We start from the raw sequence: 72,089 nt of genomic DNA, 5'->3' as shown, positions 1-72,089 counted from the left end.
ATGGCTTGGTCACGTACAGCACATGGAATCCACTGCTCCAGCCCGTAAAGTCTTCGATTCCTCGCAGTAGAGGAAGACTGCGGATCTGGTGGCACGCACAAGTGGAAAGTGATCTCGCCCAACTTGAAATGTGCAACTGGAAACATTTTGCTAGGGACCGAGCTAGATGGAGAAATTTTGTGAACGAAGCCCCCGTTCACACTGGATTGTAGCCCCGACTAAAGTAAGCAAGGATTTAACGCAAGACTTCTTTCTATTCAAATGACAAAGTTATTGGACTATTTAAAATAAGCTGAAAATGTGAAAAAAAAATTCTCTTCAGGGCTTTCTTGTGGTTTATGCGTTTAACTTCAAACATGTTTATCTTTATCTTCTACAACAGTGGACACAATTTCTGTTTTTGTTAGGTAATTAATGTTTTTTAAATTGTTTGTTTATAAATCTAGAAATAAGATATGTTCAATTTAGCGGTTTATTTTGTATTACTGCATAATAGGCTTTTCACACCAAGTCCAAAACCCGGTTTTCGCGACATTATCGGTTTTTTCCGAAAACCTACATCGAAAACTCAAGTTTTGCCAAAAATGTTTGGTAAACCACAAGTTTTATGTAAATCCTCTCAAAAACTAGTAAGAATTCAAAGTTGAACTAAACAAACAAACCTTTCGAAACATTCAGCGCTCAAATTAATGTAAACAAAACAGCTGATGGTTGCTGTCAAAACAAAATGTTTGATTTTGAAATAAATTTAGTCGTGTTAAGTAATATTATTTATACAATTTCCTTACAAAATAAAAATTAGTTCTTTTTGTTTTTTACTTACAGAATATGGAAGAGAAAAAAAAACAAAAAAAGGAAACTTTGGTTGAGCTTCGTGGCAACAGACAAAATTGCGGAAAAATTTGCCAACGTCGGAAATAAAAGCCCCGGTGACTATTTGTGGCACTGGCGGTTCTTTTATGATCCACCAAAGTTTTAAACGCTCTTTATTTATTTATTTATTTATTTATGAGTTGCTTACACTGTAAGATATAATATCTTATTTTTAGTGAAGCATTATAAATCGTACCAAAGCTACAAAAATGTTTACAAAATGGGAAGTTTATAAATTATTTTGAAAGATACCAAATATTTAATATTAACTATTTTCTATATATTCTTAAAATGAAGTTTAAGTTTTTTTTTAAATAGTACTGTACTATCTATACTTCTAATTTCCCGTGGTAGTGTATTCCAAAGACGTGTTGCGTTGACAAAAAACTGGCGTTCAGAAGTAAGACAACTGAAACGAGGGTTCACTAAGAGGCTTGATCTAGTTGAACTGAAAAAAGTTATTTCTCTGAAGAGATCGGCAGGTTGTTGTGTTAGAAGAATATCCGATAACAAAATTAAGGTCCGAAAATTGAGCAGATTTTCAAATGACATCCCAAGAAAGTTGTGTGCGTGTTGTGAAATTCTGTCAAATCGTCGTAGTCCGTGAACATATCGTATTGCACTATTGAAAGCAACAGTGAGCTTTCGTTTACTTTCATAGTCAAGTTTGCAGAATATTTCACAACCGTAAGTGACCAAGGGTATTATAAGTGTTTTTACAAGTAATGCACGGATTTGTAAAGGAGTGTAATACTGTGTAGACCAAAGGGTGCGGAGGACACCGTATGTTTTACCAAGAATGTATGAAACGTGGTTTTTCCAAGTCAGCGTTTGGTTGAATACAACTCCTAAATTTTTCGCTGAATCCACATATTTGATAGGTGAGCCATTTAACAAAATTAATGGGAAGTAAGATACGTCTTTATTATTCCTTGACAACACTAAGCATTTAGATTTTTTAGGATTGAGCACTAAGCTATTTTGGTGTGACCAACGTTGAATTTCTAACAAATCTTCATTTATACAGGTAGCAAAGTGCTCAATTAATCCCAACGGACAACTAAGATATAACTGAGCATCATCAGCGTATAGCCGAATGGAGCAATGCTTAATAGTTAATGGAAGCTCATTAATGTAGAGGGAGAACAACAGAGGTCCAAGTATGGACCCTTGGGGGACACCGCTTTTGTTTAATAGAAAATTCGAGAGGACTTTTTTAAATTCAACAGCTTGTGTTCTTCCAGTTAAATAAGAAAAAATCAACTCGATTGCATCAGAAGAGAAGTTATAAAATAGGGAGAGCTTTTGGCAAAGTGTTAAATGATTCACCATGTCGAATGCTTTCGAAAAGTCTAAAAGTATCAAAAAAGTAACATAATCCTTATCGATAGATTTTCTTATGTCCTCTGAAACACTTATTAAGGCAGTGATGCAGCTATTTTTCTTACGGAATCCGGATTGTTTTGATGTTAATATATTTTCGTGATCAAGAAACGTACTAATTTGTTTTTGAATAATTCTTTCGAACACCTTCGAGAGAAAAGGTAGTATTGCGATTGGTCTAAACTCGTCTCCTCTTGAGGTTTTTGGAACAGGTATTATTTTCGCCTTTTTCCATTGCGTAGGAAATTCATTTGTTGATATGATTGAATTGAATAAGTGGGTTATATACGGCAAAAGAACTGGCAAAAGAAGTTTCAAGAACAATGGATGCATTTCATCCAACCCAATAGCGTTTGATTTAATAGACAGGACACCTTCAACCACATCCTCAGGAGATATAATGGAAAAGGAAAATGAATTATAAGTTGGGGAAATACTATTGAAAACATTGGATACAACGGGACCTGGAGTTATATTATTGGTAACAAAATTACTCGAAGATACGAAATTTTGATTCAGATCATTGACGTTAATATCTACAGTAGAGCCACTGCGAGATTTGGTTACACCTATCCTCTTAAGATTTTGCCATGTTTGTTTACAATTTAGTGTATCATTAAAACGACTGGAATATAAGGCAACATTTGCATTGCGAATAGCTAATACAGTTCTATTTCGAAGAGCACAAAATTGTTGATGAAAACTGTCAAGGCGAAAAGTTTTCCAGCGTTTATAGGCGATATCGCGTTGTCGCATTACTGATAGAATCTCATTGGTGAACCAGGGTTTGTTTTTTGGAATACAACATTTAGTTTTTAATGGTACATATATTTCAAAGAGCCTAGATACATTGGAGTTAAGAAATTCTACTTTATCGCTAGGTGAGGGCTTTGAAAAAACTAAATCCCAGTAAATATCGTGCACATCTGAGTGAAGCGAGGTATAGTCAATATTTTTGAAGTCTCTGTATACGAATACATCAGTTTGATTCTCCATTTGAAAGTCGAAGGTCATATAGATTAAGTCATGCCTCGAAAAAGCTGGTGCCGATAGCTGATCATAAAGAATGACCTTAGTTCTGTCAGTGACGAAAAAAATATCCAATAACGAGGGATCCGAATTGGAAAAGTGGGTAGGGGTGGTAGTGTTAACGGAGTGGAGATTAAGAGAGAGGAATTCATACACAAAGTTATTTTCCTGTAAGAGGTTACAGTTGAAATCCCCACATAATAAAATATTTGGATAAGAAGCTGAAATTTGTTCAATGATAGATATAAGTGGAGAAATACAGATGTTTCTGTTTGGTCTATACACAGCACCAATCAAAAGCTTCTCATTTAAATTTGACAACTCAACAAAAACGAATTCCACTTGGCTATCGTCAGGAGAAGAGTTCTTAAGTCTGCATTTAAATCCTGCTTTTACATAAATAGCGACACCCCCACCTCTGCAGCGCACCCTATTCAAACGAAAAATCCTATAACCCCCAAGCGAACACAACTGATCATTTTGCTCATCGGTAAGCCAGGTTTCAGATACGCAAATAACATCAACCTTAGATTCCTCAAATACATAACGAAATTCATCCATCTTAGCCAGCAAACTCTGTGCGTTTATGTGACACACCCGTAGGCCAGCTTCTTGACAACCCAAGACGTTAACCATGGTGCGTAAGCTAAAATCACCCATAGTACGAATTGAGAGAAAAAAAAGGAAAAAATTAAAAGAAGAATAGTGAGCACAGAATGGAAATATGAAAGAAAAATAAAGAATGAAAAAAATTAAAAATTAAAAATAAAAAATAAAAAATAAAAGCAATAATAATTTAAATTGAATTTGATTCTAAAAATGAAGTTTAATAAGTTTGTTAAACGAGAAACCGGAATGGCTACTGGCGTGACGACCCCAAGGACGAGAAAGACTTGTTCATAGTTCGCATTCCAAGAAATGCGTCTTCGAACTTGTCGCCACAAATATGTTCGACGATTTCGATTACTACCTGAAAAAAAAACTTTTCGTTAACTCCGTTCAATCACAAGGATTTGGGAGATATGAGAAAGGCGATAATTAATTGTGGAGGAGAATAAGTATAAAAGAAAATTGCTGGTGGAGGCTAAGTCGCAGCGGGCTAGAAAAATTTGCGCCAAAACATTCCACAATGTGGGAATCGTTGTTGCAGTGAATAAAACCACAACTGTAGGCTATCGCAACTTTATGAACAGCCTTCCAACATCAAGAAGATCTTCAGTGCATTGGACCAACCAGGCGAGTCCTCAAAGGAAGAAGCCAAAGAGATATTCATGGAGATTTTGCAGCTTATCATAAGTGATTTTTGTTCGAATCTGGAAGTAGGAATTGACCTTTTCTACTCCGGTCAGGTTGATGAGCTTACAGCAGCCCTCAATAAAGCCATGGAAACTACCTGCCCCTTCACTACAATGCGGGGAAAGAAGAAACCATATTGGTGGGGTGCTGAACTAGATATACTCAGGAAAGGTTGTAGAAGGCTTTTCAATCGAGCAAAAAAGACTAGACATCCCCAAGATTGGGACCCCTATAAAGAATCCCTCAACAAGTATAAACTAGAATTGAGAATAGCCAAAAGATCCTCATGGAGATCCTTCTGTAACTCCATAGAAGAATCCTCGGAGGCATCAAGGATAAGGAAGATTCTCTCGACAAATCCAACAATGCCTAGTTGTCTTAAAAACTCAGATGGTAGATGGACTAACTCTTGCGAAGAAACGCTTAACCTGCTATTAGACACCCACTTCCCGGATAGGTCCCAATCCGTTAATACAACAAACAGTCCTGGGTCGGGTATTAACTTAATTTTTCCTCAAGGTCCGGTTACAAAAGAAAAATTGACATGGACTCTGAATAGTTTCAAACCTTACAAATCTCCAAGTCCAGATCAAATCGTACCAGCTGAGCTACAATATACCATTGATATAACTTCGGCCATCATTGAGATGTTCTTCAAACTTTGTTTAAATCTGGTATATATACCTCAGCGATGGAGAGATGTAAAGGTAGTTTTCATTCCAAGGCGGGCAAATGCTCGCATGTCAACCCTAAGGACCTAAGACCTATTAGCCTATCATCTTTCATTCTCAAAACTCTGTAACGATTGATCGATATCCGTATGCGTAACAACATTGAGAAGAGACTATTAATGTCTCAGCATGCTTACTGCAAAGGGAAATCGGTAGCAACAGCCTTGCACACTCTGGTAAGAACTATCGAATACTCCCTATAGAAAAAGGAATACACTATGGTTGCCTTCTTGGATATCACTTCTGCTATGACGACCTTAAACGTCGAATACTCAATCTGTGAGTTGATTAATCTTATGCTTAAAAGCAAGATCATCAACTCTAGTTAAGGAGATTTTGCACAAAAAGGTCTGTCAGTAGAGGCACTCCGCAAGGTGGTGTTCTGTCCCCTCTTCTGTGGAACATAGTGGTTAACGATCTACTAATATCCCTTGAGAGGGAAGGCTACAGAGTGGTTGCATATGCCGATGATGTTGCTATTGCCGTCACAGGAGAACATCCAAATAGACTGAGACCTCCTCCAAAACGCACTCGATATGCTCACTATATGGCCTGATCACTGCGGAGTGCGGACTTAGTATTAATCCTCAAAAAACAGACTTCATCCTTTTGACAGGGAAATACAAGATCCCAGTAATTATAACTCCTTCAATAAAAGGTTTACCACTAATTTTTACCAATGAAGCTAAATATCTTGGTCTGATATTGGACAAAAAATTAAGTTGGAAATCCAATATACAGGAAAGAGTTAAAAAAGCTACAATAGCTCTTTTCCTTTGCAAGAAAGTCATAGGAAGCAATAACCTACTGGCTATACACATCGGTCATCCGTCTAATACTTATGTACGGGGTTGCAATATAGTGGACTGCGCTGGAGAAAGTCACATACTACGACAAACTCAGCAGAGTCCAACGAACATGCATGTCTCTGCATAAGCGGGGCATTGAGAACCACACCCTCAGCAGCGTTAGACACTCTCCTCCATCTGACACCCCTCGACATCTTCAGTAAACAAGTGGCAGCGAGTAAAGCGATAATGGACCAACAACAATGTGGGGCACTCCATCATTTTGAACCTCTTTGGTTCTATTCCAAAGTACAAAGACTACACTATTTATAAACCCCTATTTGGAAAAAACTTTCAGGTATCAGGTATAGCGTCTTCCAAGCGGAAATTTTAGCGATCAAAGAGGTCCTCTCCTGGCTAAGAGAAAACGTGATATCAACTTCTGATATCCGCATCTTCTCTGACAGTCAGGCTGCTACCAAATCCCTTGACGGTGTCTCAACCAAATCTTTAACGGCACTCGATTGTCGATCGTCTCTTATCGAGATGGCGCAGCAATTTAGCATTCACCTCTGTTGGGTGTCGGGCCACAGAGACATCACAGGTAATTGTAGAGCCGATGAACTCGCTAAAAATGGAACCTTCATACCTATTTCACCTGAAAGGGAGAAGATAACTATACCGATAGCTACATGTAAACTTATGCTAAAAGAAACAGCTTATGCGATAGCAAATTCTAGGTGGCACAACTTACCAACGCAACCACAAAACTCATATGGCCTTCACTGGACCTAAAGCGCTCCAAAGACTTGTTATCTCAAAGCAGACTTCATATTAGCTCCCTAATAGGTGTCCTTACGGGACACTGTCTTATAGGCAGACACGCAATACGACTTGGTGTAGCCTCAAATGACTTCTGCAGGAGCTGTATGGACGAAGACGAAGGGGAAACAATCTCTCACCTCCTATGCACTTGCCCTGCTCTTTCACTCAGACGCAAACTTCATCTGGGGGACTACTCTTTTGATAATCCCTAAAAAGCTAAAAAGGATATAAAATATCTTCTTCGCTTTATAAAAAGCTCAAAATGGTTCGACTAGTAAGAAGTAACTCTCTAGATTCATGTGGTATCACAATGGGCCTTTCTCTTGGCCTAAGTGTGTGGATTTTTAATCCGCAGCCACGTTAACCTAACCTAACCTTACTCCGGTCATTCCGAAATCGTTCAGAATCTTCTCAACCCCACCTATAAGTTGCACATTTGGCCAACAGAAGCAATGGTCATAAGCTCAGTATTTTGGATTAAGTTTGTTGTGAAAGAAGTAGAAAATGTTTAAAATAAAATGAGTTTTTACTGTAACAGTTTCGTTTGTTGTTGATTCTATGATTTATTTTGTACACAATTAGTTTCTCCTTAGTGAATTGTTTGGACCGGTTGAAGTGAACTAAGAGAATAGCTGCAGCCAACGAGCTTGTAGTTCTTGTTGGTTCATGTCGTGAGCCCATTACACCCGTCCCCAGAATTTCAGTTGAATCTCTTTTTCTAGACGAGCTAGTGTTACGTTAAAATCAATTTGAATTCATTTTATTTTCACAAATAATTTGAAAAGAACAAAACTTTTTACTCAAAATTTGTTTCCATCATTACAAAATTTGACAGCCGGTGTTAAACAAATTTAAATGTCAAATGAAAACGTGTAAATGCTCGGTGTGAACGATTTTCGGGTTTTCAAAAACATTTTGCCGAAAACCAGGTTTTGGGATTGGTGTGAAAAGCCTATAACTCTCATTATTGCCTATCAACGTGAGTCATTTCAGGTCATGGGTTCTTAGTTTTAGCTTTACGTTTTTTGACAGAGAGTTATTTATTGTTATCTAGTGAAGAAACTCGAACAAACCAAAATCCTTACCAAAACACACTTTTAATCAAATTACTTTCAAATAAAATAAACTTTTAGATCTCATTTTAGAACAAACTACACAAATGGTCTATTTTAAATCAGCGACTATCTTAAGGTGATTTTAGAACGGAAATTCAATTCAAAATTGAATCTTCTTTTATTTAACTTCAGCACTTCATCAGTGAAACAGATAGAAAGGCGACAAACCAAGTGCGAACATTGGTCAACGAATGAAACAAACCTTTTTGTCTCTATACAACGAACACAGCCGCGGCGATGGCAGCCATCATTTTTTCTTGACAATTTGATTTTGACAGTTCTAAGTGTCTTCTCTCAGAAATTGACAAGAATTCATAATAAAATTTGTTTTTCAGTTTGATAAAAGCATTTTTCTAGAGAAATCTCTTAATTATTTTATTATCATCCCCGTGATCACATAAATGATAAAAAGAATCATGACTGACGTTGATGTGAAAGCTGGAATAAATCTAATTTTGAAGAAAATCGATGAAACTTATGCTAATCGATCAAAGGTAAAACAGACGATTCCAATTCAATGATAAGAAAATTGATAACAAATCTTTGTAATATTCATAGGAAATCACATCTCGAAAGCCTCTTCTAGTGGCTGTGAGTAAAACAAAGCCCGCCGAAATGATCATCGATGCCTACTCCATTGGCCAAAGGCATTTCGGTGAAAACTACGTTCAGGAATTAATTGAAAAAGGAGCAAATGAACAGATTCTAACTCAGTGTCCCGACATTTGCTGGCATTTCATTGGACATTTACAGAAAAACAAAATAAATAAAGTAACTTAATTCTTATCAGTCTTGTGTAAATTGATGTAATTCAACTATTTTTACTATTGCTTCTGTTTGTTTAAGGTTTTGAACACACCGAATTTGTATATGATCGAGACTGTTGATAGCCAGAAAATAGCTGAATCATTGAATTCTGCCTGGGAACGAATTCAAAAGGAAAACAAACAACCTCTGAGGGTGCTGGTGCAAGTCAATACAAGCGGGGAAGAAGGTATAAAGCATTTTAAAATGTGTCTATCTTTGTTTGGTTGTAATGAAATCCAACTAAGATTTGCGAATCTTAATTGAAGCTTATTAAAGAGGTATTTGGTATTTGGTTTTTGGTGCTATCGTGGTAAGTTAGGTTCTTATAAATATAATTTTTGTCACAGTATCAGCGTCTGCGGAATCATCCTTTCTCACACAAAAAGCCAACAATTCTCTGATCGACCTTCTTAATGACAAGATTTTTAATACGTGTCCACTTGTCTTCTTCGCCCGGCATATTGGCCCATTACGAACCCTAACGCATAACTAAAGGCGTTGCTAGTATTCTCGTTGCGTTGAGTGTCCGTGTTGAGTCGAAACGCCTTCGTATGGCAACCTGCCTTGGTCTAATTGCTTACGGGTGACATTTTCAGGTGATATCAGGTGAATTAGAAGAAATCTTTTTTCTATGCTTCCATCGATCTCTACCATTTGTTCTCATGCAAACTATTGGTGCCTGCGTGATGCCTGCGAACCGGCTCCAAGAATGAATTTTGCATCATAACTTGGACAGACATTGATGGTCCTATCGATTTACTCGGCGTAAGTCTTTTTCTCTTCGTTAGGGGACTCCTCTGTAGGTTCGTCAATATTATGCATATCCATTCGCTCCAGCTTTAAAGCCGATAATAGTAGACTCAGTTTTTCGCTGACTAGAAAGCCTACATAGTATCCTGTCTATGACTGACTGTCATGCCAGAGGTCTTGGGTTCAATTCCTGTCTGTGCCATCTGAAGTTTTTTTTTCACGGGTACTGCCTTTTGCGAGGAATTGACAAATCTTCAAATTAGCCGTTCGGATTCGGCTTAAAACTGAAGGTTCCCTACATGAATGGTTGAGAGTTGTAAGACACTAGGCCCTAGTTCTCAACGGACTGTTGAGCCCCCAATTTATTTATTTTAGGAACCCTAAATGTTGTTGTTTTGTATGAAAGCCGGATTAGAGATGATTGACAGTTATGGACTGTTATAGAGTTTGTAGAGGCAGAGTCCAGAGATTTGATAGCAGCCTGACTATCTGAGAAAATATAGAAATCAGATATGGATATCAAGTTTTCTTTATCGCCAAAACTTCCGCCTGAGGTAGGTAGGTAGAAATGGCGATCTCAAGGCAACCTAGCCTGAGATCCAATTGCGCTGTAGTGCGCCGTTTTGATACCAAAAACTCGTTTGACCTTTGATTAAAAGGGATAGATTGATAGAGAAGCTTCATAGCGATTATGTTAGAGCCATTTTGTCACATTGAGAAAAAAGATTAGGTCTCTAATCTTTGTCTCAGATAACTCATCGAGTTCTTGAAAGAATGCTTTTCTAAAGAATTTCATTCTGGTGTTTGCCAAAGCAGGACATTTGCAGAGGAAATGAATTATGGTTTCACTTTCTCTTTGGTCACTACAGCTACGGCAAAAGGTGTTGTAAGAGATACCCAACTTCTCTGCATGAACTCCTATAGGCCAATGTCCGGTACAAACCGCAGTTGGGTAAATTGCTCCACCTTCGGTTTGATTCAGTTTGGTAGATAGAAAAGATTTTACTCTTCATGACCAAGAGGAATGTTAACCATTTCCGCAAGTGAGCTATGAAGGGCCGATCCTTGCCTGGCTTGCTCGCCAGCCCGTTCATTTCCCACGATACCACTATGGCCCGGAACCCAGATCAGGATGACACCGAGGTTAATATTGAGGCTCGCAAACTCATCGCGACATTGCTGAACCAATTAAGATGAGGATATGGCCGAGTTAATGGCTTTGACAGCTGCCTGACTGTCTGTAAAGATAGCCACATTTCGGTTTTGGTTTGGGTTTTGTTTAAGTATCTTACATGCGTCCCTTATTGCCAGCAGTTCAGCCTGAAAAACGCTAGCAAAGTCAGGAAGCCTAAAGGATTTGGCTACATGAAGGGACTCAGAAAAGCTCCCAGAACCAACTCCGCACTCCATCTTTGAGCCGTCAGTAAAGATGGTTGTGTCGAAACCTATCGACACGATGTCATCCTCCCAATTTTCTATCGATGGGAAAATACCTTAAAACCCTTACTAAGGTTTAAAGTAGGAGTGCAGTAGTCAGTGTCTACCGAGATAATATCTTAGGGAATTAATTTCGTAGTGTTGCTGTGACCATAAGGTTTTGACATCCAGCTATTTGATTCCTTCAGCCTAATAGCGCTGCAGGAAACTATGTATTTAATAAAAAGGTCGATTGGTAGAAGATCCAAAATAACGTTTAAGGCGTCCGTTGGGCAAGTACGCATGGCCCCTGTGGTGCCCACGCAAGCTGTTCTCTGAACCTTCTTTAGCTTATTAATATTATAGGATTTGCTAAGAGCAGGCCACCACACAATCGAACCATATGTTAAGATTGGGCGTACTACGGCTGTGTACGTTCATAAAATCATCTTCGACTGAAGTCCCCACTTTTTGCCGAAAGTTTTGCTGCAGGCGTTGAAGACAACACAGGCCTTCTTAACCCGTACTTCAATATTTAGTTTCCAGTTTAGTTTAGGGTCGAGTATAACTCCCAAATATTTTGCACTGGAAGATAATGATAGGATTTGACCGTTGAGTCGAGGTAGCGTGAAGGGCGGTACTTTAGTTTTGGTGGAAAAGAGCAACAGTTCAGTTTTACTTTGGTTAAATCCTAGTACACAACTCTTGGCCCAGTTACTAACTTTCTTCAAAGCTGACTCCGTGATTCCACTAATCACAGAGGTGTACTTTCCTGACACCAATAGCACCAAATCATCCGCGTAGGCTACCGCCTTCACTCCACATCTCTCTAAAGAGGCTCGAATCTTCCTACCACTGAGCATGGAAATAATCCATTCACGAATGAAGTCTTCTACACCGAACTTAACGAGCGATTCTTCTATGGATTCTGTAAGGACGTTGTTAAAAGCACCTTCTATGTCTAGGAAGGTGGCAAGAGTAAATTCTTTATAATGGATTGTTTGTTCTACAGTACGCATAACTACCTCATGGAGGGCAGTCTCCGTAGATTTGCCCTTAAGATAAGCATGCTGAGAGCTTTCGAGAAGTCGTCCAACTAGGATTTCTCTAATATGGTAATCAAGAATGCGCTCCAAGGTTTTAAGCACAAGAGCTGTTAAGCTTATTGGTCTAAAATCCTTCGCGGATTCGTGACCTCGCCTACCCACTTTCGGTATAAAAACTACTTTGACCTGTCTCCACGACATGGGCACATGTTTGAGAGGGAGACATCCTTTGAAAATTTGTTCCAGCCATGGTGCTGCCACATCATGCAACTTTTGAAGCATAACTGGCAGTATGCCATCCATGCCTGGGGATTTATATGGAGAAAAAGTATTGATGGCCCACAAAATATTTTCTCTGGTTATAACGGAATTGACTTGCTCCATATGAGCTACGTTTAGCTCTGTGGTTTCAAGCGATCCGGGGTTATCACTCTCGCAACCCGGAAAGTGCGTCTTCATCAGTAGCTCAAGAGATTCAGCTGGAGAGGCTGTCCAGGTTCCATCAGGCTTTTTTAAAAATGAAGGATTACAATGTTCCTTCGATAAAACTTTGCTGAGCCTTGCGGAGTCCTTTATGTCTTCGATTGATTGACAGTATTCTGCCTGAAACACGCAACAGTGACTTGGAAGGCGGAATGAGAAACTTAATTTCAGTCGTTCAGAGTATACACCTCCACCAACCCCTTCTTTTGTTTTTTACCCATCTGTATAAAAATCGATTGACTTATCCTCCAAGAATGTCCTATCCTTTCAAAAAGATCTGGGAGGTACAGAAATCTGGAAATTCCTGTCAAATTGCGGTTGGGGGATGGTGTAGTCTGTGTGCTTTGGAATTGATTCTAAATACCTAAGAATTACGGAGTGGCCAATGTTGTTGTTAGTCCACTGCGACAAAGCTTTGAGGCGAATAGAAGAGCCTGCAGCTATTTGTTTGCTATAAATATGTCAAGAGGTGTTAGGTAGAGTAAGGTGTCCAGTACCGAAGATGGGGTCGTGCGAAGTGATCCGCTTATACATAGGCAAGCTGAAAGTTGGACTTTATTTAATTTATCACGGTTTGTTCCTTTCTCTAAAGCAGTCCACCATACTGCCACAACGTACATTAAAATTGGTCTGATTACCGATGTGTATAGCCAATGCGTGATTCTGGGTTGTAAGCCCCATTTATTACCGGTAGCTTTTTTGCAAGAAAAGAGAGCTCCAGTAGCTTTTTTGAATCTTTCCTGTACGATGCGTTTCCAATTTAGTTTTTAATCTAAGACAAGACCCAGGTATTAAGCCTCGACCGAGAATTATAATTGGATTCCTTTAATATGGGGAGGGTTGACAAATGGAATTTTGTATCTCCTCGAAAATAAGACCAGATCGGTTTTGTGTGGGTTAACACCCAGTCTACACCGATCAGCCCAAAGTATTAGTCTGTCCAAGTCATTTTGTAAGAGTTCTTTTAGGTGTTAAAATGCTTTCCTGAAACTGCTATAGCAACGCATAGCGATCACTCTAAAACCCTCCGCATCCAGACTAGTTAGGATTTCATTTACCACTAGGTTCCAGAGGAGAGGGGATAGAACAGGACCTTGCGGTGTCCCTCTACTAACGAATCGTCTACCAGAAGAGTTGCCCAGTTTTGAGTTAATTATTCTGCTAGTCAGCATTAAATGAATTAACTCCCGAAGCGAACTTTTTACATTTAGAGATGTTAGTGCAGATGTATCCACGTTGTTAAAGGCACCTTCGATGTCAAGGAAAGCATCCATAGTGAACTTTTTATGATGGAGGGAATATTCGACGGTGCGTACTAAGGTGTGGAACGCTCTTTCCACCGATTTACCTTTACAGTAGGCATGTTGAGACGAAGACAGAAGTCTTGTATCGATACGTGCCCTTAAATGGATATCAATCAATCTTTCCAGGGTCTTAAGAAGGAATGATGATACACTTATAGGTCGTAGATCTTTAGGATTGACTTGCGAGCGTTTACCTGGTTTGGGTATAAAAACAACTTAAACTTCCCTCCAGGTAAAGACAGCTGGTAAAAATTACCTCAAGGATTGATGCAATTATGTCAGAAGTCTTTTGTAGCTCGGCTGGTATTGTTCCATCGGGTCCTGCAGATTTAAATGGTTTGGAGCTGTTGAGAGCCCATTGTAGCTTGTCCCTTGTGATCAGACCTTGTGGATATGTTGTTTTTGAACTTGGACATATAAAACTGTTGCAAGTTTCGGTAAGAGAACTACCAGGAAAGTGAGTGTCCAATAGTAAGTTCAGCGATTCATTACTTGAATTTGTCCAGGAGCCGTCAGTATTTTTCAAGCAGCTTGGCATAGCTGGATTAGTTGAAAGAATTTTCCGTAACCTAGAGGCTTCAGAAGTTTCTTCTATCATGCCACAGAAGGATCGCCAAGAAGATCGCTTGGATTTCCTTAGTGCCTTCTTGTAGATTCTTAGGGATTCTTTGTAAGAGTCCCGATGAGAGATTAGTCTTGCAGCTTTGGCTCGGTTGAAAAGTTTCCTGCATTCTTTCCTGAGCGAGTCAAGCTCTGAGGCCCACCATTAGGGTTTGCTCTTTCCTCTTATGTGTATAAGTGGACAAGCAATTTCTAGCGATCTATTCATAGTTAATGTAAGGTCATTGACTTTGTTGTCAAGTTCATTAGCGTTAGAGGAAGGACTAGATAGTCCAGGTTGTAGTAAACTCTGTAATGAGTTCCTGTATGAAGCCCAGTCAGTTTTCCGATAGTTTCGAAAAGTCAATGGACTCGGGTTATCATCCACATTTATATTGAACTGGATATATCTATGATCAGAGAACGAGTGTTCTTTGGATATTTTCCAGTCCAAGATCATATGGTGTATACTATCTGAGACAAGAGTTATGTCGAAGACTTCTTGCCGAGTTTTAGTTATGAAGGTTGGTTCATTACCAACATTACTTACTAAGAGGTTAGTACCAAGAATATAATCAAAAAGAGACTCACCTCTGTCGTTGATATTCGTACTGCCCCATACAGTATGATGAGCGTTAGCATCGCTCCCAATAATTAGGCGGATCCTTTGCCTTTCCGCTTCAGCGACGACTTTCTCCAGGGTTTTTCCAGGGAGGGTGGTCATGGCCAAGATACACCGACACTAGCCAGAAACTTCCTTTGGTTTTTTCCAGCCTAGCTACGGTGGTGTCTTTGTTACTGAAGCGGTGGAGTAAAAATACATTAATGCTACGTTTCACTAGTATGGAAGATCTAGGTTCACCTTTACCTGTTACACACAGTGTGTAGTACCCAGGAGTGCTGAGTCCTCGAACAACGGATCCCACAATCCATGGCTCTTGGATCAGGACCTAGTCTTCCCCGTTTCTTGCCAGACGGAGAAGAAGTGAGGCCGAGGCCTTTATAGTTTTGTTCTGATCCTCTGAGTCTGAGGATGAACCCAAAAGTTCGTCCTCGCTCAGAAGGATCATGTTAAGGTCGTCCTCAGTCTCCATTAAGGATGGACTGTCTACGACTTTTGTAGAGGTTGCAGTCGCGATTGGAGAGGACAAGGGTGCATCGTCACCCTCTGTTAGAAGAGAAGACGACGTCCCAGGTTCACCAACCGCTAGTTCACCTTCGGTTTTTGGAGGCCCGCTTTTCGCGTTAACCTCATCTTTTTTATAGATTCAATATTTAGTGGATTCGAAGCCATAGTTTATGGAGCCCTCGTTTAGGACTGGAGGAGCCAAGGATTCTTTATTGATTACCACAATGTCACTCCTATAAAGACCCTTCACTTCCTATAGCTTGGCTATCTTCCAGTTATGCGTCGGAAGGGACGGGTTGCAAACCCTGACCATGTCGAGAATGTCCTCAATACCAGCAGGTTTGATTGGTATCCAGGGTCTGCTAGGAATGTCTTCCTTAGCGACAACTTCGAGTTTCGCACCAGGCCAAACTTCACCTAGACGGCTGACAGCGAACTTGTATAAGTCACAAGACCTCTGGTCGCCACAAACCATGGGTTTGACATGACCTTGATGCCAACCTCCATCGCTTATGGAAGGAAGTGGTCCTGGAAGATCCCTCAAAATGCTTAAAAAGCCACCTGAGAGCTTAACCTTGACCAACTACCAACGATCAGCCGATATTGTGCCATCACCATCGCTCCTGTCAATCAACGCAATCACGACTTTTCCCTTCTTGACGTCAATGAAACTGGCTTATTTCCTGATGGGATTGAAGGGAGTGCTGGTGTTGTGCACACGAGGTCGTTTGGAGTTGGTATGGCCCCTCAATAGAGACCTTTTACGTTTAGAGGTAGCGTCTTTACTGGTCCTTGTTGCAGCAAGAACACTGTTTGCCCATTCAACGTGAGCGGTTTGCTGCGGTGTCCTTTCTGCCTCCAATGATGCACCAGAGGCCTTTAGGATTTTCGCAGCTCGCCGCCTTTGTCTATAGGCTTTTTAAGAGTTTCCCCTTTCCATTTCTGGATGTACTCTCATTTGTAGTGGTAGAGCCATTATTCACAACCCTTCCGCTACTGGAATTAGGTATCGCTTCCTTCCTACTCTCGTTGCTACCAACAGCAGAGGAGGTTTCATGGATTGCCACTACTCCCTTCTATGTGTTGGCCGCAGGAGATACGGCAACAGGCTTTGACGCCAAACTACCGCCCGGTCTTGAAGAGATACCGGTCTCATAATTTTGTTTCTTTTTTGTAATTACTCATTTTTGGTCCCACGCGTTGCGAAGAAAAAGAGGTCCGTCTATACAGAGATTCACATATACAGATAAGACTAGTTAATCTGGAGGTCACCAGGTATTTGGATACTCCGTTAGAGACTGAGCTATTTTTTGAATTGGGCCCCCAGCCAGGCTGATCATCGGCACGGGTCGTTTAACACCTTAGATCCAGACCAATAAAGATAAGAGGTGGTTGGAAAGGAAGAGATAGGGTAAGGAGTCAGTTGATGTTAAGAAAATCATTCTGAAAGGTAAGGAAATGATTAGGATTGAGCTAGCTCAATATTAGGTACCATAACCGGACACTGTGTAATAGGAAAGCACGCCACGCGGTTATGCGTATTCTCAGACTTTTGCAGAAGCTGTTTGGACGAGGAAGAGGAAGAAACAGTTCTTTACCTTCTCTGTACATGCCTCGATTTAGCTGAAAAGAATAACCTAGAAACATTTTCTATAATGATCTAAACGAACTTAATGGTATCATTGACCTTAAAAAAAGCCTCAATATTCATGTGATATCACAATGAGCCATTAAACTGGCCTAAGTATTTCCTGTTGCATCCCGGACAGCCGCTTTAAGCTAACCTTTAAGCCTGTTTCTAAGCTAAGGAAATATCCTTACCATATAAGCCAAACGAAGAGGCTTTGGTAGCACTTTCAACAGTCCCAAATAGTTACGGCTCTCTGTGTACGAGTATTCGTGCGATGGCTGACTTTACTAAACTTCTAAATTTTAGACTGTTACTTCAAGTTGAAGCGTGTATATTCGAATAACATCGGCGTATTGAATAAATAACAATCTAATCTGCAAGACTTGTCCTTTTCATAGTACAACACAAATTTCTTAAAGAAATCGTTTCCTGAATATTTTATCAAATCTTTGCCATTAATAAAATATATAAATTTGCTTTGAAAATGTGTCAAAGTTTATTGAAAATAGAAGTTCCTTTGTCGTTTGGGAGCAACAGGTTCTTTCGATGGTTTTGACATTCAGCTCAATGACGCTCATAAACAGTGTTTTCCCAATAAAAGATTAAATTCTATATATCTAGCTATTTAGGCAACTATCGCTTAAGAAGCTTTCATCTTTTCAAATTGTGAGAAGTTAAGAATACGCTTTTCTAAAAATTTAACGATACAAGCCTCAATAATTTTACAAGACAAATTTCCTCACCATATTAATCCACCAAAAATTATTCACAAATTTTAGAAGGTATCGAAATCTTGTGCCTTAACACCTTTGGACTTTTTTGTTTCTTGAAGCTATATGAATGACAGAGTCAATGCCAATTCTCAGTAGTTTCAAGCCCTTTGAAAAGAATTATAAAATTTACCGAGCCGCAAAATTTCGACAGAAAATTTCATGAAGATATGGTGCTTTAACTATTGACGTGGCTGTCAATTAGGCTGATATCGACTTCCATTGTTCATACCATTTTTAACTCCTTCCGATAAATTAACATCCAGGTCTCGAAAAAATTTTGTTTGAATAATTTTTCTAACTATGTAAATTAAAAACAAACGAAATGATTTCCTACTTCACAGAAAAAAATGGCGTAACTCCATCAGAAGCAATTGGCCTTTACAAACACATATCGGAGAATCTTAAGAACCTGCAAGTAGATGGTCTTATGACTATTGGTAAATTTGGTCACGATTATGCCACAGGACCAAACCCAGACTTCATAACCTTGATGGAATGTCACCGAAAAGTTTGCGAGGAACTAAAACTCGATCCATCGGCGGTCGAGGTTTCGATGGGAATGTCTGATGATTTCGACAAAGCAGTAAGTATCGAAGCAATAAAAATATCAAATCGTTTTTCATCTTCTCTACATTTAACAAAATACATAAATAGTTTTATGAAACAGAGTAGAATCTTAGAATCTTATGTGTATATGCGAAAGCGACCTGTTTGACTATTGGATAAATGTTATTTTGCTTTCAGATTGAAATGGGAAGCACAATTGTTCGTGTTGGAAGTTCTATTTTTGGACACCGTGCGAAGAAGAATGCCTAAAATCTTTAGATGATGTGTAACGACGATATATGTAAGCTCAGCAAGCTAGAAGAAGAGATGCACAAAATCTAGAAATAGATAGGAACAAAAATAATGAAACATTTTGTTATGAGTTAAAGTTTTTTTTTTTTGTATTTTCTTTTTATATTTTTAAGCAAAATTATAGCTCGAGTTTTGTTTATACAGAAGTCTTAATAAATAATTGTTATTATTTTAAAAACGTATGAATGATTAATAATATATGAATCAATATAAAATGTACATAGTTTAACTGTGACAATAAATAATGTTCCTTCTTGTTATCGATGGGAAACCAAAGTAAATTGTAACTTCTTAAACTTTTAAGCCGATAAAAAATAATTTATTTAAGTAGATTTGAAGTTATGGATAAATATTAAACATTATACGAAGGAATATAGATATCTGGCTGATTATTCCTTCAGACATTTCTTATTCGGAACGATTTACTTTTGTATATATTTTGACAGACCATTTCGCGTATCATTTAATTTCTTGTTTCAATCGCATTCGGGCGAAATTAATGTTTTCCATATGAAGCCAAACAATAACTGAAAATTAGTTTTGTATTATTCTTTCTTTACTACTTCTTAGTGGACTTAAAAACAATGCCCTCTACAATATTCGAAAGTTAAAGATAATTTTTAAAAAATATTAGATGGAAATACATTTTCTAGGCCATCAAGACTGGGAAAAATCCAACATAAATAACAAATATTTTAATTTATTAGATAAATAAGTAATACATTTTGACTTCCAAAAACATTAATATGAATATAATATAATATCCACAATATTTTATTATACCTATTTATGTAAACGAAAAAAGTAAGGTTTTAACCACTTAACGAGAGTTATTACGAATGCAGCCTTGAACGACTTAAAATTATATAATCAACATAAAACTCATACTTAGCAGAATGCAATGATGTTCAAATGGTAGACATGTGCATTCAAGAGGACACAAGCGTCCACAGGTTTTCTTAAAACCAACCTTTGTCTATCAACTCCTACTCTCACCTCCCCGCGGTGAACATCGGGTGTCTAGTACCTCAACTGGAGATTGGGTTCCAACCCCAGTGGAAAGTTTTTGGGGGCAACAAACGAGAGAGGTGGCGAGAGGTGTTTCCACTAAGGCACCTCTCCTTATCCAGACGGCAGCGGAGGAATTCCCCAGATGGAATCAACGGTGGCGTCTACAGTTCTAGTAAGATTGAACTACTTAGTGAACACCTTATAGGGCTACTTCGACTTATTCGGAGCCCAGGCCTGTAAGGAGCGGTTTTATCCGGCTCCCCATCCTTGGAGTTATACTTAGGATCTGGCCCTCCAGGTTGGGGGTTGTGCGTCGGGGTGACTTCCTGGCCACGTAAAAGCTTTCATAGTTGCGAAGCACCTAGAACGATATAAAACAGATATCACCGCCATCCAGGAAATACGATGGGATGGGCTGGGCTAAAAGGGGATGAAAAACTGCGATATCTACTATGGTGACTGCTACCACGAAAACCAACAGTGCTTATTTGGATGCGGATTCGTCATCGGAGCCAGACTTAGGCAAGCAGTCTTGAGCTATAGGTGCATCAATGAGCGCCTCATGACCATACGCATCAAGGCTAAATTCGGCAACATAAGCTTGAAATGCGCGCACGCCCCCACAGAAGAGAAAGACGACAACACCAAAGATATGTTTTTCGAGCTCTTAGACAAAACATATGAGCAGTGCCCTAGCTACGATATTAAAATAGTCCTGGGCGATTTTAATGCCAAGCTAGAAAGGGAAGACATCTTTGGTGGAATAATCGGGAAGAACAGCCTGCTCGACAACACTTCCGACAATGGATTCAGGCTCATAGATTTTGCTGCGGGTCGAAACGTCATGGTAGCCAGTACGCGTTTTCCACACCTCAATATCCACAAAGGAACTTGGACTTCTCCAGATCAGTCTACCGTCAACCAGATTGACCATATTGCGATCGACGCCAGACACGCTTCCAGGATTATGGATGCTAACATCGACTCGGACCACTACCTCGTTGTAGCACTTCGGATTTCCAGACCCAAGGCAAGACAGGGAGGTGCTGGGAGAAGATACAACGTCGAACGGCTACAATCGCTAGAGATCGCCAAATCCTTTTCCTACCGAGTTACAAGTAACCTCTCTCGAAGTTCTCTGCCGCCAACACAATGTATTGAAAACCAGTGGCAATATTGCCAAGATGCAATCAGAGAAGCCGCCTCTGATGTGCTGGGTTTCAAACAGCCACCAACAAGGAACCCCTGGTTTGATGAGGAATGACAGCAGGCAAATGCAGCCAAACAAGAGGCACGCAAAGCGGCGCTGCAAAAAAGGACCAGAGCTGCTCGTGAGCTCTATGAGCAGAAGAGGCGAGAGGAACGCCGACTTCTCAGAAGGAAAAAGAGAGGGCATGAGAAGCGTGCGGTCGAAGATGTTGAGAGGTATAAAAGCAGGAATGAGGTTCGAAAGTTTTATGAACAAGTGAAACGAAATTCACAGGTACATAAACCTAGAATAGAAGGCTGCAAAGACGAAAGTGGAAACATCATAGTGGAACCGCAGTCAATGCTGAGGATATGGAAGGACCACTTTTGCAGACTGTATAACGGCGATGAAGAACTGAATTCCGCTGTCAGGCAGGATGACCCATTCGATATAGACGACGAAAGCCAACAATCCCGTCCTCCCGACTTAGACGAAGTAAAGATTGCCATATCTAAGTTGAAGTCTAATAAAGCCGCTGGAGCAGATGGCTTGAATGCCGAGCTCTTTAAAGCAGCTGGGGATAAGGTGGTAAGGAGCATGCCCCAACTTATCTGTAAGATATGGTTGGAAGAAAACATGCCCGATGAATGGAACCTCAGTATTGTTTGCCCGATCCTGAAAAAAGGAGACCCTCTAAACTGCACCAACTATTGAGGAATAAGTCTACTTAACATCGCCTATAAAATCTTCTTTTGCCATAATATGTGAACGTCTAAAGCCCATCGTCAACAACCTAATAGGTCCTTATCAGTGTAGTTTTAGACCAGGAAAGTCCACAGTTGATCAAATATTCACATTACGGCGGATCCTGGAAAAAACTCAAGAACACCAAATCGACACCCAAAATCTTTTCATCGATTTCAAGGCCGCATATGACAGCATCTACAGGGACGAGCTGTATAGAGCCATGTCTAGTTTTGGCATCCCTGCCAAACTCATCCGTTTGTGCAGGATGACCATGGAGAATTCACGCTGCTCCATAAAGGTTGGAAACAACTTAACAGAACCTTTTGATATCAAAAAAGGCTTTAGACAAGGTGATACGCTGTCATGCGATTTTTTTAACATCGTGCTTGAAAGAATAGTCCAGAGCTCACACGTCAACACTAGAGGCACTATCGTTCAAAAGTCTGTCCAATTGCTGGCATATGCTGATGACATTGACATAATCGGAAGAACTCAGCGTGATGTCAATGGGGCTTTTGTGAGTATTGAGGCAGAAGCGGCAAAATGGGTTTAACGGTTAATGAGGGCAAAACAAAGTACATGCTGTCGTCTAGAAAGGACATACAACACCGACGTTTTGGTAAAAACGTCACAATCGACAGACGTAACTTTAAGGTAGTCAAGGACTTCGTCTACCTAGGCTCCGCTGTAAACGCAGAAAACAACACCAGCGCTGAGATCAAACGCAGAATAACTCTTGCTAACCGCTGTTTCTTTGGACTAAGAAAGCAATTGAGTGGTAAAGTCCTCTCTCGAGGGACCAAAGTGTTGCTATATAAGACCCTTATCATCCCCGTCCTGCTATACGGTGCAGAAGCATGGACCATGACAAAAGCGGATGAAAGCACCTTGGGTCGCTTCGAGAGAAAAGTTCTTCAAGTGATCTACGGTCCCGTATGCATCGAAGGGGAGTGGAGAAGAAGATGGAACGACGAACTGTACGGGCTATACAGCGATGTAGACTTAGCCAGAAGAGTAAAAGTCCAAAGACTAAGATGGCTGGGTCACGTAGAGCGCATGGAAACCAATGCTCCGGCCCGGAAAGTCTTCCAATCCGCACCCACAGGTCAGCGCAGTAGAGGAAGACCGCTGATCAGGTGGCGCGGACAAGTGGAAGGTTACCTCACCCAACTTGGAGCGCGAAACTGGAGACATCTAGCTAGGGACCGAGCTAGATGGAGAAGTTTGTTGGGTAAGGCCCTAGTTCACACAGGACTGTAGCGCCACCTTAAGTAAGTAAGTAAGCAGAATGCAACATTGGAATTAATTGAATTCGTTAACATTCTGTTAAAACAAGAAGATTCTACTTGTTTTGTGCTCCTTGTTTGTTTTAGTCGCAAATTATGCACTATTTTATTTAATTTTAATGCTCATTTGAAAACTATTTTGCTTATACGAATAAAGGCCCTGTTTATAAAGACCTATTACGATTATTGTCAGACGATAGTGTTTCCACGATAGTCTCACTTCACCACGATAGTCTCACTTCACCTAAGACATCTAAGTGATATCGTCAAAATTATAGCCTTTGCATGATATCTGAAAAGGTATTGTCTGTCATTAATTTCCAAATGTTAACTAAGCTAATTGAAATGAAAATGTTTTGGCACTCGTTCTCTTATCATAGATATATCCAGTTCAATATAAATGTGGTTGATAACCCTAGTCCATTGAATTTTCGAAACTATCGGAAAACTGACTGGGCTTCATACAGGAACTCATTACAGAGTTTACTAGAACCTGGACTATCTAGTCCTTCCTCTAACGCTAATGAACTTGACAACAAAGTCAATGACCTTACCTCAGCTAAGATCAGATCGCTTGAAATTGCTTGTCCACTTATACACATAGGAGGAAAGAGGAAACCACAATGGTGGGCCTCAGAGCTTGACTCGCTCAGGAAGGAATGCAGGACACTTTTCAACCGGGCCAAAGCTGCAAGGCTAGCCTCTCATCGGGACTCTTACAAAGAATCCCTAAGAATCTACAAGAAGGCACTAAGGAAATCCAAGCGATCTTCTTGGCGATCCTTCTGTGGCATGATAGAAGAAACTTCTGAAGCCTCTAGGTTACGGAAAATTCTTTCAACTAATCCAGCTATGCCAAGCTGCTTGAAAAATACAGACGGTTCCTGGACAAATTCAAGTAATGAATCGCTGAACTTACTATTGGACACTCACTTTCCTGGTAGTTCTATGACCGAAACTTGCAACAGTTTTACACATTCAAGTTCAAATACAACATATCCACAAGGTCTGATCACAAAGGATAAGCTACAATGGACTCTCAACAGCTTCAAACCATTTAAAGCTGCAGGAGCAGATGGAATAATACCAGCAGAATTACAAAAAGCTTCTGATATAATTGCACCAATCCTTAAGGCAAATTTTACCAGCTGTCTTTACCTGGTCCATGTTTCCTCGGCATGGAGAGAAGTTAAAGTTGTTTTTATACCTAAAGCAGGTAAATGTTCCCAAGTCAATCCTAAACATCTATGACCTATAAGTCTATCATCATTCCTTCTTAAGACCCTGGAAAGATTGATTGATATCCATTTAAGGGCACGTATCGATACAGGACTTCTGTCTTCGTCTCAACATGCCTACTGTAAGGGTAAATCGGTGGAAACAGCGTTACACACTTTAGTACGCACCATCGAATATTCCCTCCATCATAAAGAGTTCACTATGGTTGCTTTCCTTGACATCGAAGGTGCCTTTAACAACGTGGAGACATCTGCAATCACTTCTGCACTAACATCTTTAAATGTAGAGAGTTCGCTTCGGGAGTTAATTCATTTAATGCTGACTAGCAGAATAATTAACTCAAAACTGGGCGACTCTTCTAGCAGACGATTCGTTAGTAGAGGGACACCGCAAGGTCCTGTTCTATCCCCTCTCCTCTGGAACCTAGTGGTGAATGAAATCCTAACTAGTCTGGATGCGGAGGGTTTCAGAGTGATCGCCTTTGCGGACGACGTTTCTATAGCAGTTTCAGGAAAGCATCTTAACATCCTAAAAGAACTCTTACAAAATGCCTTGGACAGACTAATATTTGGGCTGATCGGTGTGGACTGGGTGTTAACCCACACAAAACCGATCTGGTCTTATTTTCGAGGAGATACAAAATTCCATTTGTCAACCCTCTTTATATTAAAGGCATCCAATTATAATTCTCGGTCGAGGCTTAATACCTGGGTCTTGTCTTAGATTAAAAACTAAATTGGAAACGCAACGTACAGGAAAGAGTCAAAAAAGTTACTGTAGCTCTCTTTTCTTGCAAAAAAGCTACTTGTAATAAATGGGGCTTACAACCCAGAATCACGCATTGGCTATATACACATCGGTAATCAGACCGATTTTATCGTACGGTGTGGCAGTATGGTGGACTGCTTTAGAGAAAGGTATAAACAGGGATAAGTTAAATAAAGTCCAAAGTTCAGCTAGCCTATATATAAGCGGATCGCTTCGCACGATCAAATCTTCGGCACTGGACGCTTTACTCTACCTCACACCTCTTAACATTTTAAGCAAACAAATAGCTGCAAGTTCTTCTATTCGCCTCAAAGCTTCGTCGCAGTGGACTAACAATAACATTAGCCACTCCGTAACTCTTAGGTATTTAGAATAAATTCCAAAGCATACAGACTACACCATCCCCCAACTGCAATTCAGCTGAAATTTCCAGATTTCTATACCTACCAGGTCTTTTTGGGAGGATAGGACATTCTTGGAGGATGAGTCAATCCACTTTTACACAGATGGCTCAAAAACCAAAGAAGGGGTTGGTGGTGGTGTGTACTCTGAACGACTGAAATTAAGTCTCTCATTCCGCCTTCCCAATCATTGTAGCGTGTTTCAGGCGGAACTTTTGGTGATTAAGGAAGTCTTGTCTTGGCTCAAAGAAAACGTGATATCAACAACTGATATCCGTATTTTCTCCGACAGCCAGGCCGCTATCAAATCTCTGGACTCTGTCTCTACAAACTCTATAACAGTCCATAACTGTCGATCATCTCTAATGGAGATGGCGCAACAATTTAATATTACCTTTGCTGGGTGTAGTACCCGTGGCATGATGGTTAGTGCGTTGGACTGTCATGCAAGGGGTCTTGGGTTCAATCCCTGCCTGTGCCACCTTAATTTAAAAAAAAAAAAAATAATTTTCGCGGGTACTGCCTCTTGCGAGGAATTGACAAATCCTTCAAGAGTAATTCTTGTCATGAAAAAGTGCTTTCTCAAACTAGCCGTTCGGATTCGGCCTAAAATTGTAGGTCCCTTCCATTCCTGACAACAATACTCGCACACAGTTGAGAGTTGTAAGTCACTAGGCCCTGGTTCACAAAGGACTGTTGCGCCACCCCATTTGATTTAATTTTTTTTTTTTGGGCCGGGCCATAGAGACATTTCAGGTAACTGTAAGGCAGATGTACTGGCCAGGAACGGTACAGTACAGCCCATCCTACCACGTTTGGCAAGTACTGGCATACCAATCGCTACTTGTAAACTGCTACTAATGCAAGACGCTGCGAGGAGGGCAGGCACCAGGTGGACCAACATCACCACGTGTCAAGCCACAAAAAACATCTGGCCAACACTGGATTTAAAACGTTCAAGGTGCTTGCACTCTCTAAGCAGATCGCATATAAGCTCGATAATATGAGTCATAACCGGACACTGTCTAATAGGAAAGCACGCCACGAGACTAGGCGTATTCTCAAATGACTTTTTCAGAAGCTGTATGGACGAGGAAGAGAAAGAAAAGGTTCTTCATCTTTTCTGCACATGCCCTGCTCTAGCTCGAAAACGCAAGAATTACCTAGGAGAATTCTTCTTTAACGATCTAAACGATCATATCGGTATAATCAGCCTCTCACGTTTCGTACGGGACTCTAACTGGTTCCATTGAGCTTAGGAGGAAGCCTCAAGATTCATGTGGTATCACAATGGGCCTAAGTGTATCCGTGTCTATCTTGGACAGCCACTATAACCTAACCTAACCTAGGTCTTTATTTTTTGTACAAAAAACTGTCAATTCAATTTTCTTCTAATTTTACCGAATATTGAAAACAACATTTCTTATAAAATAAAATTAGACATAACCTCAAATGTTTGAAAATATATTTGAGTCGAAAACTACTTAAGCCTCAATTTTTACCTACTTTTAGTAATGTTTTGTTTAAGTTCTTATTTTTTGTAAAAAAAACACGTACGCACAGACATCTATCTAAAAATCTTTTATTTCAACTTTAGGGACCTTGAAATGTCGAGAAATGTCAAAATTTTCAATTCGTCAAATCGGGCCGATTACATTAACTTCCTATGGAAAGTTAATTAAGAGTGAGACCACTTCACATTCACATTCGCATGTGCTTCAAAACTACCTACAACTTATCAATTGGTTTCCTTTCACGCAAAAATATGCCCTCAGCTCCTGGCCTAATGCAACACAAAGCTTACAGGTATTTTCTTACTATACATCTGTTTCACCAAAAAACAATACTTTTTTCATCACATCAGATTTTTAAAATATGCCACTTTAAAAATGCTGAAAACAACCAAAAACGGGGATTATAAGTCTAAGTCACAATAAATATTATGATGATTTTGAAAAGTACAAATCTTTCACTTTTAAATATAATTTAAAGCATTTCTTATTACTTTAGTTTCTTAACATGTTAATTAGTTATGAGTCTTTCATAGTTTTGAAAAAAGGAATTTTGTACTTAATTTCTAATCCAAACTTAAATTTAACTATTTGTTTAAGCTTTGAAAATATCCGCTTTTAACATTATTTCTTTATTTTTCAATATACATATTTCAAAAATATATAGCAGAATTTTTGCGAGAACAAAACTTACTTTCAACCCGAACACTGTTTTTGTAAGACAGGCGAAGTCTAAAAACTTATGAAGATTTTTCGAATATTATTTATATGAAATAATATAAATATTTCAACTAAATATTGAAGAAAGGGATTATAGATTTGTAAAACTATCTACCATTTCAAAAACCTGCCGTGATATATTAATTTTGAAGTCGTATTAGAATTAACGCAATCGGAAAAGTGCAATTTTATTGCCAAGATCAAAAACCTTGTCAACCAGTGTAATCCTTACTTACACTTATTATCTAAATATCTCCTATTCACATCCTAAGCACATCCATCAGAAATATTTCGTCTAAAAAATGGACTCTATGGAAAAATACAAAAATACGATATATTTCTACTCTTCTAAGTTCAATCGAACAAAATTTAACTTAATTTAAATTTTAAATATTAATTGAAACTCGACATTCAACCAATAGATTCACAAAACGTCATGTTATCTAGATCGTCTTTCAAAAAGATATTTAATGACCCGATATTCCCGGATACTATGTTCCATGTCCAGACTCCAGGTACATAGTTTATTATATACAAATCAAAATAAATCAAATATCAAAGGCCCAGGTAATCCTTGCCAAAATACATTTAAACAAAGCTAAATCTAAAAAACACAGCGTTGTGCCTGTGCAATGTTGCCTCCAAAGGTTTTTCAAGTATAAATAAATAATTGTCGAAGATTATTTCGAACACATAAACTATTTCAAATTTAGCTACACAGAACATTTTGAATATTATATTGCACTGAAAACCGTATAATATTTCGAACCAAAAACAAAAAACAGTCTTTCAAGAGAAAACTTTGAGTTGGAAGTAAAAACTATGTACCTCTGTACAACATAATGACATTTTGGATTAAGGCCAAATTCTATGTGGCTGATTAGTAATTGCACAAAAAGTATTTTTCCCTCAGTCTTCTCGAAGCTCGAACTTTTGAAACATTCCATTTTCCACCCTCTTTCTGATGGTATTGTGTCTAATACATTTTTTTTCTGGTTTTTTAAGATTCTGAATAGAAAAGACGACGACGCAATCAAATAGACCGTGGGCACCATCATGATGTTTCCTTTCGACCAAAAATAAAATTTCGAAAATAAACTTAGATGAAAAAAGATTATACCTACACCTAGTCGTAATCGTAATATATTGATGAAGAAGATGCAATTTTCAATTCTTGGCACCGAATCAAAAAACCAGACTTGTATTGTAAAGAAGAAGCTTCGAACACTCACATAAGAAACTAAATATATTATAGGCATTTTAAATGTTATACGAATACTTTGAATAATTGTATCTACATGGATGTAAAATGGTTTAACCAAGCCAATTTGTTTAGAATGCAAATTGAAAGGAATTTATTAAGTGCATAATTTTACTATATCTTTACACAATAATACATTTAAAAGATTGTTTTGATTATTATTTGCTTTAACATAACGTTTGGAAAAACACTTCATTTATTTCAAATACAAAAAGAGAGAAGACAAGACTTTTACTACCTGAAAGAATAACACGCACGACTGGGTCGTACGAACTTGGTCCTGTATCCAAACAGAGTCTGTTCAAAAATAGATTTCAAAATATGATTACAAAATAAGTTTGTAACAAAAAAAACCTTAATTTTTCCAAATATTCTTTCTACCATCATTTTTGTTTAAAAATATTTTTAACATGCAGTTAATGGGAACATTGAAGCATACATTTACACATTTAAATTTGATATAAAAATGCTGACCAATTTTCGAGAGATCAAATTTTGAAAAAAAAAAAATATTATTTTAAAGAATCCAAAAAAAATATACCAAAAAGGGCATCAAATAGTATTTAAACAATGTTCGAGCTTACAACACAGAAAATATTGCTTTTGCGTATATTGAAAGAAGCCAAATTAAGAAAAGAAAATATATAAATCATTTGTAAAAAAATGTACGAAACACCACGTCATCCTCGGTTCCGACGCTGGTCCACAACAACACTCCCTTTGTAAGCTCGATTGATAAAGCCAATTTGCTTGCAGCACAGTTTGCTTTTAATTCGACGCTACCAGACAATGTCGTGAGTCCTCTTGTTCTTGAAAGCGTAAACGATTCCAAGGGACGAATCTTTTTTGGCACTCGGGCAGTTGCAAGAGTACTAAAAGACCTTGATAAACACAAATCCGCTGGTTCGGATAGTATCCAATCCAACCTATAAATCTGAAATGGTGTTCTTGAACACTGACAAAACCACTGATGCGTTAGCTTTTCCATCTATCCTACTCTACACTTCTCTTTTCGAGTGGATGTAAAATAGCATTCGCCTGTCCCTAAAAAAGGCAATTACTCCTCTCCCTACAACTATGGAACCGCTAATTAATTATCAGATTAAAAATATCTTGAAGAACGGCTTTCGTAGAAATAGGTAAACTGGTGATCTCATGGTTTATGTCACCGAACACAAATCTTTACATCGTTTTGGAGAAGGTAAGATTATTACACTTGGTATTTCAAAACCATTTGATAGAGTTTGGCACTAAGCTATCTTATCAAAAATGCGTGAATTTGGTATTGAGCAATCTTTTCTTTTTCGGATTAGAAATTTATAAGGAGTGGTTTATCCGGCTATCCATCCTTAGAGTTATACTAAGGATCTGGCCCTCCAGTTTGGGGGTTGTGCTATCGGGGTGACTTCCTGGCTAAGTAACAAAAATTGCGAAGCACCAACAAACTTCGGATACGGACGGACAACCCAAGCAAACGAATTACTGATATGCGCGCATGCCCCAACAGAGGAGAAAGATAAAGACACCAAAGACATATTTTTCGAGCTCTTGGACATTAAAATTGTCTTAGGAGATTTTAATGCCAAGCTAGGAAGAGAAGACATCTTTAGTGGTATAATCGGGAGATACAGCCTGCATGATACCACCTCAGACAACGGATTCAGGCTGATCGATTTCGCTGCGGGGCGAGACGTTCTGGTAGCTAGTACGCAGTTCACACATCTCAATATCCACAAGGGGACATGGAAATCTCCTGATCAGTCAACCGTCAACCAGATTGACCACATTGCGATGGCCGATGGGCCAATATTGACTCGGACCACTACCTCTTTGTAGCCAAGGTACGGCTACGGATATCCCGATCCAAGCCAAAACAAGGAAGTACTGTGAGAAGTTTCGATGTTAGACGGAGAAGAGGATGAAAAAAAAGAGATCATGAGAAGTGCGCGATCGAGGAGATAGAGGGATGTCACAACAGGAATGAGGTTCGTAAATTTTACCAAAAGGTAAAAAAAAACCTCCCAAGGATACAAGCCACGAACCGAAGCCTGTAAGGACGATCAGGGGAACATAGTAGTGGAACCGCAGTCTATGTTGAGAACAGGGAGAGAGAACCACTCAACCTCGGCGACGCAGATCAACAATTCCGCCTACCCGACCTTGACGAAGTGAAGATAGCTATATCTTAACTTAAGGCAAACAAACTACTATTGAACTATTCAAAGCAGCAGGCAATGACTAGGTAGAGAACATGCACCAACACATCTTTAAAATATGGTCGGAAGAAAGCATGCCCGATGAGTGGAATCTCAGCATAGTGTGCCCGATACATAATAAAGGAGACCCTCTAAACTGCGCCAGAGGCATCAGTCTCCCTAACATTGCGTATAAGATCCTCTCTGCCGTATTATGTGAACGTCTGAAGCCGTTCGTCAACAACCTGATTGGTCCTTATCAGTGTGGCTTCAGACCAGAAAAGTCCACTATCGACCAAATATTCACACTACGGCAGATCTTAAAAAAAACCTAGGAGCTTCAAATTAGAGAGAAAAAACTAAATGAGAGAGCAAATTTCCTCGTCTCCGTCCCTTTGGAACCTCTTACTCTCATTTTTTATAGCGTGTTGAATTCGTATCGGTGTATACATGTTTTCACCTCGAAGAGCAGAGAGAATCGAGACATTTGATATTTCTTTCTCTCTCCGGTTTTCATAAATTAATTCTAGCAAACAATTTTCGTTTGTCAATGAATTACGGTAAACGTTAAAACGGAAGATTGTGGTGAATTTGTTTTTCTTTTCTCTTTCTTTGAGTTACAGATAGATGGCATTAACAACCAAAACCAGAAAAGATGTGTTCAGAAAGAGTGTATAACAAGGTTAAGGTTTCTTAGACTAGACTTTTTTGTTATGAACAAGTACATGTTTTTTATAAATGTATGTTATGTTTATTTCAATAGTAATACCTTAACTAATAACTTAACTGCTGTTTTATCTACAATATACTGCATTGAATTATTTAACATCGAATTAATTATAATAGGTGGAAATAATAAAGGTCTACAGTTGACCGGGAATATTAATATAAAATATCCATATCTTCTGTAATTGCGGTATCAATCGATATTTTCTGGAACTTAGTGTTAACGTAACATTTATTTGTCATGAATTAGTCTTTCAGCTGTTTTATACACCAACAAAATTAATTATGAAATTTGGCTGCGATAATAATTACTTGAACACAGCATTTTCTATGTTTATAGTTATTCAGGTTTAGCCCTTAACTTAGATTTCATTTATTTATGAATAGCCTAAAAAGTTTAGCAAACATCTATGAATAACCCACAATGCACTTTCAGAAAAACTGTAGTTAGAACTTTCCCTCACAGATTTGTCCTTGTCGCTATATAACTGAAAGATAAGATATAAATAAATAGTGGAACTGGAAAACTTATAAAAATGATGCATAAGACTTAAATTTTGGTTGAAGAACAACTTTGTATATTCTCTTCACAAAACCACTGACCTAGCGAGAATACAAATACTTTTACTTTTGTACAAAAATACTTTTCGGCTTACATATGTAGTTAAGCCTTTAAAATGCGTAATTTACAATTGTTGCTAAATCTTTATTGTTCTGGCACCTAACAAGAGTAATTAATTTCACTTCATATTCGAATGATATTACTCCCAAAGTAACACAATGAGAATACCAAAAAATTGTTCATCCACAATTTTGAATTTTCTTTGAACACCTCTGAACAGCATGGCATCCGCCATTTTTCGAAGGTGGACGCCATTTTTTTTAATGTGGGGAGTATGCACATCTTCTTGCATAAGTATTCGTTCCCCACATTTTTTTTATATGGAGTTAATACATATGCAAGTTTATGTGCAAATCGCAGCTTGTAGGCAAAAAGAGAGCAACCGTCGAAGTTGGTTCTCTCGTTTAGTTTTTTCTCTCTGCTTCAAATCGATACCCACCATCTGTTTATCGATTTTAAAGCCGCGTATGACAGCATCTATAGGGAAGAGCTCTACAGGGTAAAGTCTAGTTTTGGCATCCCTGTCAAACTTATCCGTTTGTACAAAATAACGATCGCTGCTCTATCAAGGTCGGAAAAGATCTCACCGATGCAATTGATGTCAAAAAAGGTTTTAGACAAGGCGATGCACTTCTTCAACATCGTTCTGGAAAGAATTGTGCAAAACTCAACCGTCAATAGTAGGGGCACAATCCTTCAAAGTTCCATCCAATTATTTGGATACGCAGATGATATTGACATAATTGGAAGATCAAAGCGTGATGTCAATGAAGCGTTTTTGACCATTGCGACTGAAGCGAAGAAGATGGGTTTAGTGGTCAATGAGGGCAAGACCAAGTATATGCTGTTATCACAAAAAGACATTGAACAACGACGTCTTGGACAAAACGTCACCATGGATAGCTCTAACTTCGAGGTAGTTAATGACTTTGTCCACCTAGGCATCGCTTTAAACACAGACATCGACAATAGTGCTGAAATCAAACGGAGAATAACCCTTGCAAATCGCTGCTTCTTTGGACCTCCTCTCTCGAGCATCTAAAATCACTATCTACGAGTATAAGACACTCATTATCCCGGTTCTCATTTATGGTTCTGAGGCCTGGACCCTGTCAAAGAAAGATGAGAGCGTCTAAGGATGGTTCTGGTGAAAAATTCTTCGGGTGATTTTTGGCCCCGTACACATAGATGGAGAAAGGAGGAGAAAATATAACGACGAACTGTACGGGCTGTACAGCGACACTGACCTAGTTAGAATTAAAGTCCAACGGCTTAGATGGCTAGGTCATGTAGATCGAATGGACATCAACGCTGCTGCCCGGAAGGTTTTCGAATCAGTTTGTTTAATTTGGGATCATTATGAAGCACAATTAGGTATATTAACAATATTTGTTTTAGCCTGTGTAAAAAAATAATGCAGCTAACTAGTAGTCAGTCTCGAGGGAAGAAATAGTTATCGAATTATGAAAAACAAAGGTGCAAATAAGTTCCGTAAACTCAGTTTTAAACTTTGCTTTTTAAATAATAAATATATACACTCCGCTTCAAATGAACACGCACAAATAATTTAGAAAAACCCTTGTAAATTTTTTCCAAAACTAAAAGGTTTCCCAAAAGCGACTTGACAACTTTGAATTTTATTTGTAAACGCAACCTTTTACTAATCATCGACTTTTCACTGGACAGGTTCAAACTACAAAAGGGACTTGAATTCATGACAAGTTTAAGTAAACGGTGATTTTTTAAGAGCTTGAGAACTTTTTAAAAAAAAAAACGCATAAAATTTGCAAAATCTCATCGATTCTTTATTTAAAACGTTAGATTGGTCCATGACATTTACTTTTTGAAGATAATTTCATTTAAATGTTGACCGCGGCTGCGTCTTAGGTGGTCCATTCAGAAAGTCCAATTTTGGGTAACTTTTTCGAGCATTTCGGCCGGAATAGCCTTCCAAAGCTGGAATAGTTGCTGGCTTATTTGTGTAGACTTTAGACTTGACGTAGCCCCACAAAAAATAGTCTAAAGGCGTCAAATCGCATGATCTTGGTGGCCAACTTACCGGTCCATTCCTTGAGATGAATTGTTCTCCGAAGTTTTCCCTCAAAATGGCCATAGAATCGCGAGCTGTGTGGCATGTAGCGCCATCTTGTTGAAACCACATGTCAACCAAGTTCAGTTCTTCCATTTTTGGCAACAAAAAGTTTGTTAGCATTGAACGATAGCGATCGCCATTCACCGTAACGTTGCGTCCAACAGCATCTTTGAAAAAATACGGTCCAATGATTCCACCAGCGTACAAACCACACCAAAAAGTGCATTTTTAGGGATGCATGGGCAGTTCTTGAACGGCTTCTGGTTGCTCTTCACTCAAAATGCGGCAATTTTGCTTATTTACGTAGCCATTCAACCAGAAATGAGCCTCATCGCTGAACAAAATTTGTCGATAAAAAAGCGGATTTTCTGCCAACTTTTCTTCGGCTTCAGTTCTTGCACGAGCTGTATTTTATACGGTTTTACACCAAGATCTTTGCGTAAAATCTTCCATGTGGTCGAATAACACAAACCCAATTGCTGCGAACGGCGACGAATCGACATTTCACGGTCTTCAGCAACACTCTCAGAAACAGACGCAATATTCTCTTCTGTACGCACTGTACGCATTCGTGTGGTTGGTTTAATGTCCAATAAAGTAAACTGAGTGCGAAACTTGGTCACAATCGCATTAATTGTTTGCTCACTTGGTCGATTATGTAGACCATAAATCGGACGTAAAGCGCGAACCGAACACTGATTTTGGTAATAAAATTCAATGATTTGCAAGCGTTGCTCGTTAGTAAGTCTATTCATGATGAAATGTCAAAGCATACTGAGCATCTTTGACACCATGTCTGAAATCCCGCGTGATCTGTCAAATACTAATGCATGAAAATCCTAACCTCAAAAAAATCACCCTTTATACTTTTAAAAGCGTAAATGATTTTATAGAACAAATCTTCTTTCGCACGCGTACACTTGCTAGAGTATTGAATGATATCGACATAACATGAAAAACAGCATTTGTCCAGCCAGTCCCTAAAAAAGCGAATACTCATCACCCTCTAACTATTGTCCAATTGTACTGACGTCCCTTTTTTCCAAGGTCATGGAAACGTTGATCAATTTTCAGCTTAAGAAGTATTTTGAAGAACGGAAGCTTCTTGATGACCGGCAGTATGGCTTAGGTCCACTGGTGATCTCATGGTTTATCCCACTGAACAGTGGATCAAATCTTTACATTGTTTTGGAGACAGTAAAACCATGGCACTTAATATTTCAAAGTTATTTTTTCCAGTTCGGCATCAGGCTCTATTATCTAAAAAGGCGTGCTTTTGGTATTGATGAATCTCTTCTTTGTTGGGTAAGAAATTACCTTTCGGACCATTCAATTCAAGGAGTATTGGACGGGTTTAAATCTGATATCCACAAAATAAACGCTAGTGTTTTCCAAGACACCGTTTTGTCTCTGATCCCTTTTCCTTCTTTTTGTAAATGATCTTTTTTCTGAAACTTCTAACTCACTTAATTGTTTCGCTGACGACAGTAACCTCAGTTTTTATATTCGTTTCATCCTTGTTCTCTGGATGTGGACTACAAACAGCAAAGTATGAAAAGCATATTAAAATCTGATCTTGACAGCATTGTCTAGTGGGGTGTCAAAAACCGTGTAGAATTGAATGCTTCGAAAACCCAATGCTGCTAACGGTCTCAAAGGCGTAACCCTCTCAAAATGCCACTACCCATGCGTCTTTGAACGCTCTCATTTCTTGATATACATATGTAGGCCTTTGTAAGGGACCATACTTGAGAGGCGTATGCGTGGGGATAAACAACGATGATGTAGAGTGATCAGGTTTTATGAAACCGAGTGCTGAGTTGGCTTTTAACATTATAATTATCTCTATGAGCACTGAGTCACATAAGAGCCCAAAGCCATCATGAATAGCCTCAACAGTGATAAAAGGTTATTTATGGACAAAGTATTGATGGGGTCAAGTTTTAACTTGTTTTCGTTAAAACTTAATTGACTGACATTTGTTTATGTTTAGATCCAAGAAGTTTGTTTTACACCAGACTAGTAAACTATTAAGGTCTAGTTGAATAAGATAAGAATCATCTAACAACGTATTAGACTTTTAAGAGATGTACTAATTAAAAACACTTAAAAAGTAATTTATTTCTCTATAGTAACCTGCTTCAAGCTAGTATGCTTAAAATATAAAGTTTTGATATATAAAATGTATCGCTATACTCCTTGAATATTGTTTTCATAATAATTCATCAGCCATGCTAATTTTTGCATAAGTTTATATGGTTTACATTCTTCAGTATTCGATATAATTCTAAAATATCAAATATTTGTTTCAAGAAAACATGTATATTGTGCATTTTCAGAAAGTATCATGTTTCTTTTAAATTCTGATATGGATCTATTTCCATTAAACCAATGGAAAAACTATTGTTTTCTTTTTTGAAGTAATTTCAAAACAAATAACACATAATTAACAAAAAAAAATACTTTTGAATTTGTCCTCGACCAATGCCAATATTCCAATAAAAACTGCAACTGGGCATTAACAAAATTCAATTAAAAATATGACACATGAAAATTGATCTAGAAGAATTTATTTTAACCTCGAAAATTGCATACATAGAAAGGAAACGTCTTCAAAAACGTTTGCATATTTTATTGTCAGTAAAAACACATATTTGCATCAATTGTGACAAATTTTTTGCATATTCTCAAAACACATTCTGCACCCCTCTAGAAAAACAAAAATTATAAACATTTCCCCCCCATATCAATAGCCATATTTATAGAACAGCTCTAAACTAACGTACAAGTCCATCTGTAGACCGTGGAAATGCCTTCTTTTTTCCCGAACTAAACCTAATCTTCAGATACCAAATACCAAGGCAAACTAAAAACAAAATTAATATTGTTTTCATCTACACGAATATACGTTTTTCAAGTAAAATGTGCCAATCCGAAGAAATCCAAAAGGTGTATGCGTGTGACTCACTTTCAAAATAATATGTATCTACGCACCAAACTATAACAAAAACAAAATATTTTCAAAATCCTATATGTATTCGAAAATTCATACAATAATTAAGAAAACAAAAAAAAAACAATCTTCTATAAGAAAAACCAGCCAAAGTATATTATTTTCTAGTGAAGAAAAAAAATTTAAAATTAGAACTAAAGAATCTAAAATGAATAAGAACAAACCCAGCACAGCACAGCACACACCTAAAAACCAAAGCTACTAAATAAGGAATCACCATATGTATCTCAAAATCTATAGCAGCATCCGAAAACCAAAAACACACAGGCATTTTTGTATCTATTTATCTAGGAAAACTCAGATCGAATTTTTTTCGAGGTGCTTAAAGTATCTATCAGATACAAAAATTTTGATATTTTGAGAGTGTATTTGTGAAATTTGGATAATTTTCGAACGACGGAAATTCAACATAAAGTACGTTGGCTTCTGGTTAAAATCGATCAGAACCGTCAGTACGCTCTGACCGCTCGATCCAACCAGACAACTAAAGTTAAGCAAGATGGTAAGGATTTGAGTTCTAATAGAACAAAACTAAAAAATAAATTAAAGTTTTTTTTTTAAATAAGAAACATTAAGTGAAAAGTGATTTGAAAAAAAAAATATTTAACTACAAATTTGCTCGAAAACTTCATAAATTTTTTAAAAAAATAAGTGAAAATACAAGAGAAAAACAAAACACTGTGAATTTTAAAAAAACCAAGTGAAAAAACAAACATTTTGAAACAAAAAGTGGATAATATCTCCCAGAACCAAAGGATTTTAAGAAATAATGTGGATCCTTAAGATTGTGATACCTTCGAATAAAGAAAAAAAAGGACATAAACAAGAACATTGTCCCTTTTCTTTTAAAAAAGGAGCCTTTAAAGCTTTAATCACACCTTTTTTATTAAAAAAAAAACTATAAAGTGAGATTAGGGCAACAATTTTCTTACTTACAAGACTGGGGCCGTAAATAGATTATTGCGTGCGCATTGAAATACAAGTGTTTCGTAACGGTAATATGATCTAAACAGCCTCATGACGTAAGCCAATGAAATTCTTGATCGTTTCTAAAAATAGATTTCTACGCAAAAAGTTTTTCTTGATTTGATTTTTTTACGGTCAACTAAATTACGCCCTTTGAAATGTGATCTTCATTTAATTTTTTTAAATTCTCTTAAAATTCACATAATACAAAAATATTTAAAATTTAAAAACAATTTAAACATTGAATTAAAGTAACACTTAAAAATGCAAGTTTCTTAGATTTCATAGTTCTTTCACAAAATTGTACTTCATTTTTAATTTATTTTGATTTCAAAAAACTCGTTTTGATTTTAAAATTGTATTGAATTTTAATTTATTCGAATATTCAAATATTCTTAAAACAATAGGAATGATTTTTTAAAATGAATTTATCACAAAACCACACTTTTCGAAATTTCGATCTTAAAAACATTTAATTAGAACAACAAAAAGGAGCAATATGAAATATAATAAAATTAATCGAAATAAAATGTACTGAAATAAAATAAAATATCAATTAAAACTACTTCAATAAAAGTTATGAGGTGAATTGAAACAAAAATAATTCCACTTCAATTGTTCCACAAAAAATAAACATTCAAAAATGAACTCGAGCAAATTTGTTAAAACAAATATTTCACTTATTATAATAAATAAAAATATACCAATTTTGTATTATTTTAAATACTAATTTAATTTGTATTAATTTAAATTGAAAAATAGGCCGATGAGAAGAAGAAGGTTAAGAAGAAGAAGACAAAAGAAGAAGGTGGCACCTCAGAGACCGCTTCTGAGGCTGCATCTGAGGCAGCAACCCCTGCACCAGCTGCAACTCCAGCACCTGCTTCGACCACTGGCTCAAAGAGGGCGTCAGGTGGATCCCGTGGATCTAGGAAGTCAAAGCGCGCTGGTTCAAGTGTGTTCTCTGTGTTCTCACAGAAACAAATCGCTGAATTCAAGGAAGTAAGTATTTGAAAAAAATTAAAAAGTTAAATAATAGAAAAACATCATTCCTAACCCCCAAAAAAAAATTAAGAAAATTATTTTTTCGTACTTGAAAACGTCTTGATCCTAAGAAAAACAGATTTTTAAGACCTGAATCATGATCTTTTTTAAGATTTTGTCCAAACTAAATTCAGATATTTATGTCACCTATTTTAAGACTTGGAATTTGTCCAAAAGTTTCGCCTTAAAGATATTCTATTTCTTTGAAGTCTTAATTTTCAAAATTTATATAACAATCGCATGTTTTTTTTTTAAACAATCATTCTTTAAAATAACCAAATCTACACTTCCGTTGATCCAAATTTCAAACAATATAATTGGTACCAATAATTTATTCAAATTGTACCAAATTTGTGTACAATTTTTGTTGGACTGTTTTTCTTAAATGCAGAAATTTCCAAACTATAGTGAAATTTCCCATTTTTAAGTCTTGTAATTCAAAACGTTTGTTCTGATTCTAAAAACCTAAATTTTTGTTAATGTTGACCCTTTTTTCCTTAATAATTCTTTTGCTTTGGACGCATTTCTGTTGAAATCCAAAAAAATGAATTTTTGAATTTAAAGTACTCTCATTTCCTTTTAAAACTTTTATTAAATGTCCCAAAAAATAAGAAATCCCCTAATTTTTGAAGTCATCTAATTCAAAATGTATCAATTTCTATTCTTATTTTTAGGCTTTCCAACTAATGGATGCTGACAAAGATGGTATCATCGGTAAGAACGATTTGCGTGCTGCTTTCGATTCCGTTGGTAAAATCGCCAACGACAAGGAATTAGATGCTATGTTATCCGAAGCATCTGGCCCAATTAACTTCACCCAATTGTTGTCGTTGTTCGCCAACCGTATGGCCCAATCTGGTGCCAACGATGAAGATGAAGTTGTAATTGCTGCCTTCAAAACATTCGATAACGATGGTCTCATCGATGGTGATAAATTCCGCGAAATGCTCATGAATTTCGGTGATAAATTCACAATGAAGGAAGTCGACGATGCCTACGATCAAATGGTTATCGATGATAAGAACATGATCGACACAGCTGCCCTCATCTCCATGCTTACCGGCAAGGAAGAGGATGAAGAAGGCGAGGAAGGTGCATAAAAAACACCATTCAAAACCTAAAACAAATACCAACAAAAAAAACAACAACTTTTAATTTTCTTACAATTTTTATTTAATTTAATTATTTTCATTTAATAGTTTAATTTAAAAAAAAAAAAAAACAATTTTCATTTTGCAAAAAAAGAAACATTAAGTAAATATGAACAACTAAATTTATTTAAAAAAGTGAAATAATTTTTTTTATTATTATTTTTTACAAAAGTAATATATCAAAAATCTATGAAAAACAAAATATTGTCAGCCCAACATCTGCTTATTTCGGCTCTTTCCGGTCGAAATTTAAACAATTCAATATCAAATGGAAAACAAACCAACATCACCAAAAAGTTTTCATAAAAATATATTTTAATTTAAAATATAGAAACAAAAATTTTCTTATTCACGTAAAAAATTATCTCTCAGTGATGATGGTCGCGATCAAAAAGTCAAAAAAAGATTAGATCTCAGGGCTGTGACAGGGCTTCACTTTTTCTTCTTCTTCTACAACAACAGCACCCCCAAAAAGAACAACAACAACACAAAATAATTCACCCCCTCTCTCTGAACATCGTTCATGTTTATATATCATACAAAAATCATATCATTGAATTTTTCCAACTAACACCAAATTAATAAATTGTGTAAATAGTGAAGAGTCTTATATAAAGATGAATGATAGGATAAAATAACATATCCTTATTTACTCTTATAAACTTATACATATTTTATTTATAGATTAAAGATTTATTTACGTATTTTTAGTGTGAAAGGTTTTTACGTTTTTATTTTTGTGTGGAAAGCAAGCAATTTAAAAAAACCAAAAAAAAAAAAAACAAATCATTTTTATAAAAATTGTTAATGCATATACAATTTTTATTTTTTAAAAACAACAAAAATTCATCCCCAAAACATCGAACGGGAAAATATTCTATTAGTGCATTAACCCTGGCTCAAATAAATATTTAACTTATAGAATTTATTATATATGCATAACCAAACAACATATTATACTCGTATATTATTTATAAAACTCTACGCACCTAATTAAGGATTCAATATTATTATTTTTACATAAACATTTTTAATTTAAAAACAACAAGAAAAGATGCAAAAAGTATACAATTGATCAATTTTGGAAACAAAGCATCATAAATATTTAATTTATATATATATTTATTATAATCGACATATATTTAATCAAACAAAACTAACATTGAGTGAAACACAACAAATTATATTACTAACAATTGCATAAGGCATATATATCTACAAAAAAGGGTAAAAATTTAAATAAAAAAAAATAATAAAAATATATTTACAAAAATAAAATACTACAATAACAATTCTGAAACTGAAGAACATCTCGACATGACAATAATTCTCATGAAGTTAAACTAACAATTTTTAAATTAATTAAGACTATAACCAGATTTAATTATTGCGACGATGAATATATTATTTACACCTATATTTTATTTATTTAGTTATTTAAGACTTTATTTAGCATGGCTATAAAATATTACCCAGCAGAGAATACTCAAATTATAATAGTTTTAAATTATATTTTTCTTTTGCTGAAAATCAATTATTTTGTGTGTGTGAATTGATTTTCTTTAAAAAATTCATGGGCAGAAATATAATTAAACATTAAATAAAACATCAAAACAGCAAAACACACAAAACACAAAATTATACAAATTGTTATTACATATATAATTATTTATATTTAAACGCACGAAAAACTATTTTATTCATTTATTTTAGACTATTATTTTGTTTATTATAAAATTCTTCACTAACCCAACACTTTAAGGATATTTTGATATGATTTCATAAACATGACGAAGTTTTTTGTTTTTCAAATGATCGGATGAACTCGGTTTTTGTGTTTTAGAAGAAGAAATTTATTTTTAAATTTTTGATAGAAGAAAATGTAAATATTTTTAAATTAAAATATATTTTTATGATTTCTTTTTTTTCTGAGAAATTAAAAACTTTGCTTATTTTTAAAAAGGCACTGATGACTGAAAAACAAAAATTCAAGAAAAATAATAAAAACATGTATGTTTGCAAAAAAGTCGTCAACAATTTCTTTTTTGTTAAAAATTTTGTAATTATTTATTTTGTTTGATTTATTTTTATTTTAGTAATTTTTTTGTTTTTTTTTTTTTGGAAAATAGAGGTGAATTTAGAAGAGCAAAACAATACGAGTATTTATAATTTTATGAATTTATCTATACTAATTGCAAGCTATAATTTTTAATGCTTTTGTATGATCAAATATGCATTAACACTAACAAAAGTTAAGACTTTGATGTACATATTCTACATTATTGTGTCCACATCATTAACACAATCAACTCATTTTCATTCGAAACCCAAATAGAAACATGCGATAGAGATTTTGAGTAACTTGAGGGAATACCTTTTTACAAAACTTAGACGTCATGATTTTGTTGGTTTCAATTAGAATTGAAATTTTCTTAGAATGAACTGTTAAACAGCTGTCTTTAAATAAACCAAAGATTGTAAGCCTTTGCTCTCCGAATTCCGTTCGCATATTCACATATCTTAAAACGACTTGAGGTTGAAAATATCTGTGATGTTTTTGATAAAAGGAACATTAACATTATTGTTATATAGAAAGATCGTGCCATATATTCTGTTACATAATTACAAGGTCTTATTGCTCAAGACATTAATTGGATATAAATGTAGATTACTTATAAACCCCTCAACTCCAAAATGTTATTGTGGAAAGAACCAAAGCGCTTTTACTTTGACATGCAACAGTATTAAGTGATTGAAAATTATAGAAGAATTTCTATTCTTAATTCACTGGGCAAGTTTTTCTCCATTCAACTCTTGCCTATTGACGCTGATTCCGCCTCGTCTGTCCTGTGCCATGTGCTTCTCGGTCTTCCAGCTCTTTTTCCTTCTGGTGCTAGCGGATTCCACTGCATTTCTTGGCCTGCAATGCAGTCGTTACCTTTTCGAAATGTATGTCCAATCCATTGCCACTTACAAACGGCTTCGTATTATAGAGTTTATAGGTTCTTGGCCTGTCCTTCTATGAAGGACCTCATTTGATATACGGTTTGGCCAGAAAATCCTTAGGATGTTACGAAGACATTCACGAAGGTTTGCAGCTTTCTTGTTATGCTTGAAGTAACTTTCAGCAGATTCGACACTTGTGCGAAACAGTCATAGCTTTGTTCTTAAGCTGATTAAATTCTTCCTCCAAATTTTTGACAGCATACAGAACACCGCTTTTGCTTTGCCGATGTGGCAGATGACGTCTTGTTCGGTTCCGCCTTCAATGGAAACAATACTTGCAAGGTATTGAAAGCTCTCCACTTTTTCCCCCGGTTGCGAGAAAATATTTATTTGAGAGGATGGTCGGGTTCCGAGGCTGATCATTTTTATTTTGCCCGAATTAATTTTTAGACCCACAACTTCTGCTTCTCTCTTCATGATATTATGAGAGAGTTTGCAATCACCGTCCGCATAAACCAAAAATCATTGGATCCCTCCGCTACCTGACAAAGCTTCGCGCAGAACATCGCTTATCACCAACAAAACAAATATTGGCTACAGAATAAAGCCCTATCTGACTCCGCTTCGGATTTCAAAATCATCTGACAGTGACAACCTACCATCGTGCAGAACGTGACACTTGGATCCATCATATGCTGCTTTTATAATAGCAATTCGTTTTTCTGGGATTCCTCTAATACGCCAAGCTAGTCAGATATACTCCCTGTTAACGCTATAAAAAGGCCGAAGTCCATGAACAGCAGGTGTTCAATAATGATCCGCAGGGTGTTGATATGATCAAGGTGTTTTCTGATACGTTCCAGTATGACTTTTGCTACTATTTTCGCAACGGCAGGTAGAACGCAAATTCTTCTCCAAATTTCACACTTTGTAAGATCTCCTTTTTTTGGGTGCTTGACGATTCCTTTCTTCCACTCATGGGGAAAGCTTTCGGAGGTCCAAGCTTCTTTTATGAGCGGATGAAGCTTTTTTCTTCTTAAGTGCTTTATTGCGGCAACGATCTCATCTTTACTGGAAGGTGCGGTGCGAAATCGGGGATTGGTTTGTTCGGGTGCTTCAGACTTGCTCATCCACCGAACTTATCACAGTACCGTCCAATTCTTTCACCAGGTGTTGCTTTGAGATGTGTGTACCGGTCAGCTGCTTGGTTATTCTGTAAACGGTCGTGCTGTCGCACCTGTTTACACCATCTTCTGCTTCTTGCGATAATGCGTTGATGTAGTTAAGCTTGTCGCGGCGCACACTGCGGTGAACCTTTCTCTTTTTCATGCGATACGAGTACTCCAGCTCGTTTGCTTCTCTTGTACAGCAGTTATTCGAGCCCTTAACTGATTGCGTTCGTTGATCCTTCACCAAGATTCTTCTGAAAGCCAAGTTTAATTAGTATTGCTAGGAATTATATTGAGAGGAATAAGTATGTTTTGTGGACTTTATAATGTGGTTGTAGTCATTGAATTATAAACTTGCATCGATCGGAGTTGCAACAAAGTTTTTAATGTTGTACATGACATTTCTGGCGCCATCAAATGAAGCTGTATAACATGGTTCTAAGTTTTCAGTATGGTTTTATAAGTCTGCAGATCTACCACAGGGATGCATTTTGAGTCCTATACTGTTTGACTTGTGTATTTATGATGTAGCTGATATTTTGCCGGAGAGCGGAAACTTTGCGAGAGTTTTTATAATGGTTCTTCTCTATGCAGATGTCAGATAATTCCTTTTCACTTTAACTTTAAAATATTCGATTACGAACGTACTGCAACCCATAGGATCTTCATATTAACAAAAAAAAAATCAAGATCTTAGAGAACCGACAGAGAGGAAGGCCACGGGAAGGATCTTGGCGACTCAATAACGAACGGATAGATGTGGTGACCTCGGTTTTTTTTATCATCAAACTTTATCTTTGGCAAACATGCAAAGGAAAAAAGCATTGTAGCTAAATAAGCAATTAACTTGATGCAGTCGAAATTTTTCGCAAATCCAAAAATTGTTTTTGCCTCTCAATATCAAGATCTTAACGCTGCTTTCAAAAAGTATATGTGTTACAGAATGCAGACGATGGGGATCAGTCCCATTTGAAGAATTTGAAGCTGATTAAAGATATTTCCTTTAGAGAATTCTATTCCAACCTATGCCATACATAAAAAATCTGGTATAGCCTCTATATATCTGCAAAACCTTAAAGCGCATTGAGGAGATTTTAATTCCAAGCTAGGAAGAGAAGACGTCTTTGGTGGCATAATCGGGAGATACAACCTGCACGACACTACCTCCGACAACGGAATCAGGCATGGAGAATGGAAGAGAAGATATAACGACGAACTGTACGGACTGTACAGCGACACTGAACTAGTTAGCAGAATTAAAGTCCAACGGCTTAAATGGCTGGGTCATGTAGAGCGCTATAGCCCGGATGGTCTTCGAATCCAATCCCGAGGGACGGCGCAGTAGAGGAAGACCGTGACTCAGGTGGCGCACTCAGGTGGGAGAGGACCTCAACCAACTTGGCATTCGAAACTGGAGACAGCTAGCTAGGGACCGAGCTGGCTGGAGACGCTTGTTGGTTGAGGCCCAGGTCCGCCCCGGTTTCGTCTTGAGTTAAGTAAAACAATGGTCAAGTGTTTTGTTTGATTTGAAAGCAAGGCGAACCTCTGTCAATTTTTTGGAAATGGATTTTTTGAAGTTTTCGAATAGAGTTGGGACGTAAATCATGGTTTTGTTGTGCGTTCTAACGGATTCATCAATATTTTCTCGTGGAATTTGCATTTTGTATTTTAAAAGAAGACTTCGAATTATGGTACAATGATAACCATTATCACTTAGGATTTTTATTTTTGTTTTTCTATTTTTCTTGAGTGAGTAAACTTTATTGTATTTGTATCCCATTGAAATAACTAAGATCATTTGTATATTTTTTGTGTTAATAAAGTTCCCCTGAAGAAGGCAGCAACCCGTGCCGAAACGTTGGGAAATTTAATGTAACTTAATTGTTTCATTGTGAAAATTACAGTGACCAAAAAAGCCGACGGAAAACCATACTTCCACTAATCGCAATTATTACACAAATTGGTCAACAAATAAACTCAGGTAAACAAATAAGCTGAGAAGAAACTTTAGAGATTGCAGTATCTCTTTGCACATTAGTTCTCCAGAAAGCTTTTATATTAAATTAAGAGATATGAAACTTTTGTTATGTTTTTCAATTACCATCATTAACGAAAGTGTTACTTTTTCTGTTTTTGAAACACATATACATATGTTCTTGAAATCCCTGTTTAAATCTCAGTTATAAAGCATCCAAAGCAAATTCACTTCAAAAAGTAAGCTTCTTTAATTTTGTAAGATTTTAAAAGTTTGTATTATTGGTCATTCGTAAGAAAACATGATTACTACTAATTGCTAATGACACTCCTTTAGTTAGCTCTATTATGAAGCTAACTTGTTTGCAAGTCAGTTGGCCTAAAATTCCACCCTAACAGATAGTTTTATGGCTCCCATACTTCTTGAACGCGTGAATAATTCTATAGGACCAATCTTTTTTCGTACTCAAACTGTGGCGAGAGTTCTAAAAAATCTCAACATTCATAAATCCGCTGGTGCGTATGGTATCCTCGATATTATTCTGAAGAGGTTTTATTCTGCGCTAGCAAAACCACTGCGTACCGTAAGCTTTTCCATCTATCCTATTCTTCTGGGCTCGTTTTGAGTAGTTGGAAAACAACATTTGCTTATCCAAAACAAAAAAAAAGCAAATCTTCTTCTCGACATTACCGACCGATAGTACTAATGCCCTACTTTCTGAGTTCATGGAAACGCTGATTAATTATCAGGTTTTAAGAAACATAAGGTTTTGAGGAATGAAAGCATACGGGCTTTTGATATTGACGAATCTCTTATTCGTAGAATTTGAAATTTTCTTTAAATAAGAAGTTGCTTTGGACGGATTAAAGTCTAAACCCCATAATACAACCGCTGGTGTGTCCCAGGGCTCCGTTTTGTCCCCGATCCTCCCCTTAAATTATTAAACCATAATACTCGCGCTTCTAGGAACGCCCATCAGTTATTAACCCTTGAGTCCAACTGCGGCCGTACTATGAAGTACAGGGATTCAGTTTTGGGCCGTACTACGCGAATGTGGAATACCTTACCACGCTCCATCTTTCCCTGTCATAGCAATGTTCAAGAACTCAAAATTTATGTACATCGAAATCACATAGCCAACTTTCCCTGCTCACACTGTGTCTTTGGCATATTAAAGGTATACAAAACCATTTTAATGTTCGTTAATTATAAATTTTCACTTTGTTTTTAAATTGCTATCGTAAGAAAATGACCCACTCAATGTTTTGAGATTAGTTTTTGCATCTTTCTGCATTATTATTTGTATAGCGAAATTTATGAGAAGTCGCTATCCCTGCTAGTTCTTTAGATATGGGCAACCGGATATACGAACTTACATACTCACGAATGCACAGACATCTCTCTAAAAATCTTTTATTTAGATTTAAGATACCATGAAATGTCGAAAAATGTAAAAAAATACACTATAAGCCAAATAATTCTAACAAAACACCCTGTTCGAGCGTGAATCATGTTTTATATTGTTAAAAATAAACTCACTTGTTCATCATAAAACTCTGAGTCAAATCTTAACAGCCTTTAACATAAACTTCTTTTTCAACTCAAGAAAGCAGGTAAACCTTAACAAACCAAGCTTGAAAACAGAAACTGAGCGAAGGTCTATCGTCTTGCCTTCCATTAGCCACAATTCAGTTGCTATTGAGTTCCCCATACACTACGACCTACTCGCTTCAAACGAGGTTTAACACAAAATAAAGTTAAAAAAATGTGAAAGCAAAACCAAACCTGAATAACATTAAAAGAATAGAAAAGAAAAACAAAAACAAAAATTTCGTATCTGTGAAATACCTAAAGTAAAAGATACAAAGTAAAAGTGAAATTATAATTCAAAAAGCGTCAGCACGCCAACGCAACGGTTCCAGTATCATGTTGCTCAATGTTGTGAATTTTGTTGTTGTCTTTGTGATAGTTTCTTACCAAACAGGTAAGCCATGGTTATGGTGATTTGTATCTTCCAGAAAGAACTCAACTTAACCAATGACTCAATCTTTGAAAACAGTTAATTATCTAAACTCTTTCATTTAATCGACCGATAGTTGCAGTGAAAAGTGATCATTTGATCGTGTATTTATCACAACACGGCCTTCATGGTGAAATAACTTTTAAGCAAGGTTCAAAAACTTCCGTCGAAATCAGATCGAAACTCGAGACAACCTTGCAATTTCCCGACCAAGCCTGGAGCTGGGGTATCCATGAGTTTCCAGTCGATTATACTGAAACAAATGCAAACGCCCGATGTGATTTGCATAAATTGGGCAAACAGCTGATTAGCTTCGATGATGATCTAGGCTTTCTGACTCTGCCGGGCAATGAGACGTCGATGTGGACAAAAGAAATACAGCTGACCGGTTTGTTGTTGTTTGCAAAACTACGCCAAACTCAAGGCCGTAGCCAATATAATGAGTTGAGTTTTATTCGAATTATTTTGCAGGTGAAAATGGAATCTGGGGAAAATCTCTTGTACTGACAGATGGCAGCACTAGGGTCTGCGGGAGTGTGACAACTGTTGATGCCAATGTTGAACATATGGCTGAAGCCCAATTTACTACTCCCATATCGGGTTCGGTGTACTTCCGTTGGCTGGCGGGAAATAAAGGAAGTGGTGACACTTTGATTTATTCTGACTTATTCCACATTCGTTCGCAACCAGTGCCGCATAATGATGAACCAGCAACCAAGCACCACTGGAAAATCTATGTGACTGACATTCTGGCCAATGACCATCACAGAAATGAAGACAACTGCAATTTTCTACAGTTGGTCTTCGATCCACAGGGTAATGGAGAAGGCAAAGGTATAGGAGACCTTGACAACCGTTTGGGAAAAATCAAAGTGGCAAAGAACGCTTTGGAGCTGTCTCAACGTTCGATTTATAAGGACAATAAACTGGAACTTCTGCCATCAGATCTTACAATCCCCCACAGGACGTTGTACTTAGTACTCTTCGATCATTTGCACACAAACGAGTTCCTGGCCTGCACTAAGATTAGAAATGTGAAGCCTCTTCTTTACAAGTGAGTTTAGTTTTTGGCAAAGCCTCGATGAATTCCAAGCTAAATTTATTTATGTTCTAGAACCTTCTTCAATTCTGGTGGAATTAAGGGTGAAATATCATTTAGTGAGCGATCAAGGTTCGATCCGACATTTTTGAATTTTACTCTGTCCTCAACTGGACGAGACACTGATCGTGTAAGCAAGAAGTTTGCTGAAGATGTTTCCGGCTTTCGCATCCACAGTCTTCCACCAGACCCTATAAGAAAGGGGAAGCCTGATTACTGTATATCAACCGATGAGATATTCAACCCACATGAGATTGATATGAAGGCAGCACCACCACCGGGTTTCGGAACTCAAGAACAGTACGCTATTGGGGATTTGAGTGGGAAGCTGCAGAGTCGCAACAAAGATTATTACCACAACTACAAACTTCCCGGGGCCAGTTCTGAACTGAGTGGAATATATTGGGATATATTTCTACCCTTACAGGGCATCAATAGTATCGTTCATCGAGGAATGGTAATTTACACTTTTGACCGATCAAACCCCGAGAATATCAAGGAAGAACCCTGGGGTTGTTCGACCATAGCCCAATACCAGAAGAATGGCATCTATCAGAAGCCAATATCGACCGCACAAGTTCTATTTCGTTATCCGATTGTGGGAAGGGTTCTCTTCCGTCAGCCAGCTGAGGAGCCATGGATGGATACAACAGTGATTTTTGAATATCTCATCCATGCTGATGGATCAACGCAGAACAATACATTCGGCCATAGGTGGGCTGTCCACGCAAGTCCTCCGGGAAAAGACTTTTACGACTGGCAAAACCGTTGCACCAGTGCTGGTAATGTTTACAATCCTTACAGGGTCGACTGGGGTGAGAAGAGAGCCGATGATTTCTGTCGACCCCATCTGATGCCGATGTGTAAGGTTGGAGCCTTAGATACTCGTCTGGGGAGTCTTGCAATAGCCGGAAGGAAGTCCGAAGCCACAAAGATAAGTCGCAAGATATTCACGGACTCTAATCTGCCACTTTCGGGAAAGCAGAGTATAATGGGAAAGTCTTTGGTGATCTACGACGACAACGGTCCAAAAGCTCGAGGAGAACGATTAGCTTGTTCTGTGTAAGTTCTTTGAAATATAATCTCTTTTAAACTTAATAAAAACAAAAATCCTCTTTCTCTAGAATCATTGGACATTTTAAAAGAAAAGTCGTGGCAAAAGATTGGTATCCCAATGGATACGATCTCTCTCTGAAGGGAGAACTTGAAATTACCCAACAATCCGAGTATGACATGAGTAACATCGAAGTCGATTTGAGAGGTTTGAACGCAGCCAGTGGCTATCACATCCATGAGGCCCCGGTTGAAGAGAATTTAGCCTTCCCCTGTGAGGCTACATCGTTGTACGATCATTGGAATCCATTTGGAATAAATCCAAAACTATCGCCTCCACCAACCCTGGGATCTACGGATCAATATGAGATGGGTGATTTGAGTGGAAAGTTCGGCACCCTGGATGGTTTGAGGCACTACGAAGGGGCCCATAACGACTCGAATCTTCCACTATTCGGATACAACAGCATCCTTGGACGATCGATTGTGATTCACAAGAAGGAAAAGAATGCCAGATGGGCTTGTAGTACATTAGAGCGAGGCTATAGCCCATCGGAAGCGAGGGAGCTGCGTGCTATAGCTTCGTTCCATCACCCTTCCGGATATGCTTATGGATATATCAAAATGACCCAGTTGATTCATTATGACGGGAGTCAATCGGACACTGTGATTGAGGTTAAGTTGAGGCACCCGGGAAAGAATGACCGTAATGTGGTATGTATAAAAGTCGTTTTGATTAACAATTCTAAGTGATTTACTAATGGAATTTAATGTTTCAGACCCAAAACCACAAGTGGCAGATATTTGTCAATTCAGTTGGTGTGGATGCTGCAGTTAAGCCAACCGCCACAAGGTGTGTAGCTGGAGGTTATGTCTGGAACCCGTACTTTACCCAACTTGCTGATCCCTTAAATGTAAGTATAGAGATGGAAATCAAATTAGATGAGAAAAATTGTAAAATTGTTTCAAATTGAATGATTGACAGACAGAGCTTTATGACCAAGAATGTGGATCAGACAACCCTCTACGATGTTATGTTGGAGATGTTTCGTCTAGATTGGGACCAATAAGTAAAAGATTTGAATTAAATAATTTTGCAAAATTGGGATAACTTTTTGTTGTAGACATTGGTGAAAAACGTATGGTTTTTACGGATCCTAATTTCCCTCTGGAAAAACCTGTTGGAGCAATTGGAAGATCCATTGTTATTTTTGCCCAGGATTGGTCGAATGAGCGATTCGCATGTGCAAATATTGAACCCGATCATAATATTGTGAAGTTTGTGAATATCCAGAAACCACCTCGCTTTGTTGTGTAAGTGCGATTGATATTTTTGTTTTTACGTTTATTATATAGCAAGATTTTAAAACATACCTTAAATTTTGACTTCATTCATAAAATTAAGATAACAAGTTTTATAGAAAAATTAATTAAAAACTTTTGGCTTCCCAGTATAGCAAACCCATCAACTTTGGATGTACCAAGCCTGTTCACTTAATCCATATTTATAAAAGAACTAGGCTTAAACCATTTACCAGTCATAAACAGTAGGTACCTACTCTGGTTTCACCTCTACTTCAAAGAAATTATTTTATAAACCTGAAAACGCAAATTGGTCTATCTATAAGATAGAATTTATGTGGATAATCTTAGTGTTTAATGGATAGATTGATAGATACAGATTTTATTGAATTAAAGTAAAATTTACATTATGTTAAAGTAAAATTTACATTTGTTATGATTTAATCTGCAGTTCTGTACAAGGAGTTAGACATCAGCAATATATTCAGCTCTACATTTTCCATCAACCTTTAAAATTACTTCATACAAGATGTTTTTAGAGGTTGTTAAATTCTCGATGGGTTAATCAAAATTAATTTGACATTCCTCAGCAAAATCTTGCCACTCTCGATACCAACTGTTTTGTTCTTTTATGGCTTTTACGACCACTTTTTTCATGACCCGTGAAGGATTCATTTTAAAAACGTTAAGCAAGAAGTCCGCTTGCAACTTCAATGTTTTTATAAACAAAGAAGAGGCTCGTTTCCAGCATTATTTCTTAGTTTGGTGTATTTTTTTTCGTCAAATGAATTATTCTTTTTATTAAGTGCGTTAGGAGTTTTTCAACTGAATTGTGCTTTTTACATCCCCATACCTGCGATCCATATAAAAGTATGCTCTCAGCTACTGCTTCAGATACTTTAAACTTGTTACCATGTGCTATACACTTATTCATGAAGCATTGTTTCCAGGTCATATTAATTTTTCGCCTTAATCAATTTCTCATTTAAGTGTTTATCCATATTTTAATTATTTGTAACAGCAATGCCAAGGTATTCATATTCTCGCACACATTCAATATTTTCGTGATTATAGCTCCATTTTTCATTTGATGGATCAATAACCATAACCTTTGACTTATCTATACTATTTACTATTAAATTCCATAGCTGACACTACTGGTGAACCCTGTTAATCATGAGCTGCAGGGTTTCCGGTGATGTGCAAACATGACTTTATCATCAATGAATAATGCAAACAAGGTACGGCTTAATGCACAACCTTGTCTCACTCCGATGAGGTTTGAAACGAGTCTGAGAGTTCTTCACCTGTCAATACAGCCGCCCTTGTTCGTCTCTATAGGTGCTCAAGAACGCGACCAAACTTGAATGATATCCCAAGACAATACAGTTTATAGTATAGTGCACCTCTATCGATTGTATCAAAAGCTGCTATAAAATCGAAACAAAAAAATACATACAGCTTTTTCCTTTGTTTCAAGAAATTCTTTACCACGCTCCTGAATATAAAAACCATTTTCTATTGCTGAATATCCTGGTATAAATCCAGCTTGTAACTCCCTCAGCAAGTTTCCGGTCTCAATCCAACTAACAAGACTTTTTTTCGGCGTTATTATACGATTTTAAAGATCCTTAAAATGGTAAAGCATGATGCTAATCGCACTGCTGGCTTCAATGGATGGACATGAATGATTCAAACTTTACAAATGCTATCCTCGAAAACGCTGATAAAAGAATTCCCGTTGATAAAAGATCAAAGTCTCGCCATTTCTTCCAACGTCAGACATAAAATATATATGCAGTTCTTGTTTAGTTTCTGTTTTAAGTTCAATAATTTTCCGGTAAGTGGGAAAATAGATACAACGATTCCGCTGTTAAAACCTATGCCTCAATGTCAAGGCAAAGCATTTAACACCGTTTTGCACAAGGCTTTTTTACATAAGCTTTTAACTTTCAGTTTCCCAATCTATCTCATTGAGATTGTACAATCATTTTTAATTAAACAATTCTTATTCTGAGGCCTTTCATGTTAGTATAGATTTACCTCAATGCTCTTTATTTGGTCCTATCTTATACATATGTAATACTTTCACTTAGGATTTCCCCAAATGTGAAAAAGCAATTTTCGCCGATCTTTTCTTTATATTCATTTGGCTTCTTTATAGAAACTAACTTGCAATCACATTAAATGAAGTACAAAGCTAGTGTAATGCATGGAAAATTAACACAAATGTTTTAAAAAACAGATTTTGTATTTTTCATTCGAAAAAGGAAAAAAGCCTGTTTTTTGCCAACTAACAGCATAGTTATTTGCAGTACCAATACAGGTAGAAAATCTAGTGGAAATTATCTTGGGATATACCTCGATAAAACCCATACTTTTGGCTTACATGTACAAGAAATAGTGAAGAAAGATGGTATCACAATAAAAGTTTTATACCCTTTCATAAACCGTAAATCTAAATTGAGCATGAAAAATAAGTTGTTGATATACAAATTTGTATTTCAAGCAATAATATTTAACGGTTCTTCTGCATGGGGAACAAGTTCTATAGGTAACGTTTTAATAATTCTTGAAATTGATGTTTAATCTTCCGAGTTCCGAGGCATTTTTCAACAGAAAAACTGAGTATATTGCAAAGCTTGTTTTGATTTAAAGCTTTTCTGGTTATTTTTAGTGTAAACTTTTTCGATGAAGATTTTTAGTAGCTTTACCTTCACTGTATTTTGTTCTAGATTTTCATGTGTTTAAAGTATTGTTATTCTTATTGTCAGCAGTAAGGAAGTTATATACCACCACTCTGTACCTATATGGTCAATTTAATATGTGTTCTGCTAAAAAAAATATCTGCTAAGAAACTTTATGATGAAAAACTTTATATGATTTTAGGCATGAATGTTTTATAAGTCATATATGTAAGTAGAATCTCAGGGCTCAAAAATCCAAAAATTAAACTTTTTATGGAAAGACACAGTAATATTCATTTAACAGAAAATTCACATTTGTATAGCGATTAATAGTTACTATTACTTTTTGAGACATATTAATATATTTTACATTCCATGAATTCATACAAATACATATGTTTTTAGAAAACTTAATTTCTGCGGAGAAATAGTATTTGTATTGCTTAAAAGTTTGTAGGTTGTTGGGTTAAAAAAGTTGTTAGTTGAATTATTCTTAAAAATTTTAAATTTACCAACAATGTTTTTCATACAAAGAAATAGTTGAGGTTGAAAATCTAGTTAAATAGATTTTTAGTCGAAAACAAATTTTTGCCAATTAGCATTTCTTAAATTTTTACAAATTTTATGAATGAAATTAATTTTTACCAAATTTGCGTACTATTTTTTGTAGATTTTATTTTTTTTAATAAAAAAACGGACTGTTGGATTTTTATAAAAAAAAACTATTGAATATCGAAAACATTACTTTTCTGTGAAGTAAAAAAGTTTTAAGACATTATTTTTAATTTTTGAAAAGCTATTTGAACAGAAAGTAAATTTTGACCAAGTGTTAGTATTGTTTTTTTTTTTTGCAAGGTTTTTATTTTTTTTACAAAAACTGTCAATTAGATTTTTCTCAAAATTTTATTTTTTAGATAATAAGAGATAAAAGTAGTGTAAAGCCAATATCTCAAGGTTTCGAAAAGATATTTGAGCTGAAAACCAATTTTTACCAACTTTTATTAATTTTTTTGTTTAGGTTTTTATTTTTTTGTAAAAAAACTACCATTTCGATTTTTCCGAATGTTGAAAAAAATATTTCTTAAAAGATAAAATTAGTTAGAAGCCATAATCTCAAAGTTTTGAAAAGATATTTAAGTCGAAAATCAATTTTTACCAACTTTTGTTTAGTTTTCTTTTAAGTTTTTATTTTTTGTAAAAAACTGTACATTCGATTTTTCCAAAAATTTGACTCAATGTTGACAATTTTTTTTTAAAGAAAAAAGTAGTTTGAAGTTAATATCTTAAAGTTTTGAAAAGATATTTGAGTCGAAATTAAATTTTTACCAACTTTGAGTAATGTTTTTTAAGATTTTTATTATTTATAAAAAAACTGTCAATTTAATTTTTTTTCAAAATGTTACCAGATGTTAAAAACCTTATTTTACGTTGTAAACAATTGTTTTGGAGATAAAATCATTTTTCATTCGTTAAATTTTTGAGGGGAGTATTTTATTTTCAGTTTTTTTGATTATTAAAAGAATGTTAATTGGATTTATTCCAAAAATATATTGGTGTGGTATCACGTTACAATCTATAATATAAAATTTAATTCAAGTCTCTAGCCTAATTGGTTCGTGAGATATTTGGGTTTAAATTACATCCAGATGGACTTTTAATAAAATTTTGTTGGGTTTTTTTACCACAGCAATTTTAAAAAAGAGGCTGAGATGCGACCAGCACTGAAAACTTAATATCACGTCTGTCGATTTGTCTTGCTTAAAAAGTTTGTAGGTTATCGAGTTTTGTTGAAAAAGTTATCAGTTAAATTAATCTTAAAGAATTGTATATGTTTGCATGTGATGATATAGTTTAAATTCAAAATCAGTTTTTGTTCACTTGATTTTTAGTCGAAATTCAATTTTTACCAACTTTGGTAACATGCTTTACATTTTTTTTTATATACACAAATACAAATTGGACGAATAAAATTAATTTGAAGTCAATATCTATATTTCTCGTCGCATAGCCACCACCACCAAGTCCTTGTCTTTGATTTTGATTCTATGGAACTTGAAAATTAAAAATTAAATTTAAATAGGACTGATTACAATAACTTCCTATGGGATCAGATATTTTGTTTATAAAATTGTTTTACCAATATTTGTAAAAAAAGATAATAGTTACCGTATACAGTTTATAATTCTAGATAGAATAAAATGAATACAATTTTTATTTGATATTTTAAGCGTTCTAAAAGATACAAATTTTCAAATGGAACTTTTTATATGTAGTTCTTAAATGACAGTTTTTTTTTTAATACTATTTACATTTGTAAAGTCTGAATTTATAGCAAAGAAAATTATATATTCAACAAAAATGCACAATATGATAGAGATCAACACGTGTGATCTCTAAAAAATATAAAAAGATTCTAAATCCTCGAGATTCTCTTCATATGATTTTAAAAACATTCCCGACTAAACTCATAATAAAGTTTTAAGCAGGTTCGCGTAGAGCTTTTTTAATGGAAGTGATTGTAATGGGTCCGATTTATAAATAAATTGGGTGGCGCAACAGTCCGTATTGAACTAGGGCCTAGTGACTTACAACTGTCAACCATTCCTGTGTGTGTGTACTGTTGTCAGGAATGGAAGGGACCTACAATTTTCGGCCGAATCCGAACGGCTAATTTGAGAAAGCACTTTTTCATGACAAGAATTACTGTTGAAGGATTTGTCAATTCCTCGCAAGAGGCAGTACCGCGCAAATTAATTTTTTTAAATAAAGGTCGCACAGGCAGGTATTGAAAACAAGACCCCTTGCATGACATTCCAACGCACGCATGGGTACTACAATGGGTCCGATTTGCCGAATTGAAAATTTGACGTTTCAAGGTCCCTAGAGTCGAAATAAAAGATTTTTAGAAAGATGTATAGTGCGTGTGTACGGAAGTTCGTACGTCCGAACTTTCGCGACGTTTTTTTCGTCGTCCATAGCTCAAGAACCAGAAGAGATATCGGCTTCAAATGAATTTTGTTATATAGACAATATTACAGAAAAATGCAGAAATGCCTCTCAAGAACATTACGTGAGAGGTATTTTTTACCATAGCAGTTTAAAAAAAGGTGAAAATTATGGTTAAACGAATTATGAAGTATATTTTAAGTCGATATCTTTAGTGGTTCTTGATATATGAACAAAGAAAAAAGATTCCCAAACGTTCGAACATACTCTTTTATATAGATTCAAGGGATCTTGAAACGTCGAAATTTCAAAATTTTCAATTCTTCAAAAAGTAAGTTATTGTAAATGGTCCGATTTGCCAAATTGAAAATTTTGACATTTCTCGACGTTACAAGGTCCCTAGAGTCGAAATAAAAGATTTTAAGAAAGATTACTCAAAAAAAAAACATTACTCAAAGTTCGTAAAATTTGAATATCGATTCAAATATCTTTTCATAACTTTGAGATATTGGCTTTAATTTACTTTTATCTTTCAAAAAATATTTTTATCAACATTGAAAATAATCGAATTGAAAGTTTTTTTACAAAAAATTAAAAACGGAAAAAAAATTAACAAAAGTTGGTAAAAAATGATTTTCGCCTCAAATATCTTTTCAAAAATTTGAGATAATAGCTTCTAACTAATTTTTACATATAAGAAATATTGTTTTCAACATTTGGATACATTTTGAGAAAAATCGAATTGACAGTTTTTTTACAAAAAATAAAACTAAAAAAAAACAATACGAAAACTTGATAAAAATTTACTTTCGACTCAAATAGCTTTTCAAAAACTAAAAATATTGTTTTCGATATTCTACAAAAAATAGTACACGCAATAGACAAACATTTAAGCAAGACAAATTGACAGACGGGATGGGAAGTTATCAGTGTGGGTCGCATCCCAGCCCCTTTTTTTTAGTAAAAAATAAGACTTTACAAAATTAACTTAACAAATTGATAAAAATTCATGTTCGATTCTCCATAGTTGATTAGGGTAATGTCTTCAAAATTATTTCACTCTACGAAATACTTTGTTATTAATGTAAGATAATGTTCTTCGAAAAATCCAGTAATTACCTTTTTAAAAATATTTCTACAGACTTGAATAATGGAATTTAAGAATAAAAGCCCATATTTTCTACTCTTTATTTTATTAAAGCGCAAATTAAAGTGTTTATACCATATTTTATGGTTTAGCTTAAATCAACAACAATTATATAAGTTATAATATTTCGACAACAATTTTAATTTCTCAAAACAAGTTTAATAGTTGTATACTATGAAAAATAAATTCAAGTCGATTTTAATTGTAAGAGTCAATTTTCGATTTCATTTTCATCAAATCTAATCTTTTTAAAAATATTATTATTTTTAGTGCCCAGTTCCTCGAAGACCTGCGAGAAGTAATGGGCATTCCTGAATGGATGTTAAATGTCGATGCTAGAAGAACAAAAGAACTACACGGTGGAGCTTGTATCCAACTTGTCATTCACTTTAAAGGACCTTTAGCACATCAATTAGAACTAGTTAAATATAAAAATAGTAATTAGCTAAAGATTTGACTTAAGTTTCTTTTTTACTTTTGTATAGGATATGTCACGTTTAATAGCAGCTGGAAGATTAGATGCTCCAACCCTTTACATTGCAGGATATGTTAATCAAAAAAGAAAGGCAACTCTATCATATCGAAGTTGTGGTGTTCGAGATACAAATCCGAATAGAAGTGAGAATTCGATTAAATACACAACAACTGTTTTGAAACAATGTTTTTCTTTTTTAATTTTCAGAATCATCAACATTCAGAGGGAATGGAAGTTCAAAACCAAAGACTTTTCTACTGTTATATATTTTTACTTTATCTATATTCCATTTCATTAATTAAAAGTTTTTAATAAACCAAGTTTTTTGTTAGAAAAATAAAACAAAAAATAAAAAAGAAACAATAAAATCATTTTATTTTGTTTTTACGGAATTTTCCTCCCTGCTGAACACACTGTCTGCCTTCGGGACGAATTTAGTTCAATTTTAGAACAAGGCAACAGGTGGATTCTCCTCCAAGTGACAGATTCTTCATAAACCGGCAACATTTTCCGCATCTAAAAACCAAAACAAAATGTAAATATAAACACACAAAAATCATCCACCCCAAAAAATGACAGATGTGTCATATTTTTTTCATTCACATTCCCCAATGCGCATGTCCTAAAAGTCTTTAAAAATATCGATCTCCTGCCATCGTCGTCGTTCTGAATATTCCACTTCTTCAGATAGTTTTTCTTTAGAATTGCTCACAAGACAGTTCGTTGTTTTAAGAAAAATGGAGTGGATAAGCTTTTTAAGTGTATTTTTGGGGATTATTAGTCTCTCTAGCTGTAGCCTAAGTGGTCCCTATCTTATGTGGGGTCATGAGAAGCTGAACGACTTAAAATTACCAGCTCTAGTTGAGGCAGATGAACAAAGCCTTTCGACACTTTTCACCGAAGCCAAAGCTGTCGTGGTTTTCATTCGAAACAATACAAATCGCTTGGACGGCGAAAACTATCCAAAGTTTCGACAATTAGTAAACGAAAATGCTTGGACTTATTTGCCCCAACATACTCTGGCTGTGGAACCCTTTAACTACAATACAAATGTTGAGGTAAGACTTTTTCTTTAAAAAGTGATAGAAAAATATTGATTAATAATAAATTCGTCACTTGCTGCAATACAAAAAAAGGTGATAAATCTTGTGGGACAAACTTCTCAGCAAGATACAGAAATTGTAGCCCTTTTCAAGGACTCAGTGACTATCTATGGCGAGGGTGAGGTTTTGGGAATATTGGCCTATCGTGAGGAAGAAGTTCACTATATGTACAAGCGAGAAGCCAATGAGGAGACTACAACTCAAATAGCCCCAACTGAAGAACCAACTGAGACCAATTTTATTTATCAAGCACCAGGTTAGTTTTTGTTTGTTATAATTTTATATTAAATTTAATTTGTTCACTCAATATTTACATCAATGAGAAAATTATTAGCACTTTGAAATTTCCATTTATTGCTTGCATAACCATAAATTTGCCTTAAAAAGTGCGTGCATCTATAATTAAAACACAAAATATAAGGAAAAATATATTTATATGAAAATATACATAAACTGAAAAGTTGTCTTCCGTCTTACAGTTCATGTTATTTTCTTTCTTAGTTTTTATTTTGTTTACAAAACCTAAAAGATTTTATATCTATTAAATTGAATATATTGCTATTTAAATTATTTTTGTTGTTTTAATTTTTTGAAAAAAAAAAGATATTAAAATGAATCCAGAAGGCGAAGAGAAATAAATCAATTGAATCTTTAATCCAATATATTCCATAAAAGATATTGGATAAAAATGCCTTTACTTTCATCAGTCGAGGAAAAAAAAACGCCAAAAACAACAATAATTGTATTTATAAAAACGAAAACAAAACTTTTCAAAATTATAGTCAAGGAAATAATGTTGATTTTACATTAATTATATTATCATAAAGAATGATAGTTAGTATTTAACAAGCAATAAAATGGAGATTTTATTTGGTTTAATTAGACAACAAAAGAATTTAGAGATTAATCAATTTAATTTAATTTTAAGTTAAAAACTGAATACAGATTGAAGTAACTCTGGAACCATATCAATAAATGCTTACTTAAATACGGTGTCGCTACAGTCCTGTGAAAACTAAGGCGTCACCCAACAAACTAGGTTTCCATGCGCTCTATCAGCTTCAGTCGTTGGAGTTTTATCCTTCTGAGTCTTCTGACTAAGTCTACGTCACGAGCCCGAACAGCTCTTAACATGAAATTTTCTCTCGAAACGACCCAAGGTGCTTTTATCCACTTTTGTCATAGTCAATGCTTCTGCACTGCCGTATAGAAGGATAGGAATTATGAGGGTCTTATATAAAGTCACTTTGGTACCTCAATAGAAGGCTTTGCTAGTGAACTGCATTCTTTGAGCAAAGAATTAGCGTTCAGCAAAAGTAATTCTTCGTTTGATCGCAGCGCTGGCTGGTGTTGTTTTCTGTGTTCGTAGCGGAGCCATTAGTCGTTTCGACCGATACTTCGGTATCTTAGGTCCTTTCTTGATAAAAGCATGTATACTTTGTTTTTCCCTCATTAACTGTTAAACCCATTTTTGCCGCCTCTGCTTCAATATTCACAAAAAAAGGGATGCCAAAACTAGAAATGGCTCTATACAGCTCGTCCCTTTAGATGCTGTCATATGCGGCCTTGAAATCGATGAAAAGATGGTGACTGTCGATTTGGTGTTCTTGGGGTTTTTCCAGGATCTGCCGTAATGTGAATATTTGATCAACTGTGGACTTTTCTGGCCTAAAACCACACTGGTAAGGAGTTATCAGATTGTTGACGATGGGCTTTAGACGTTCACATATTACGGCAGAGAAGATTTTATAGGCGATGTTAAGTAGACTGATTCCTCTATAGTTGGTGCAGTTTAGAGGGTCTCCTTTTTTCAGGATCGGGCAAACAATACTAAAGTTCCATTCATCGGGCATGCTTTCTTCCGACCATATCTTACAGATAAGTTGGCGCATGCTCCTTACCAACTTATCTCCAGCTGCTTTAAAGAGGTCGTAATTCAAGCCATCCGCTCCAGCGGTTTGTTAGACTTCAGCTTAGATATGGCAATCTTTTCGTCTTAGATATTAGGAGATTGGCTTTTTTCGTCTATGTTGAATGGATCATCCTGCCTGACAGCGGAATTCGGTTTGTTGTCCTTCCATATCCTTAGGATATCTTCTACTATGATGTTTCGACTTTATTCTTTGCAACTTTCGGTTCTAGGTTTATTTACTTGTGAATTTAGTTTCACCTGCTCATAAAACTTTCGAACTTTATTACTGCTTTTGAACCTCTTAACATCTTCGAACGCACACTTTTCATGCTCTCTATTTTTCTTTCTAAAAAGTCATTGTGCCTCTCTCCTCTTCTGCTTCAATTAATGTAGTACATTGATTCTACGCCGTTTATATATGCAATCCATGCACCGTTACAGTTCCATCAGCCTTATTTTCACATAAGAAAGGTCCAATCAAGCTTAACCCACAAAGGACACATTAAAAATTAAAAGGCTTTTCAACAATTATTTTCGCATTTTCCGATTTCCAAATACGATAATTATGCTTGTTAACGAAGCATCCAAGGTTAAAATGAGCCTTATCACTGAAGATATTTTTCGACGAGCATCTGAATCATTTTGATGCATTTCCAGAGCCCATTCAGAGAAGTACGACATTCCTGGTGATCGACTAGCTTGAGTTCTTATGTTAACTGAACTTTAACTCATTCCAAATATCGTCGAGGAACCGACAAACCTGAGGTTTGTTAGTTAAGGTGATATGGTGCACACTGCTGCAATTGTTTCCAAAGGTTAAATCTTCTACTAGCTGCTTCACGGCAACGCGTACTTACACTTTTTTTTAACTATGACTGCAACTTTTCCCATTTTTGCACTGAATTTTAAAAAATTTAATTCGTTGTTAAAACCTGCATTTTGTGCCATTTTTAGTAATTATGTAGTTTTTACATGTTAAATGTTAAAAGATTTAAAGATTTATTTAAATTTTAATCCTCTTGACGAAAAACCCTTACTTATTTAAAACAAAAAAAAACGTCATTAATAAAGTAAGCATTTATAAAAAATCTGATTTGGTGAAATTCTAAAAAATGTTCTTCCGATTTTTTTCATTTTCTTGTCATAAAAACATCTTTTCTATAGTTTTCCTAAATTACCTAAATTATAACTCATTTTTTTATACTATGTCTAGAATAAAAAGTAAAACTTGAATGTTAAATTTTCGTAGGTACCTATTTCAATTCAGAATTTGTGTTTGTTTTTTGAACATTAAATGGCTATAAAATGTTTACTGTTTATTCAGGGTATGGATTTATTTATATCGTTGTTATTCAATTAAAAAGAAACTCTTTTGGTCCATATTCATTCCATCTATTATTATTTAAGTTTGCTATAGACATAGGAAATATAGATTTTAATGAAATTTGACTAAAGTTCTTTTAAGATTAAGTTTAGCTTTTTGATCGCTCATTAAATTATCACGGCACAGTTCAAGTATAAAATTCTAATTCTATGGTTAGGTTAGGTTAAAGTGGTTGTCAGTGATGGAGTGCGACACACCTTAGCCATTTTATTGGCCCATTATGATAAGGATAACACATGAATCTTGAGGCTTTCTTCTTAGCTCAATGAAATCATTTTGAGTCTCTTACGAAACTTGGGAGACTGATTATGTTCATATGATTGAGATTGTTTAGGTTGTTATAGAAGAATTTTTCTAGGTAATTCTTATGTTTCCTCCTCTTCCTCATCCATACAGCTTCTACAAAAGTCATATGAGAATACGTCTAGCCGCGTTGCGTACTTTTCTATTAGAAAGTGCCTGGTAATGACACCGTTTATCTAGCTTAGAGGAAGCAAGCACCTTGATATCTCTAAATATAGTTTAGGAAACGTAGTGATATTATTATACCTTCTTCATATCGTGTTGCATTGGCAATAGTTTACATGTAGCGATTGGTATGCAAGCATTAGTCAAACGTGGTAGAATCAATTGTACTGTACTATTTCCTGAAAAGTCTCTATGAATATTAAACTGTTGTGCCATCTTCATTAGAGATGGTCGACAGTATTGGACTGTAACAGAGTTTGCAGAGACAAAGTTCAGAGATTTGATAGCAACCTGACTATTTGAGAAAATACGGATCAGGTATTGATATCCCATTTTCTTTAAGCCAGGACAAGACTTTTGTATCACTTTTTTTTCGCCTGGAACAAACTAAAACTATTGGGAAGGAAGAATGAGGGACTTAATTTCAGTCGTTCAGAGTACACCAACACCATTATTTGTTTTTGATCCATCTGTATAAAAATGGATTGAATCATCTTCCAGGAATGCCTTACCCTCCCAGAAACATCTGGAAGGTATACTTAAGAATTACGGACTGCCCAATGTTGTTTTTAACCCACTGCGATGAAGCTTTGAGGAGAGTAGCAGAGCTTGTAGGTGTTTGTTTGCTAAGTATATGAAGAGGCGTTAGGTAGAGTAGGGTCTTAAGTGGCGCAGATGAGGTCGTGCGAAGCGATCCGCTAATACATAGGCAAGCTAGTTTGTCGGGCTTATGATTTTTTCTAAAGCAATCCAACATTCTTCTAAACCATACGTACATTAAAATCAGTTTGATTACCAAAAAGAAAAAAAACAATGTGTACTTCAAGGTTCTAAGCCCCTTTTAATGCGAATAGCTTGTTTGCAAGAGAAGAGAGCTACAGTATTTTGTTTACTCTTTCTTCTATATTACGTTTCCAATTTTTCGCATCCAGACCAGTTAGGATTTTAATCACCACCAGGTTTCAAAAGGAAGGGAATACCACCTTGCGGTCTACTTCCACTAACAAATCTTGTAGCAACTTGGCAACTCAGTTTTGAGTTATGTTAAGGAAAGCCTCCATATTGATGGAGGGAGAATTCGATGGTGCGTACTTATGTGTGAAACGCCTTATTTTCACGAACTTGCCTTTACAGTAGGAATTTGAGACACAGACTGAAATCTAGTTTCAATACTTGCCCTTAAATATCAATCAATTTTTCTAAGGTCCTAAGAGAAATGGTGATAGACTTATAGGTTGTGGATCAAGATCAAGCAAATCAACCACTTGCGGGAATTTTCCTGCTTTGGGTTTGAAAATAACTTTCACACAGCTGTTATAAATTGCCTCAAGGATTTAATGTCCCAGGCTTTTTGTAGCTCTTCTGGTATTATGCCACCGGATCCTACAGATTTAAATGGCTTGAAACTGTTGAGAGCCCATTACAGATTGTCCCTAAAACGGCTGGGGGTCTTCAGACCTTGTTGATATTACATTGGAACTTGAAAAAATTTGATGGTTAAAAGTTGCGGCTAGAGAGCTACCAGGAAATTAAGTATCCAATAGTAAGTTATATGTTACTTACTAATAAAATAATCAGATGTGCAGAAATGCAGTGTCTTGAATTTTTTTACAGTTATATGAATATATTTCTGCAGGAATACTGAATTTAGTACCGGTTTTCATCCGGTGTCTTCCAGGCATCTCAATGGACCTTTTTTACCAAAATATACGGTAAAAAGTAAAAGTTGTAGATTTCTAATTGTCTAGTTGTCGATTATAGAATATATTCAAAAAGTCGTTTGAGCAAAATATTGAAAATTCAAACATTTAACATAATTTTTTATCATTTTTAGGAAAAGCCATTTTGTATACAACAACTGCTCCCTTATTAAACATGGACATCAATGGTCAAATTCATTCACTTGCTTTGATGGAACATGACAAGGAAATCACTTTTGACGACCGAAATGATTGGAGCCGATTAAACATTGGATTCAAAGTGAACAATACTCGAGTAAGAACACTTTTATTTTCGTAACCATTTTTTCCCAAGTTTTTAACTTTTCTTGCCCATTTCAGCTCCGATTACGTTTCAATTTCACTCTTTCCTCTTACCATTATTGGTCTCTAACTGCTGTTGAAGTTGAATACAAGGATATTCGTAATAGTTTGCCATTGATTGGAGATGAACCCGTGGCACCACTAGAATTCTCATACCGGTGTTCCTCGAAACCTCTAATTTTCCGAAGTGAACAAGACAATTTAACAATATCCGATTATCAAGTAAGTTTCAGCGCTCTTCAAAATCTTTGAATCCAATAATGACAAATTTTAATATTCAATTTTAGATTCAACCTTGGTTAAACGGTCGTGATAAGTTTAGTGATGCATATCATTGCGTTGGATTTGTAACAGTACCTATTTTATCAGGATTATTTGTGAGTGCCATATTAATTGGTCTACTATTTCTTGGGATTCTGGCTATAATGGATATTAAAACACCAAATAAGTTTGAAACATCACGTAGTAAGCAATTGACATTTACAGTTCAAGAATAAAATTTAAAAGAAAATCTTAATAAACAAATAAAACTAAAATCAAATACCTATAAAGTTGTAGTTATGTATACTTGTAATATTATAATGTCATCCAAAATAATTACCTATAACATTTAAATTAAACAATTCTTAGGTTGTCTTTTGTTAAGTTATATGTATTTAAATGTTTCCTTTGCTTATACTGATAAAGAAAAGTTTATAACATTACTTAGCCGTATAAAGATTGAATGTTCATTACAATATCTAGGTAATATTTATGTATATCTCAAATTTATCCCATAAGTCAATGTAAATTCCCAAAACCATCTATCATATTGAAAAAAGAAATATTGTTGAAAAAACAAACGTTACAAAAGATTGATGTTAGTTACACATTTTTGATTTAAATAAATTTATTTGAACAATTTATTGATGTTTTCTTGTAAACTGATTTCTTACTGTATACCGTGCATTTATACACAAAAGAAGTGGTACTGCTCATATTTATCTCAAACATGATTTTAGTCAACTTTCACTTTCATAATTATTTTATTTTGATCAATAGTTTTGTTGTTTATTAAATAATTTTTGTAATAGTTTTTATCTTTCTATAATTCTCTTTCTTTCAATAAGTTTGTTATCCTGCAGGACAATCACACCATAACCAATAGACTAAAAGAATTGAATCTCAAAGCCTTTAAGACATTTTAAGTTTTTGTTGAAACACAATCTGGAGAAAAACCCAAGTTACTTTGAACTGATAATGGATTGAAATACTGCAGGAAAGATTTTCAAAAATGTATGTATGTATGTACTCGTACATACATTGTAAGAGCGGATTTCTTCATCAAAAGAATGAACCACGTTCACCGGAGCAGAATGGTACTGTAGTGAGGGCGAACCTGATATTTACTGAAGTGGCAACGTGTCTTATGAATGTAAGCGGACTTCCCGAGTTTTTGTTCCCAGAATTAGTTAAAATGTTCGCCTTCTTATGAAGCAGACATCTAATAAAAATTAATAAAGATGTTACACCAAAATAATTGTCGAATAGAAAGCAAACCAAATGTGGCCTTTCTCAAGAAGATTGATTCTAAAGTTTACAATTTAAAGAAGGTTGGTGCTCTAGAAAAATTCGAATGTAAATCTGAAAAAGGCATCAAAAATAGTTACGGCGAAGAGTCTAAAGCTAATAGAGTTGGGATACCAAGCAAGCGAAGTGTAATCAGAAGCAGAGATATCCGAATTGTTCATGAGAGCAAGCCCCACTAGGACTTTGGATGACCGACCACTTTGACGTAAGGTCATAAAATCAAAATGAGTGTTCAAGAACAAATACAGATCAGATGGAACGATTGGGAAGAGATAGGCCCGAATCGTTGCCAGAAGATTTGATGAACCACAAGAACTTGAATATCAAGATACCTCCCTCCCACATATAATACATTTATGCCATTGATCGAACTTGACGTGCTTTTTTCGTTGGTGACGTGGGATGCTTCCAGGTGGACGATTGTGCTTTGGTTTCGATATCATAACCGTATATCCGCATGTTTCATCACCAGTAATGACCCTTTCAAGCAAACTTGGATCGTCGTTGACGTCATTTAACAGCTCCTGAGCGATGTTCATTCGATTGTTTTTTTGGTCAAACATTGTTTAACGAAGCATAAATCGCCGAGCTCATAAGCACGTCGAACCTTAGCAACTACCACAGACAGTAAATATAGCGAAAATTGCATCATACTTAATACAAAACAAATTTTGACCTTGGGACACTCCAGACTTGCGAAATTTAAAAATTCCGTGTATTTTTTGAACACACCTCGTATATATATGAAGCCGCCAAATGGTTTCGAACAAAGGAACAACCACAGGGCCGATTCCAGAAAACGCGGCGGAAGCTTTTAATGGCGGATTTGTGTTTTTTTATTCTCAAAAGCGATTCGCTTTCCATTTAAAACTTTGTTTTTGTTTATTAAGGAGTAACAAACATACCTCCACGAAGCAATTTGAGACCCTAGTAGTATTCCTAAAAGAGAATAGCGGAATAGCAAAGGGAATTCTAAATGCTCCCGAATATAAGACCAACACCAGGGAGTTTTGGGAAGAAATCACGGTTGTGCTTAATAGTCTTGGACCTCCAGTAAAAACGTCGGATGGTTGGAAGAAGGTAGGTCGAAGCTTTCTCTCAGTTTCGTGTTCATAATGAATACAAATTCTATTTGCATTGAAGGTAGGGAAAGATTTTAGGTATCACATAAAGGATAAATTGCGAGAAAACAAAAAATCCATGCATGGGACTGGAGGTGGACCGAACAAACAGCATGTGTTCTCGGTCTTAGGAGAAGACATTATTGCTTTGCTGGACTTAAACACCCAGGTGTGTGGTCTTAAAGTAAGGAAATTTGGAACAGCAGATGCTTTTTCAACCAGAGAACCTTTAAAAGTAAAAATCGTACAAATACGTCAAAATCAATTTTTTTTAAACGTTTAGATATAAGTATTTATTTATGATGCGTAATGAAGTGCTATTTTTTTTATAGGTATAGATACATACTTATTTATGACATATTATGTTTTGAAAACTAAAAAGATGCGAATGGAATCAATATAAGAATTTATTTATTTATAAAATAATAATAAAAATAAAACATTTAATACTATTTAAAAAGAATCTTTTATACTATCTCGTATTTGCTTTGCAATGTTTTTGAAGCTGCCAGCATTTTGAGGAGCTGCAATTATGACATCATCATCACTTTCTTCAGGAGCTAAAAGCTGACGGTCAAAATCTACTTTGCACTTGATACATACATTGTGTAACCTTCCTTTCAGAACTCCAAAACATCTTTTTTTTATTCCTCTACATTTTGAAAGAACCGTGTTGAATTTGTTGAATCATCAACCATGGTTCAAGGATATAAAAGGCATCAACTTTAATTCAGTGTTGCATCCAGTTTAAGTGTTGGGGTAGGTACTTGTGAATAAGCATATAAGAAAATCATAATTTTGTTACCAAGAATTTTGCTGCTATCTCCTTCCTTGAACTTTTTTTTCCATAAAAACTCTTTCGAAACTTATGGTCCATACAGCAGAGTCGTGTGAGCTCCCACCATAGCTATAGCATTAACGCAAGTAATCCAAAGGGTATTGTGACCATACCCTGTTGCCTGTTTTTTTTTTTTTTTAATTATAAATGTAAGGTTATGTAAAACTTTTTAAGCATGCAACCTACCATCATTATGTTAAAGCTAAGCTCAAAACCTTCGATACCGTTGGTTTAGCCATATCGAATCGGTAGTCCTGCCCAAGCAATTTTATAAACCTTATTGAACAAAAATCATTAAAAAAATTCAATTTGGAAAAAGATAATTAAATACACAATCTTTGGGGGGAACATCAAGAGGCGAAGACCCACTTCTAAATAGTTTTCTTTGAATATTTAAATAATTAGCTTCTTTTCTTGCTTTTTCTCTTTCTGAATTTAAAAAAACACTTATGGAGTCCATTGAAAACTAGTTTTGTTCACTTGAAACGAACAGTAATATTAAAATATAACTACAAACATTAAGATACTTTGTTCAGAGAAAAAAATTAGTTTTAGTGGAAGGAAATGTCATATTTTTGGAAACAGCTGACAAATAAATGGAAAATTGGAAAATATCATCAAATATTTGACATTTATGCTGGAAAAATGGAAGCATCGCTTTTGAAATTAGCTCAAAGCAAAGACGGTCGCTTTCAATGCGATCCGCCGCGCTTTCTGGAATCGGCCCTCAGGTATGCAAACTAAACAAAGCGATTCATGGGTTAAGGCAAAGCAGACGGCTTTGGAACTTGAATCTTGATGAGACCCTTAAGCTGCATGGTTTTAATGTCCTAAATATGACAGATGCATCTATTTAAAATGAAAACGACAAGATAACACAGTTTACGGCGATGAGTTGACCGTGGGAACTAACTATTCCAAAGAGTTTGTCTAACTTAAACAGAGTTTGACTGATATTTTCGAGACAAGAGATCTTTGATATCCTAATCTTTGTGTAGGATTAGAAAGTAAACGATCGAATACAATCTTATCTATCTATTAGATAAATATATATTTACAGACTGCAAGTCCGATCGATTACCAATGTCTACAGGAATGAAGTTGGAACTAGGATAAACTGATGGGCATTCCTAGCAGTACGGGTATTACGGTTGAATTGTTTAAGGGGAGGAATGCAACTAGCTATTTCAATTGAGCATTGTTTATAAAAGTTACTATAAAACAATGACAGGAATGAGACCTTGCGGCGGTGTTCAAGAGAAGCTAATGTCTCGGTAAGAGAACGATGCTGTCAAGATCAGATGCTGATCTTATAATAAACTGACGTTGATAGTCCACATCCGAAGAACAAGGATGAGAATCTAAAAACGAATATTAAAAGCACAGGGTACTGCCATCAGCGAAACAATGTAGTGTATTAACTTTTAGTAGACCCTACATAGCTTAAGCCGTGAATGACTTATCACAATTCAACGGTGATCTTCGACAGCAGCATTGTAACGCAGCAATACTTATAATTCGCTATTTGCAAGACTCCAAAAAATTTCGGTATCGCTTGCAAGAAATCATCTCAGAATCTTAAGCGTACGCTGATGCCAGTTGTACAAATGATTATAATGCCCGAAAGTCACAAAGCGGATTCTTATTCGTTTATGAAGGAAGACAAATGTTATGGACTTCATAGAAACAAAACATAGTGACCAAAATAGGGCACAGAAACTGAATATGTCATTCTCAGTTCCTTTGTAAAAAAGAAGCACTATTTTTATGAAATTGACTTGAAGAACTAAGACAAACTAAGACTAGAACTAACTAATAGCTAGATCCGGCAACCTTAGCGCAAAGGAAAATGCAAGTAGTATGGGTATTTAAGGATATAGCACATATAGATATCCGTTATCATTTCGTCAAATAAGCAGTTAAAGGTGCAAAAATCAAACTTAAATTGACTAGTAGCGAAAACATGCCAGCAGATGCTCCAACGAAACCAATTGTCGGCTTATAAGAAATGCTTTCAGCGTTTAGAAATGTCTTTCAATTATTAAGACTAAATAT

The 72,089-nt window shown here is 36.0% G+C and overlaps 4 protein-coding genes across 4 annotated transcripts; all 4 read left to right on the top strand.

The window, feature by feature from the left end:
• The first annotated feature begins 8,322 nt into the window (after positions 1 to 8,322).
• On the top strand, positions 8,323 to 19,051 carry LOC129942405 (pyridoxal phosphate homeostasis protein). Its single transcript, XM_056051319.1, has 5 exons — positions 8,323 to 8,534; positions 8,599 to 8,811; positions 8,887 to 9,034; positions 18,320 to 18,561; positions 18,723 to 19,051. The coding sequence occupies exons 1-5, from the start codon at positions 8,442 to 8,444 to the stop codon at positions 18,792 to 18,794; spliced, it is 768 nt and encodes a 255-aa protein (XP_055907294.1). The 5' UTR covers positions 8,323 to 8,441; the 3' UTR covers positions 18,795 to 19,051.
• An 18,911-nt stretch (positions 19,052 to 37,962) lies between these two features.
• On the top strand, positions 37,963 to 41,118 carry LOC129954176 (myosin regulatory light chain 2). The gene is made up of 3 exons (XM_056067908.1): positions 37,963 to 38,119; positions 39,346 to 39,585; positions 40,302 to 41,118. Exons 1-3 carry the CDS (start codon positions 38,117 to 38,119, stop codon positions 40,725 to 40,727), a joined length of 669 nt encoding a protein of 222 aa, XP_055923883.1. The 5' UTR covers positions 37,963 to 38,116; the 3' UTR covers positions 40,728 to 41,118.
• Positions 41,119 to 48,551: 7,433 nt separating this feature from the next.
• On the top strand, positions 48,552 to 59,959 carry LOC129940875 (uncharacterized). Its single transcript, XM_056049397.1, has 11 exons — positions 48,552 to 48,852; positions 48,965 to 49,276; positions 49,360 to 49,942; positions 50,003 to 51,049; positions 51,112 to 51,754; positions 51,820 to 51,954; positions 52,026 to 52,110; positions 52,165 to 52,354; positions 59,393 to 59,543; positions 59,608 to 59,740; positions 59,805 to 59,959. Exons 1-11 carry the CDS (start codon positions 48,795 to 48,797, stop codon positions 59,897 to 59,899), a joined length of 3,432 nt encoding a protein of 1,143 aa, XP_055905372.1. The 5' UTR covers positions 48,552 to 48,794; the 3' UTR covers positions 59,900 to 59,959.
• A 297-nt stretch (positions 59,960 to 60,256) lies between these two features.
• LOC129942017 (uncharacterized) lies at positions 60,257 to 67,411 on the top strand. Its single transcript, XM_056050808.1, has 5 exons — positions 60,257 to 60,655; positions 60,734 to 60,956; positions 66,299 to 66,459; positions 66,525 to 66,728; positions 66,794 to 67,411. The coding sequence occupies exons 1-5, from the start codon at positions 60,335 to 60,337 to the stop codon at positions 67,001 to 67,003; spliced, it is 1,119 nt and encodes a 372-aa protein (XP_055906783.1). The 5' UTR covers positions 60,257 to 60,334; the 3' UTR covers positions 67,004 to 67,411.
• The last annotated feature ends 4,678 nt before the right edge of the window (positions 67,412 to 72,089 follow it).

This window comes from Eupeodes corollae, chromosome 1, assembly GCF_945859685.1.
Source record: "Eupeodes corollae chromosome 1, idEupCoro1.1, whole genome shotgun sequence".
NCBI classification, from domain to species: domain Eukaryota; kingdom Metazoa; phylum Arthropoda; class Insecta; order Diptera; family Syrphidae; genus Eupeodes; species Eupeodes corollae.
The sequence above is the reverse complement of the archived record's forward strand: the minus strand, read 5'-3'. Positions and strand labels throughout refer to the sequence as shown.

Excerpts from the sequence above, each read along its gene's own strand:
- LOC129954176 (XM_056067908.1), top strand. Across the intron at positions 39,586-40,301 it reads AAATCGCTGAATTCAAGGAA|GCTTTCCAACTAATGGATGC; the intron begins GTAAGTATTTGA and ends TCTTATTTTTAG.
- LOC129942017 (XM_056050808.1), top strand. The coding sequence starts at position 60,335 with ATGGAGTGGATAAGCTTTTTAAGTGTATTTTTGGGGATTATTAGTCTC. Across the intron at positions 60,656-60,733 it reads ACTACAATACAAATGTTGAG|GTGATAAATCTTGTGGGACA; the intron begins GTAAGACTTTTT and ends ATACAAAAAAAG. Across the intron at positions 60,957-66,298 it reads TTTTATTTATCAAGCACCAG|GAAAAGCCATTTTGTATACA; the intron begins GTTAGTTTTTGT and ends TATCATTTTTAG.
- LOC129942405 (XM_056051319.1), top strand. The coding sequence starts at position 8,442 with ATGATAAAAAGAATCATGACTGACGTTGATGTGAAAGCTGGAATAAAT. Across the intron at positions 9,035-18,319 it reads CAATACAAGCGGGGAAGAAG|AAAAAAATGGCGTAACTCCA; the intron begins GTATAAAGCATT and ends CCTACTTCACAG. Across the intron at positions 18,562-18,722 it reads CTGATGATTTCGACAAAGCA|ATTGAAATGGGAAGCACAAT; the intron begins GTAAGTATCGAA and ends TTTTGCTTTCAG.
- LOC129940875 (XM_056049397.1), top strand. The coding sequence starts at position 48,795 with ATGTTGCTCAATGTTGTGAATTTTGTTGTTGTCTTTGTGATAGTTTCT. Across the intron at positions 48,853-48,964 it reads GATAGTTTCTTACCAAACAG|TTGCAGTGAAAAGTGATCAT; the intron begins GTAAGCCATGGT and ends ATCGACCGATAG. Across the intron at positions 51,755-51,819 it reads GAAAGAATGACCGTAATGTG|ACCCAAAACCACAAGTGGCA; the intron begins GTATGTATAAAA and ends TTAATGTTTCAG.